Here is a 60948-nt window from a genome sequence, read left to right on the forward strand (position 1 = left end):
GTTCATGGGCGGATTCATGGACGATTTTATGACTCATTTTAGCAACCAGCCCCCGCCATCTTGTACCGCCATCTTGCTCCGCTTTCTTGCTCCCGCCTTCTTGCTTCCGGCCAAAGATTGGATCCGCAGCGAGGAGAAGGAGTGCGGGGCCCGGGGCAGCGAGGAGAAGGAGTGCGGGGCAGCCGGGGCAGCGAGGAGAGAGAGTGCGGGGCCCGGGGCAGTGGGGAGAAGGAGTGCGGGGCAGCGGGGAGAAGCAGTGTGGGGCCCGGGGCAGCGAGGAGAAGGAGGAGAGAGAGTGAGAGAGGGGCCGGGGGGAGCGGGGAGAAAGGAGCATAGGAGGAGAGAGAGAGTGGGGGGGGGGGGGGAAATTGTAGTAAGGGGGCAGGCAAGAGAGTGCCGGGGGGGGATAAGGCCTAGTGTGTGAAGTTGCAGGGAGGTTTACAATGTTTCTTATTTACAATGTTTCTTATTTAATGTCCCTTGTCTAGTCTGAAATAAAGTTCATTATTGGATTAGAAGAAATATAATTGTGTGTGTTATATACATTTATATAATTTTCATGTATGTGTGTTTATAAACATTTTATTCTTTAACAAGAATCAACAGAATTATGAACTAACAGAATTATGAATCTAACCCTATAATCACGCACAAAAAGTCCCCCCCCCCCCTGTCAATCACCCTGCGAGTCGGGTCGGTTCCGGTTACTACAAAATCAACTCAAACACTGCTTGTGAGCCATTTAAAAATAAATGATTTAAAAAACATTAAAAAAGACAATTACCAGAATCAAATTTTATTCTTGACAAGAAGTTTGAACTGACAGATTTATGAATCTAACCCACACAAACTGTTGCCCCGCAACATTGATTACAGTGCGAGTCGGGTCGGGTTAGGTAGGCTCAGGTTGCTAAAATGGGCGTGGAAAAATGCCCATGATCCCCTCCATAGCGTACTACACACGTCAGTCCATTGCATTTAGCAGGAGTAGCCTATCTTGCTCTGCTATAGGATCTTTGGTGACTAGTGGGGTACCGCAAGGCTCAGTGCTGGGACCCCAGCTATTTACAATATATATTAATGATCTGGATGAGGGAATTGAAGGCAATATCTCCAAGTTTGCGGATGACACTAAGCTGGGGGGCAGTGTTAGCTGTGAGGAGGATGCTAGGAGACTGCAAGGTGACTTGGATTGGATAGGCTGGGTGAGTGGGCAAATGTTTGGCAGATGCAGTATAATGTGGATAAATGTGAGGTTATCCATTTTGGTGGCAAAAACGGGAAAGCAGACTATTATCTAAATGGTGGCCGATTGGGAAAGGGGGAGATGCAGCGAGACCTGGGTGTCATGGTACAGCAGTCATTGAAGGTAGGCATGCAGGTGCAGCAGGCAGTGAAGAAAGCGAATGGTATGTTGGCTTTCATAGCAAAAGGATTTGAGTATAGGAGCAGGGAGGTTCTACTGCAGTTGTACAGGGTCTTGGTGAGACCACACCTGGAGTATTGCGTACAGTTTTGGTCTCCAAATCTGAGGAAGGACACTATTGCCATAGAGGGAGTGCAGAGAAGGTTCACCAGACTGATTCCTGGGATGTCAGGACTGTCTTATGAAGAAAGACTGGATAGACTTGGTTTATACTTGGAATTTAGGAGATTGAGAGGGGATCTTATAGAAATTTACAAAATTCTTAAGGGGTTGGACAGGCTAGAGGCAGGAAGATTGTTCCCGATGTTGGGGAAGTCCAGGACAAGGGGTCACAGATTAAGGATAGGGGGAAATCCTTTAAAACCGAGATGAGAAAAACTTTTTTCACACAGAGAGTGGTGAATCTCTGGAACTCTCTGCCACAGAGGGTAGTTGAGGCCAGTTCATTGGCTATATTTAAGAGGGAGTTAGATGTGGCCCTTGTGGCTAGGGGTATCAGGGGGTATGAAGAGAAGGCAGGTACGGGATACTGAGTTGGATGATCAGCCATGATCATATTGAATGGCGGTGCAGGCTCGAAGGGCCGAATGGCCTACTCCTGCACCTAATTTCTATGTTTCTATGTTTCTAGTATAAGAGCAGGGAGGTTCTACTGCAGTTGTACAGGGTCTTGGTGAGACCACACCTTGAGTATTGCGTACAGTTTTGGTCTCCTAATCTGAGGAAAGACATTCTTGCCATAGAGGGAGCACAGAGAAGGTTCACCAGACTGATTCCTGGGATGGCAGGACTTTCATATGAAGAAAGACTGGATAGACTCGTCTTGTACTCGCTAGAATTTAGGAGATTGAGGGGGGATCTTATAAAAACTTACAAAATTCTTAAGGGATTGGACAGGCTAGATGAAGGAAGATTGTTCCCGATGTTGGGGAAGTCCAGGACAAGGGGTCACAGCTTAAGGATAAGAGGGAAGTCTTTTAGGACCGAGGTGAGAAAATCATTTTTTTCACACAGAGTGGTGAATCTGTGGAATTCTCTGCCACAGAAGGTAGTTGAGGCCAGTTCATTGGCTATATTTAAGAGGGAGTTAGATGTGGCCCTTGTGGCTAAAGGGATCAGGGGGTATGGAGAGAAGGCAGGTACGGGATACTGAGTTGGATGATCAGCCATGATCATATTGAATGGCGGTGCAGGCTCGAAGGGCCGAATGGCTTACTCCTGCACCTATTTTCTATGTTTCTATGCTTCTAACCTACATTCTATATTTTGTCATAATGTGGCTGAAACAATGGCATATTTTGCGGTATTTATTGAGAGACAGTTACAACTGAGTTTGAGCAAGTTATTACCTTGCAACATTCTGTATGTCTGATAGATATTGTGAAATGGAACTCAGAAATTATGGGAGGATTACATAAAACTACAATTCAATGGTAATGAATATACTGAGTATTCTTATTTCCATCATGAACATACAATAGTGATATAGGACACCAGGTCCTACTACGGTAAACTCGCGAGCTACTACAGTATGACTATGTTAAAAAGTATCAAATTTTTGCATCCCGAGTATATTTTACTCGTGGACATTTCTCAACATGTAGAAAAATCTTCATGACTTACCACATTTCCCGAGTACCTGCCGTTAGCACTAAGAAACGTCCCGAGCTCCGACGTACCCACTACGTTCATTCTACGTGCTTACCACGAGATTTGATTTTTTTTAAATTCGGGAGAGGTCTTGGGTGAACTCGCACAGTGGGACAGGGCTTCACACCCGCTGAGATTCTCCAGCATTTTTGACTACCTTCGATTTTCCAGCATCTGCTGTTCCTTAGACGTTTTGCGGTGACGGCTGCATCTGCGGTTTCTCTCTATTCTGAAAGTCCTGGCCCGTGGTGATATTTTCCCTCCACGGGTGCTGCCTTGCCCACTGAGTTCCTCCAGCACTCTGGGTTTTTTGTTTGGCTCTGAAGTTGAAGGTGGACCCCCCTGTGTCTACCTTCAACTCCCTGTCTGTGGTGGCTCAGCGGGACGGGCAGGGGCTCTGGGAGGGTTGCGTTTCTGGTCGAGACCCTTCTTCAGACAATCACAAGTGCTCTCACCGACGAGAGTTCAGTTCAGTCTGAAGAAGGGTCTTCTCTCCAGAGTCGCTGCGCTGCCTGTCCTGCTGAGCTACTCCAGCTTTTGTCTATCTTCAATTTCAGTTAGATAACATTTCTCATGGCAGTCTATAGTGTTTACCCCCTCCCCCCTCCTCCCTCCCCTTCCTTCCCAACCTCAGCCTCACGGACCTTAGCATACCCCCAGTTCCTAAAACCCATTTCCATCACTGATCTGGCATATAAATTCATGACAGCGAGATTTAAGAATCATGTTATATTCTTTTGTGAATGGGATTAGTTTGTTATTTGGATACAGGCTATTTTTAAAAATTATCCTTTTCTTAACAAATTGAATCTACAGGACATTCTTAATGGGAAAGTAGTGGTCACAAAGGCATTTCATGCGTGGTTTGAAGGGAAAAAAACTTGTTGTTTACAATGCCAAAATTGAAAAGTTGAGGAAAAACAAGGTGTACAGAGTTGTTTATTGGTTACAATCTGAGGAGTATGATGATGCTACTGATTATGATATGCCAATGTACCAGCTAGCAACTGATCTTCTCCATAAAGACCTGGTCTATTGCTAGAAATTGTAATTTATTTACCTATCTGTTACGGACTTACAGCATATAATACAATAATATTAAAGTTCTGATCTTGAGAATATCACATTTTTGAATTTTCAAGGCAGTCTGGGTGTTTATTACTATTTCCATCACAACGGTCAATTTTGTAATTAGGTACAATTAGCTAATTAACTAATTATATGCTTTAATTTCAGGTCATCCAAGTAAGATGTTTTATATTTGTTGCAGAATGCTTCAATCTACAATACTGAACATTGCATTCAGTTCTCTTAATTTTTAAGAGAGTTATGGGATTTTCACTGTCCTCGATCACACCATTTTCATACTCGGAAATTAGCATCTTGGAGGACAATGAAGATATTTCAGTTGTCACGCTGGATGCAGAGAAGGCATTTGATCAAGTAGAATGGCAGTATTTATACAAGGTACTCCAAAAATTTAATACGGGAGAGAATTTTATTAGATGGATTAAACTACTTTACGATAGACCTACGGCAAGAATATTAACTAACAATATGCTATCTCCAAAATTTTACTTATCAAGGGGTAATAGGCAAGGGTGTGCCTTATCACCATTGCTATTTGTCCTTATGATAAAACCGCTGGCCGAAAAGATTAGAAATCACCCGAATATTCACGGAATTAACACGAAGGACTCAAAGAATAAAATTTCATTATATGCCGATGATATCCTTTTATATATTACTAATACACAAACGAGTATACCCACCTTATTAACACTAATTGAGGAATTTGGCTCTTTTTCAGGATATAGAATAAATTGGAATAAAAGCGAAATTATGTCTTTAAAACCACAGGATTCGAGACACTTACTAAAATTCCCCTTCAAAATTGCAACAGAAAAATTCAAGTATCTGGGTATTCAAATTACGAGAAGACACAAATCATTATTTAGTGCCAATTTTACACCACTATTAAATAAACTGAATGATACGATTAAATTTTGGAAAACGCTTCAGCTCTCATTGATAGGTAGAATTAACGCTATAAAAATGACTTTCTTACCACAATTAATATATTTGTTTCAAGCGATCCCAATATATATTCCAAAATATTTTTTCAAAAAACTAGATTCCACTATCACTAATTTTATATGGGACTACAGAACACATAGAATTCAACGGAAGCATTTGTGCAAATCTAAAGAAGTTGGGGGTTTATCATTACCTAACTTTATGTATTACTACTGGGCAGTGCATATTAAGAACATAATGTACTGGCTGGATAGTTCCACTCAGCAGTTGGAGTGGATAAGAATGGAGAAAGAGGTGTGCTATCCGCACTATATAGGAACGATCCTGCTCTCACCGATAAAATTGAATAGTATAATATATAAGAAGAACCCAATTATTCACAATATAATAAGAATTTGAAAACAAGTAAAAGTATCCTTGAAATTAAATAATTTATCAGTACTAACCCCACTATTGAACAACCCCGCATTCAAACCTTCTCTCATCGACAACACATATCAACAATGGGATAGACTGGGGATTAGGAAAGTAGGGGATATGTATGAAGTGGGCAAACTGTTATCATTTCAACAATTAAAATTAAAATTTAAATTGAAGGATAATCAATATTTTAAATATATACAGGTATGTGACTTTATGAAGAAATATACCCATAGATTTCAAACTATATTTTTAGATCCTTTAGAAGAAGCAATGAATATTAAGGCTGATTCACAAAAATTAATATCATACTTTTATAATAATATATTAAATAGAGAATCACCCTCAACAGAAGCACTAAGGGAAGATTGGGAACATGAGCTAATGATAAAGATCTCGAAGGATAGATGGGAAAAGTATTTGATGAATACACATAACTGTTCTATTAATGCAAGACATAATTTAATTCAATTCAAATTATTACATAGACTATATTATTCAAAAACGAGGTTGAATAAATTTTATCCAAACGTCTCTCCCAGATGCGATAAATGTTTGTTTCAAAATGCTAATATAACACATTCATTTGTAGGATGTACAAAGTTGAATAAATTTTGGAGTGATATTTGATATATTTACAAAGCTTTTCAAGTCAAGAATAGAACCCAAAACAGAATGGATTATATTTGGAATAATAGGAGAAGATACCAATTTAAATAAAGATCAAAATGTTTTTTTAAATTATGGGTTAATAATTGGAAAGAAATTGATACTTAAATTTTGGAAAAATACAACCATACCAACCGTTAATATGTGGATTAGGAATATGATGGACATAGCACGCCTTGAAGAAATGAGACTCCGACTAATAGATAAATATGACCAATTCTTAAGGAGTTGGTCTCCTTTCATCGACTTTTTGGAATCATGTGATGCAACGGTACCGTAAAGATTGCTGATTTCAGTTTCAGCGGATAGATCTACATCTCCGAATACAGATTTGAAAAATTTTCTTTTAAGGGGCCTTCTCTTCTATTTCTACTTTCCACTTTCTCTTTCTTTTTTATTTTTTATATACACACTTCACGTTTTTCTACTCTCTACCATCTATTTTTCTACTTTTTCCTCTTTCTATCATTTTCTTTTTCTTGTCTTGCTTACTTCCTTCTCATAACATAAAACTAGAGGTTGTACATAGAATGGATTACGGTATTAGTTGGCACCTAAAATTAGGTTCCACTGTACTGTTTTGTACTGTATTAACTTCTAATATAATAAACAAAAAAAAACAAAAACAAAAAAAAAGGAAATTAGCATCTTGCTAATCTTAGCTTTTCCAGCAATAGGGAACCAGATGTTAATTTCCGAGTATGAAAATAGGGAATTAGGTGTCAAATTAAACTTCTTTTTATGCTATATCTGATGGGATAAATTGCAGACTTAATTTTTATGATTTCAAAATATTGTAACATTGCTAGAAAATGTACCCGCATCTTGGAAGCCGAAGGTTAGGTTGTTAGCCAAGAAAGATAGACCATAGAAACATAGAAATTAGGTGCAGGAGTAGGCCATTCGGCGCTTCGAGCCTGCACCGCCATTCAATATGATCATGGCTGATCATCCACCTCGGTATCCTGTACCTGCCTTCTCTCCATACGCCCTGATTCCTTTAGCCACAAGGGCCACATCTAACTCCCTCATTAAATATACCCAATGAACTGGCCTCAACTACCTTCTGTGGCAGAGAATTCCACAGATTCACCACTCTCTGTGTGAAAAATATTTTTCTCATCTCGGTCCTAAAAGACTTCCCCCTTATCCTTAAACTGTGACCCCTTGTTCTGGACTTCCCCAACATCGGGAACAATCTTCCTGCATCTAGCCTGTCCTACCCCTTAAAAATGTTGTAAGTTTCTATAAGATCCCCCCTCAATCTTCTAAATTCTAGCGAGTACAAGCCGAGTCTTTCTTCATATGAAAGTCCTGCCATCCCAGGAATCAGTCTGATGAACCTTCTCTGTATTCCCTCTATGGCAAGAATATCTTTCCTCAGATTAGGAGACCAAAACTGTACGCAATTCTCCAGGTGTGGTCTCACCAAGACCCTGTACAACATCAAGAACGATGTTGCTGTATTGAGGGATAGCCAAGTTTATCCCTCATTGCTAGCAGCTGATGGGAAGCGGCTGTAAAGTGGGGAGCGGCTGAAAAAGAACAGGGCCGCTGGGGGCGGGGGGAAGAGTTCCTTTCACAGCGTGTAGTTGATCTCTCCAGGGGTAAAGTTGCGGGGAGGGCAGGAGCGTTGAGAAGGAGGCGGCCGGGGGTCATCCAGTTCAAGAGCGGGTCAGCGGACAATGGATAACAGGACAGTGTGCGGGGGAGCTTACTCCATATTGAGCTGGTCCCCTCACTGTTTAGACGGAGAGCACTGCCAGAGTTGAGCGGGCCGGCAGAAGGCGCTGAGATGGCAGTCGGTTCCGCTGTCCGGTGATGGCGGCCTCTCGTAGCCACGTGAGGTGCTTCCCTCCCCAGCCACAATGCGGTGGTTCCGCACCCGGAACACCGCGGCAGCGGTGAGTGAGTGGGTTACTAGCATGAACCCGACCCCCTCCTTCTCAATGCTCCTGCCCTCCCCGCAACATTATTTCTGGCTAGACTACTCACATGCTGTGAAAGGAACTCTCCCACCAATTGGTCCCTTGAACTAGTTTTGTCATTCAATAAGAGGACAACTGATTCATGTTGGCCCGGTGTGCTCCTGTTTTTTCCCACCATCTTTCCACCTGCCATCACCCTCCACCTCCCACCCATTCAGTAATTCAGAAAGAAGGAGATTTGGAAGCCTTGGGCAAATTGAATTGTTACTTTATTTATTTTTATTTTTATTTTTACGGAGAGAACAATCTGCGCATGCGCGGTATAAGATTTTTAAAAAGCCGACTGATTGTCATATTACTCACGCCACGCGACCCATTTGTAATTGTTTATTTATATTTCTATGAAAATTGTTCCCAATTGAGCCCCGCACCTCCTAAGGTCGGCTCTGTCTCCAGAGATGCTGCCTGACGCGCTGAGTTACTCCAGCATTTTGTGTCTATCTTCGGTGTAAATCAGCATTTGCAGCTCCTTTCTACACATCATTCTCGCAATCCTCCTCTGCACCCTTTCCAAAGCCACCACATCCACCCTGTAATGCAGCGACCAGCACTATCCCACCTGCTGTCTCCACGACACCAAACATGTTGCAAGAATTGTACAGAAAATAGACTGTACTTCAACCTGCAGTTATCTGTTTCTCAGCGAAGTCTCTGAAGCCAAAGCCTAAGTACTTCACACCCTCAACACTGTCCCTTCTCCCAACATGGCTGCTCCAAAAAGGTCCACTCTGTTATATCTTCCTTCCTTTTATTGGCTGCTATGTCACCTACTATCCCACCTTCGTTTGCAAAAAAAGCCTTGTTACAATCAGAAACAGTTTTCTCATCTCTATCAAAACCAACTCTTTCTCTCAACTTCTTGTGGTTAATGAACAAATATTTCTAATATTCTAGTCTTGAACATGTCCAGAAACTATATCTGATGTATGGTGGTGTACTTTACATGGATTAATGCTTATATGACAAATCTATACTTACATTTGAGGCCCGAGTCAAGAACAAATCCTTCAGGAGAGGAAGAGTAGTGTCAAAAAACATTGTAAAAATTTGTCTAAGTTTTGAAATTTCAAAGAACACCAAGTCAATAAGTAAAGGCATCTGTTGATAGTTTGGCCTCCAAGAGTTGTTTGAACCAAGTATTGCTATAATGTGCTCCTCCATGTTGTAACAGATGAAAGTATGTGAAATGCTGGGTATTTCATAACCGTTTATCCCACATACATTTAGAAAGGGTTCAGCACCTTTTATGGGCAATCAGAACTAGTACACTAGCTTATCCAATTCTTTGTCTCTATGCTGACAGACCAGTCTATCCAGCAGCTCAGTTGCATCACAGCCAAGCCAGTGATATTAATTACAAAATGGCGGCGGCGCGGGCACATTGCGACGCCCCGTGTCTCCCAAAAAATGGAGAAATAGCGACAATTCCCCTCTATGTCGCTCTTCCAGGGAGATGCTAAATGCATTTCGTTGTCTCTGTACTGTACACTGACAATGGCAATTAAAGTTGAATCTGAATCTGAATCTGATCTGATAGATGTAACTCAGTCACAAGGTGTGGCACAGTGGTAGAATTGCTGCTTACAGCACTAGGGACCCAGGTTCAATCCTGACCACTAATGCTGTCTGTATAGGGTTTATGCATTCTCCCTTTAACCACATGGGTTTTATCCGTATGCTCCGGTTTCCTCCCACACACCAAAGATGTCCAGGTTTGTAGTTTAATTGGCTTCGGCAAAATTACAAATTGTCATTAGTGGTCATTAGTAAGACAGTGCTAGTGTACGGGGTGATCGCTAGTCAGTGTGAACTCAGAGGGCCGAGGGGCTTGTTTCCATGTTGTAATTCTGAAGTCTACAGTCTAAGACAAGGGCTGCTTCAAGAAGTGGCTAAATCTAGTTGAATTTGAAAATAATGTTATCTACATTTTAAACATCAATAGAACATCTCCTTGTTCTCTGGAAATCTTTCGAAACCAAGTGCAACAAAAGCCATATTCTAAATCTGGTCACAATTATACTCTTCTTAAAACGTCAAACCCAATGACTTACACATAATACATTCCCTTTGCTAAATAGCCTGGAGGGTGAGATTGTGCAAAACATCCAGCTGCAAGAGTTGCATTTCTGGGCGTGTACAGAGTGTCCTATGATCAAACGTATAAAGCAGCAGACAGATGAAGTTCCTCAGTTAGAAGCTGCAGTTATCTGGAGAAGATTGAACGGACTGAAAACTTGAGTGTGTACTTCACTTGCATTAAGTGAAAAGACCATCTATTTGGACAAAACACTTAACCTGGTGAGAGGAGTTAATTTTCTAATGGAATAATTGCCTGAGACATTTTATTCAGTTGTCCAAAATGTTTTCCCGCTGGATTGTGTATACGTGCTCCAATGTTGTTTCAGTAACTTTAACAGGTTGAACATTTATTTGCATCGAAATTAATAACATTCTTCAAGCTAATTGACACTCACTTTCAGTTCTGAACTACCATCTACCTCATTGGTGACCATCGGACTATCTTTGATTGGACTTTACTGGCTTTACCTTGCACTATTACCCTTATCATGTATCTATACACTGTAAATGACTCGATTGTAACCATGTATTGACTTTCTGCTGACTGCTTAGCGCACTGGTCAGTCTCTCCCTGATATTTTATCGCCTTAATCTTTTCTACATTTTCAATTAGTTTCAGGTTTGCTGAGTTAGACATTTTTTTTATTTTATCCAGCTTTTGCAAACCATGGGAACAGTGAGGCAGAATGTTTTATTTTCAATTTTATGTGTCATGATTAAAAGTAATCTTATCTTTTCATTGACCTCTTCTGTTTAATGAAGGAACTTGACGGAAGTCTTCAAAATTAGTTCTGTTTTTTCGACAGAAAGCTATCATTACACAAGACCAACCTGGTCTCCCGGAAAAATGAACTAATTCCATGCCAAGCAGTATATTGCTGATCTAAACCCAATATGGTGTGGGTTTGAACTGTGGGGTGTCAAGTACAGATTACATGAGAGTGAGCCAGGTGCTGTAACAATGTGAGAGATGTAGGTTGTTGGCATTTGAGCACTTAATAGTCAAGTATAAAACATGAGGACATTTTGTGTTGAGGTTGAGTGGTAACTTTTTCACACAAAGGGTGGTAGGTGTATGGAACGAGCTACCGGAGGAGTTGAGACAGTCCATGCCCTCTCGACTCACTCACCGACTCAACCTTGGTTCACTGCAGAATCTCAGGAGACTTACATCAAAAGAGAAGCAAGCTGATTTCAACCCAGCCCCTCCAATAATTATGGAGAAACTATAGGGTTAAAACCACGCCTGAAAATCTCCTATGGATTCCTGCTCCAATTCCGTCTGCCGCCACTGTTTCCGAGACCCAGGCGCATGTAGTCAAGGTGCCCACTTGAGAGAGAACATCAATTTTAACAATTTTTGAGTAAAGAAATGGAACTAGATTCCTTCATTGTTCAAAATATCTGGAATTCTATACAGTAAAAATGTAATATGACAAAATCCTCAAACCATTAGTATACATTTGGGAATTCTATACAGCAGGGATGGAGTTCCTCGGTTGCATTAAGGACTATGGATATTATTTTTTGCACAAGCATTGTGGTCATCACTTTATTGAATATTTGTTTATTATATAATATGTTTGTGTGTAATACTGGTTATGCTGCAGCAAGTACGAATTTCATTGTTCCATTTTCAGTACATATGACAATTAAACATTCTTGTCTCTTGACTGTTAGAGATTAATTTCTTTAATTCCAGTTGAGATGCATAGCATCTACCAAATAAATATATGTGAATGTTAATTGTTTGCAAGAATCTCCAATGCAAAACATGCCTGAATTCTGTGGCCATTAGGACTGTAAACTCTTATCTCACCAGGGACTAACTTTACTGTACCATTTTACTGTTGTTTGGTGTCTTTTTAAAATTGCTGTTTTTTTCCTTTTTTTCCTCCCAAAAATATGTAATATGTGAATATGTGATTCTGTTCCATTCTGTTTGTAGTTTGGTTGCTTGTTTTTTTGCACAATCCGCGAGCATTGCCACATTTCATTTCACCGCACATCTCATATGTGTATGTGACGAATAAACTTGACTTGACTTGCAGTGTTATAAAACCTCTGCGTAATCATTAAATCAGCCCATTTGTCTTCAAGTTATTATAGTATTGGAGAACATTTTTAATTTAATAATCCGCCTTTCTTGCTTTATTCCAAGTAGGTCCCAAGAGATAATGTTGCTTCATTATTGAACCTGGTTAGTACCAAGGTTCAGAATGTAATGATTAGAACTTTGCATGCTTTGAAAAATTGTTAAAAATATATATATTTTATTGCACCAGAGCTGAAACTGGCAAGTGAGCGACATCAAACAAACACCCAACAATGCAGCAAGCTGTGCTCCCGTCTGGTGAGTAATGCTTAAAAAAGAAATAAATCAATTCTGTGGGTAAATTTCCCAGTCATGAGTTAATGGCGATGGAAAACATTCCAGGAAGGAGGAGCACAGAAACACAGAAACATAGAAAAATAGAAACATAGATGCAGGAGTAGGCCATTCGGCCCTTCGAGCCAGCACCATCATTCAATATGATCATGGCTGATCCTCTCAAATCAGTACCCCATTCCTGGTTTTTTCCCCATATCCCTTGATTCCTTTAGTCCCAAGAACTAAATCTAACTCTTTCTTGAAAACATCCAGCAAATTGGCCTCCACTGCATTCTGTGGCAGTGAATTCCACAGATTCACAACTCTCTGGGAGAAAAATGTTTTTCCTCATCTCAGTCTTAAATGGCGTACACCTTATTCTTAAACTGTGACCCCTGGTTCTGGACTCCGCCAACATCGGGAACATTTTTCCTGTATCAAGCCTGTCCAATCCTTTAAGAATTTTATATCTTTCTATAAGTTCCAAGTAATATCCAAGCATATCCAAGTTAAATTGTGCTGACTCACACTGAGAGCCACTGCAAGCCACGTGAAATAGGACAGCAGAAATACTTTGGGTCCAGTTTTTAATAAGATCATGCGTGGCCAGATCTTGGCTTTATTTCCATCTTCCTGTATGTTTCCTATCACTCGGTCCTCAAAGTATCTCTGTTGTCATTATACATAGTGTTGGTAAAGCGGGGTGGGAGATTGCAACCTTCACGTGGTCCACCATGTTTCAATAAATGCAATCAACCTGGCGTGCACAAACAGAAGATCAAACAGAACAAGTTGTCTTACAACTTTAGGCTGTGCACGCCATACGCAAGAAGAAGAAGAAGTGTTGGTAAAGTGAGACCTGGAGCACTTCAACCAGTTTTAGTTTTACTTAAGGAGGGATCTATTTGTATTGGGGCTTGCCCAGAAAGGATTCATTAGGCTAAATTCTGGGATGCGGTTGCCTTGTAAGGACGAAAGGTGTCAGAGGTTATGGGGAGAAGGCAGGAGAATGGGGTTAGGAGGGAGAGATGGATCAGCCATTATTGAATGGCGGAGTAGACTTGATGGGCCAAAGAGCTTAATTCTGCTCCTATCACTTAAGATCTTAAGTTTAGTTTAGTTTAGTTTAATTTAGAGATACAACATGGAAACAGGCCCCTGTGTCGACCAACAATCCCCACATACTAACATTATCCTACATACACTAGGGATCATTTACAATTATACCAAGCCAATTAACCGACAAAACTGTACGTCTTTGGAGTGTAGGAGGAAACGCACACAGGTCATGGGGAGAACATACAATCTCCATACAGACCAGCACCTGTAGTCAGGATCGAACCTGGGTCTCTGACGTTATAAGGCATTAACTCTACCGCTGCGCCACCTTACCGCCCTACAGGTTGAAGCCCAAGCTGGTGAAGGTTTCCTCAGAAGATAAACCTTTCATCCATTGGTTTGATCACAGTCATGTTGGATATTTCTCCATTGACTGGGGTTTCACTTTCCAATAATTTCCCCAGTAAAGATACGTCGATGCTAGTCTGAATAGGTGAATAACTAAACAAGGAGAGAGACACAAAACGCTGGTGTAATTCAGCGCAGGCAGGCAGCATCTCTAGAGAGAATTTCAGGTCGAGATTTGGTTGGTTAAGAAGGTTCAATGGTTGGGTATTAATGGTGGAGTAGCAAGATGGATTCAACAGTGGCTGAATGGGAGATGCCAGAGAGTAATGGTGGATGGTTGTTTGTCAGGTTGGAGGCCAGTGACGAGTGGGGTGCCACAGGGATCTGTGTTGGGTCCACTGTTGTTTGTCATGTACTTCAATGATCTGTACATCACATGTACATGTACATCATTGTCATGTACATAAATGATCTGGATGATGGTGTGGTAAATTGGATTAGTAAGTATGCAGATGATACTAAGATAGGTGGGGTTGCGGGTAATGAAGTAGAGTTTCAAAGTCTACAGAGAGATTTATGCCAGTTGGAAGAGTGGGCTGAAAGATGGCAGATGGAGTTTAATGCTGATAAGTGTGAGGTGCTACATCTTGGCAGGACAAATCAAAATAGGACGTACATGGTAAATGGTAGGGAATTGAAGAATGTAGGTGAACAGAGGGATCTGGGAATAACTGTGCACAGTTCCCTGAAAGTGGAATCTCATGTAGATAGGGTGGTAAAGAAAGCTTTTGGTGTGCTGGCCTTTATAAATCAGAGCATTGAGTATAGAAGTTGGGATGTAATGTTAAAATTGTACAAGGCATTGGTGAGGCCAATTCTGGAGTATGGTGTACAGTTTTGGTCTCCCAATTATAGGAAGGATGTCAACAAAATAGAGAGAGTACAGAGGAGATTTACTAGAATGTTGCCTGAGTTTCAGCAACTAAGTTACAGAGAAAGGTTGAACAAGTTAGGGCTTTATTCTTTGGAACGCAGAAGGTTAAGGGGGGACTTGATAGAGGTTTTTAAAATGATGAGAGGGATAGACAGAGTTGACGTGGAAAAGCTTTTCCCACTGAGAGTAGGGAAGATTCAAACAAGGGGACATGACATGAGAATTAAGGGACTGAAGTTTAGGGGTAACATGAGGGGGAACTTCTTTACTCAGAGAGTGGTAGCTGTGTGGAATGAGCTTCCAGTGAAGGTGGTGGAGGCAGGTTCGTTTTTATCATTTAAAAATAAATTGGATAGTTATATGGATGGGAAGGGAATGGAGGGTTATGGTCTGAGCGCAGGTATATGGGACTAGGGGAGAATATGTGTTCGGCACGGACTAGAAGGGTCGAGATGGCCTGTTTCCGTGCTGTAATTGTTATATGGTTATATGGTTATATGGTTATATGGAGACCCTTGTTTACTGATATCCTGGTGGAACCAATCTTCCCTCACCTTTGCCCACGGGATTCACATATTTTCTGCACAGAGAAAGGTACTAAAGATATGTTGCTCTGTGAGTCCACCACACATTATGTGGCGCCAGAAGTTGGTCATTCACCAGAGTTGGGGTATTGGGTACAGAAATGAATTTCAAAAGACAAAGGTCCACTGATGAGATGTAGTGAGGCAATTGTGAACACTCCCAGTCCCCTGCCTCACTGTCTGCCCTGCTAACCTATCGGGCATGTAACTGGATGGGTGTCCCAAGAAGAGTAGCCAGTGGGGCTTGTCTTAGATTAGCAGAGAAACAGATGATCGGTGGAGGTTACAGAGTGTGTGGGAGGAAGAAGTAGTAGGGAAACTGGAAAACCATGGTGTTACACAGCTGGCCACCATATGGCTCCAAATCCAAGGGACTTTCTGTCGGAAGCATTAAGCTTGCACCAATTTCCTTTCCCGTTTAGTATTGCTGGGATCTGAGATTTGGACCCTCGATGGAATGGGCAGAAAATAACATGGGTTTGGGGCAGATCAGAGGGAAGATCATTGAAACCAGCTATAATTTCCTAGTTGGAAATTCCTGTTGGGTATTCTGGTTGGGTTAAAATACGATCTGATCCAAGGGAACCCTGAAACAAGCAGTTATAGTTGAACATTGTGTTTAGTTTAGTTTAGAGATACAGCACAGAAACAGGCCCTTGGGTCCACCGGGTCTGTGCCGACCAGCGATCTCCACATGCCAACACTATCCAACGCACACTAGGGACAAATTAAAGGCCTGTCCCATGAGCATGCGACTCCATGCGGCAAGCGCGACCTAAGCGACTCCATGCGGCAAGCGCGACCTAACCAGAAGCGGGGGCCGTGCGGAGGTCGAGTGAATGACATGAAGTACGAGTGAAGTCCGCGGGAAGTTCGCGCGTGACGTACGGCGTCGAGGCGGCTGTGGGCCGGCAGGCCGTTGCCACGCGGAATCGTTGAACGCGGTCAGTTTTTCGGAGCCCCGCGCGATGTCGGGACCAGCTCCGCACAACTCCATACGGCTCCGGCGATCGAAGTGGGACCGGCCCCACGAGGTCGTACGGCTCAAGCGACCACGTTAGGTCGCGCTTGCCGCATGGAGTCGCATGCTCGTGGGACAGGCCCTTTAAAATTATACAAAGCCAATGAACCTATAAACATGTACGTCTTTGGAGTGTAGGCGTAAATAGGATATCCCGGATAAAGCACAAGCAGGTCACGGGGAGAACGTACAAACTCCGTACAGACAAGCACCCGTAGTCAGCATTGAACCCGGGTCCCTGGCGCTGTAAGACAGCAACTTTACCACTGCGCCACCATGCCGCGGTTAATAAAGTACTGGGGTAACTCAATGGGTCAGGCAGAATATCTGGACAGAACATGGATGGGTGTCCTCTCAGAGAGGTCTGAATAGGGCTCTTGACCTGCAATGTCACCTATCCATGTTCTACAAAGATGCTGCCCGATCTCCTGAGTTACTCCAGCACTTTGTGTGCTTTTGTGCATGATCCAGCATCTGCAGTTCTTTTGTTTCCACAACGTGTTGCTAAACATTGCCACATTTATTCCAAACTCGTCGTCTTTAGGTTGCCACCTGGGCAAGAAGATGCTGATCTTGGATGTGGATGTTGGCGTGGATGATGCCCAGGCGCTGATGATGGCTCTGGCAGCTCCCAACGTGCACATCCTGGCAATAACCTGCACTCACGGTAACACGGGCATCGACAACGTGTGCAAGAACGTGCTGCGTTTGCTGAAACTGTGTAACAGGATGGAGGTAGGTAGTCACGAGGAGCAGGCAGGTACTTGCCTCTCTGTTCAGCAACAACTCTGCCGATAGGAGAAAATAAAACACATGTAGATCCTCTTAAAATAATCAATATTTAGAGCGCCAACCAGTGGTAGAGTTGCTGCTTTACAGCGCCAGAGACTCGGGATCGATCCTGACCACGGGAGCTCTCTGTAACGAGTTTGTACGTTCTCCCTGTGATCGCGTGGGTTTCCTCCAGGTGCTCCACTTTCCTCCCACACTTCAAAGACGTGCAGGTTTGTAGGTTAATTGGCTTCTGTAAACCATCCCTAGTGTGTAAGATAGTACTAGTGTATGGGGTGATCGTTGGTCAGCATGGACTCAGTGGGCCGAAGTGCCTGTTTCAACACTGTATCTCTAAAGCACATGGAAGGACTGCTCAGAAGCTGTTCCTGAATCTTTCTTTGATAGAGAGAAGCAGTGACACCAATGGAGACAGTCTTATAAATCCTTACCCACGTGGTGGGGTGTTAAAGTCACGGTGTTAGCACGAGAAGGTGGTTTTCCCCCAACTAGAGGCTGAGTAGAGTGTGGTTAAATGGTAATCGGGAGACGGGAATCCAGCTAACGTCTCCCTCAGTACCCTGATAAATCAGATCATATTTTACCATCTTATAGATTAGCACATGGCAATAATACTGAATCAGGGAAGTGCTTCAGTTTTGTTGCCCACCTGTTCTCTGGGCTGCTCACTGGCAAAGTAGCCTCACGGGGATTCTAGATTAGCAAAGGCGTCAAGGGTTATAGGGAGAAGGCAGCGTAATGGGATAGAGAGGGCAAGGTAGATCAGCCATGATTGAAGGGCGAAGTAGACTTGATGGGGCGGATACCATACTTCTGCTCCTATAGCTCATGAACCTATATGTCTTCATGCCAAATGATATCATCTTTCTTAGCCTTTCATGATTGTTGGTGAGCAACGAACCCGAGGCACAAGTGATATTTCTGACCATTTGTCCATGTTCCAGATCCCTGTCTACCGTGGAGCAGGCACCTCTCTCCTGGGTGTAGTCCATCACGATGCCGCTTACCATGGGAAGGACGGCCTGGGCGATGTTCCTGATCCCGACGCTCCGGGTGTGGAACATATAAAGTCCGAACACGCAGTGAATGCCATGGCACGGATAGTGAATGAGCACCCCGGGCAGGTGAGATGTGCCGACATTTGGGAACGCTAGACTTGGCAGTTAGTTGTAACCCGTATAGAGTTTGAGCCCTTGTTTCAGACATGTATGGGTAACTTGCGATTTTAGCATTGAGGTGGAACGGTATTTGGGGCAGCATAGTGGCGCTGCTCATAGAGCTGATTTCTCATACATCTCCAGCAAGTCCGGTTATATCCAACCTCAGTGCTTTCTGCATGGAGTTTGCATTTTCTCCCTAGGATTACATGCATCTCCTCTGGGTACTCCGGCTTCCTCCCAAACCACAATGATGTACGGCCTGATTGATTAATTGGCCACGCGTAAAACCTTGGGCTATTGAGAACTTGATAAAATGAACTTCATGAAGACAAGAATATTTGAATGTCCCAATTTCAATTTAAACTACAGTCATTGATTTTCTTGAAAGGATTTGAGCTATCTCTAACATCTCTAACATCAGATGTTTGTATCAGTTGAAGTTGAACAGATTACATTGTGCCAAAGTATCAATGAAATTTGCAAATGTCTGCAATAAACTGGAATGTCTACAAATACGATTGCAGTTTTGAATTCCCAAAACTAAATGAAATCTTTATAATTGAAATAAACAAAGCAATTAATATTTCACCGTTACATTACTAAGTCCTTTCTCTTCCTCGTGTAGGTCACTCTTGTTGCTGTTGGACCCCTGACCAACGTAGCCTTGGCTGCCAAGTTACACCCCACCTTTCCTCCAAAGCTGAAGGGTCTGTACATCATGGGTGGAAACATGGAAGGTATGCTCAGATCCTGCTTTACCACACTGTCCGAAGAGACATTATTGATGAAACCAACTACTCACCTTCCCTATAGCACATTACTGCCTTACTACACACTCCACACAAGTTCAACAACTTCAGATAATGAGCGCTTCCTACATTCCCATTTCAGAGCCCTTCAACGTTCCTTGCAGTGTCTGGATAATTGCTTTGTAATTTCACCCGCTCTGGAACTTAGTGATCTCGCACGAACCAAACTTTTGTAATTTAACCTCTACTGTTTTCCAATTTATCCAATTTTTTTTGTCTAGTTCTCTCCTTCTCTGGTGCACAAATCTAAATTGATAGTTAAATTCTCCTTTCCAATGAAACATTAACTCTGTTTCTCTCCCCACAGATGCTGCCTGACCTACTGAGTATGCACGCATATTGTCGCCTGATTCAGATTCCAGTATCTGCTATATTTTGTTTTTGTCGGTACTCTGATACATGTACTGCATGGACAGCCCATAGTACTTGTCTGGCAGTAAGGCAGGAAGACAGGGCCAGAGTTTGCCTTGTTTAGTTGATTTGGAAAAATACATTGAATTATTATCCGTCCTTGTAATTATATTCCGTAACAGTGCAGGGAATCTTAGGAGTGAGTGTCTGTGGTGGGAAAGGACTGTACCCAGTTCAACTCCAACCCATAACCAAAAGTCCCTATTGGAACATAAGACCAGGTGAGGTACCAAGGAGTTAAATCCACATCTGGAGCAACGTGTTATCATAAGCTCAAAAATATCATGTGATAGGAGCAGAATTAGACCATACAGCCCATCAAGTTGTCATTAAGGTCATTAAGATCCATTCGGCCCATCAAGTTGTCATTAAGGTCTTGCCAAATGATTCACAGATAATGCAGCTATTAGGTTGTGCGTTATGTCAATATTTTACACTCAAGCATTAACTCCACTGTTTTATTTCCAGCCAGAGGGAATGTGAGAGTCTGCGGCGAGTTCAACTTTGTCACAGACCCAGAAGCGGCTTCCATTGTGCTGAGCCACTTCACTTGTCCCGTGTACATCGCCACCTTGGAGTACAGCCTCCGCCATCATCTGTCCTGGGTATGTTGTGTTGGAGCAGCTTCAGAACAGTCATGGGGAATGGTAGCCTAGTGCTTATGTTAATCAGATAAGCTCCAGAGGCAAGGTTACTGGTCCAGAGATGGGAGTTTGAATCCCACCGTGATAATTGACAAATTTGGATTCAGGTAAAAAAAAAAAAAACTGGAATTATTAGCTCGTATGGTGACCATGAATTGTTATCGATATCCAACTGGTCCAATTACTGTAGTTTGTCTATGAGGTTGGCAGTTTCCTATTTTCTCTCCCCCACTCCTTTCTTAAGAAGGGGGCTCAGAATTTGCTCCCCTTCAATGCACAAGAACAATTCCAGATCAGTACAATGTTGTAAGTTTATAAAATACTGTGTCCATTATCTCTTTAGCCATGTCTTTCAAAGCTCTGGAATGTGGACCATGGTTCTTTGGGATTTATCTTATTGTTTCACCAACTAGTAACTTTTCTTTAGTTTTAGTTTAGTTTATTTCATTGTGTACGAGGTACAGTGAAACGTTTGTTTTTGTTGTCTGCTGTGCAATCAGCGGACAAACTGTACATGATTATATCCAGCCGTTCACAGTGTACAGATACTGGATAAAGGGAATAATGTTTAGTGCAAGATTAAGTCCAGTAAAGTCCGATTAAAGACAGTCCGAGGGTCTCCAATGAGGTTGATGGAAACTAAATTCCTTCAGTTCCTCGCACTCACAAGATCCTTGGTTCATGGTTTTTTATTGCATCTTCTGTTGTTTCTTTTGTTTCTCCATTGCTATTTTCTTATTTCCATAACCATATAACAATTACAGATATCTCGGCCCTAAAGGGTCCCTTAATTCTGAAGTCATGTCCGCTTGTTTGAATCTTCCCTATTCTCAAAGGGAAAAGCTTGCCCACATCAACTCTGTCTATCCCTCTCAACATTTTAAAAGACCTCTATAAGGTCCCCCCTTAACCTTCTGCGCTCCAGAGAATAAAGACCTAACTTATTCAACCTATCTCTGTAACTTAGTTGTTGAAACCCAGGCAACATTCTAGTAAATCTCCTCTGTACTCTCTCTATTTTGTTGACATCCTTCCTATAATTTGGCGACAAGAAATTGTCCATACTCCAGATTTGGTCTCACCAATTTGTTTTTAACATACTTCCCAGCTTTTCTCCATGCTCTATAGCATACCAATAGCTTTCTTTACCACCCTATCTATATGAGATTCCTATTTTGATTTGTCCTGTCAAGGTGTAGCACCTCACATTTATCAGCATTAAACTCCATCTGCCATCTTTCAGCCCATTTTTCCAAATGGCCTAAATCACTCTGTAGACTTTGGAAATCCTCTTCATTTCCACAACACCCCCTATCTTCCTTTCATAAAACCTCCCCTCTCTGCAAGGGACCAAGATTTGCCCTGACCTTATCTTTTAATTTTTACACTACCATGGAACCTCTTACATTCCATTTTTTATTTTTCTTGACATCTTACTTTCAAAGTCAACGTTGTTTTTCTTGCTCCTGTGTTGCTGAATTCTAAAATACTACCTGCCCTCAGGCACATTGCTGTTCAAGACAACTTTATGCTGCATCTCTCCTGCATTGAACACTGCCTGCAATTTCTCTAGTCACTCAGTCGAACATGACTAGGTGTGGCACAGCCGACTATAATTAAACTAGACTAAGTGGGACCCGATGAGTCCCATGTTCACACGGGAGGGCTGGTCCCCCAACGCAATATTCCACCTCTCCACCAATTCCAATATTGGTGGCCAATGGGGGGGCTTTCTGGAGCGCTGGTATGGGTTCTTGGGGTGGCAGCTCAGTCCCTCAAGCCTGATCTGCTGGCAGCTCACTCACGGCTGGTGGGGTGGTAGTTGACTCCTGGCTATTCCTTGAAATTCCATTTCAAGCAGGGTGCAAGGCCACCAAATTCAAATCCATTTTCCTACCATTTCAAGCAGGGTGCAAGGCCACCGAATTCAAGTGCAGTTTCCAACCACTTCAAGCAGGGTGCAAGGCCACCAAATTCAAGTGCAGTTTCATTCCTTTCAACCAGGGTGCAAGGCCACCAAATTCAAATGCAGCTTCATACCATTTCATGCAGGGTGAAACCACCATAAAACTACACAAAACACCAAACTCACAGTTCAGTAGACATTCAGTGTGTTCAGTTGATTCACAGCTCAGACAGTCATGACCTCTCCCTCCCCCATCATGCAGAGACTGAGCCACACCCACACTTCCAGGTTTTATAACCCTTCCCCCTCCCACTGGAAAAGGTGTGGCCTTCATGGCGTGATTGACAGGAGAGAAATTCTCAACATTTTTTAAACACTAATGACACTTTTATTTTTCATTGATGGGAAGGATTCTCTGCACCTGCTGAGCAGAGGGGGACTGAGTAAGATGGCCAAATATCACAGCCGTAAGTGGTAGCGTTAGGTGATAGGGGATGATCAGCCATGATCACAATGAATGGCGGTGCAGGCTCGAAGGGCCGAATGGCTTCCTCCTGCACCTATTTTCTATATTTCTATGTTTCTATGATCATGGCTGATCATCCACAATCAGTACCCCGTTCCTGCCTCCTCCCCATACCCCTTGATTCCGCTAGCCCTATGAGCTCTATCTGACTCTCTTTTGAATGCATCCAATAAATGATCATAAAGTATCATTCATTCACCATTCATTCACAGGACTTTTACAAAAAGTGGGTGAATCAAGACACCCCAAAGGCTCGGTTCATGAAGAAGATATCTGCACATACTGCGAACTACACCCTGGAAGGCGGAGGTACCAACGAGTTGGTGGAGTTTGGAAGCGGCTTTGTGTCCTGTGATTCATACGCAATGTCTGCTGCCATCGATGACTCGGTGGTGACAAAGCGCGCCCAGTACGGGGTGAGTGTGGAGTTGCACGGTTCACTGACCAGGGCCATGATGATCGTGGACACCCTCGACATCCTGAAGCTCCCACAGAAAGCCACCGTCTTCCTGGAATGTGACATGGAGAAGTTCAAGCAGCTGATGATTAACGCCCTGAAATAAGATGCGGTATGTCCCACACGGAAGAACGTAAAGCCAGCAGTGCCTGAGTTACAATTATACACGATGCAAACTAACGCCAATAAAATTTATACTGCAATAACAGGCTATTGATACCTTAAAATTGGGGTATTCAATGCTAACAATAACTCATTATTTTCTTGTTTATAAAGACATTTAAGGTCAAACTAAACCAGTTAGGAGGTCAAACAAGAGGACATGACTTCAGAATTAAGGAACAGAAGTTTAGGGGTAATTTGAGGGGGAACTTCTTTACTCAGAGAGTGGTAGCGGTGTGGAATGAGCTTCCAGTGGAAGTGGTGGAGGCAGGTTCATTGGTATCATTTAAAAATAAATTGGATAGGCATATGGATGAGAAAGGAATGGAGGGTTATGGTATGGGTGCAGGCAGGTGGGACTAAGGGGGAAAAAAAATTTGTTCGGCACGGACTTGTAGGGCCGAGATGACCTGTTTCCGTGCTGTAATTGTTATATGGTTATATGGTTATATGGTTAACTATTAAATCCGTTGTGGAAATGTGATCATCTTTTTTAAGTATGAAATATTTACACTAACCTTTCCCAAGGAAATTAAATGGAAGGTATGGGAAAATTGAATGGTGTTTGCCATTGTTAACTCATAAGATCCCTCAACCCCACCTCTGAACCTCATTCGGAAGCCTTCCATATTTTGATATCTCGAGAGTTGACTATACAGGTGCTGTGGTATCTCAGCGGGACAAGGCAGCATCTCTGGAGAGAAGGAATGGGTGACATTTCGGGTCAAGTACAAGTTCTGTACCAGTTTCCGTCACCCCCTGACTCTCAGTGTGAAGAATGGTCTCGATCCGAAACGTCACCCATTGTTGCTGGAGCATTTTGTGCCTAACTTCAGTGTAAACCAGCATCTGCAGTTCATTGCAACACTATTGCGATGCCGCACTGGTTTCCATCCTCATTTCTTCCCACCGTAAATTTAACTAAATCCCTGCCAGTGAAGACTCTCCATCACTCTCTGCTCAATAATCCATGCCCAACATATCCTCCTCTCCGCCCACCCCCTCCAGGCTTCAAAGTTCTCTACCTCTGTTGCCTCCTCCAGCCCTGTGACCCGTGAAGACCTTGCGCTTTAGAAGTCTCTTCCTAAGCCTCTTAAACCCCACGCTCTCTTCCCCTGCAGAGAGATTAATGGCATCTCATATCCTGTGTGATTCAGCCTTTAATATGATTCATATGATAAATCCGGCCTATGAATACATATCATTGTTTATTAAGATGCCTAATTGGATTTGGATTCATTTTGTTGTGATCAGAGATGTCAATTTCAAAGACATGGTTTGCCTTGATATTTCAAGCTGTTAACACTCCACAGGAGAACTGATATGAGAAAATAATATGCACTTTATTTGATATGGTGACAATATAACGTCATAAAAATAGGCTTTGCTTTTGCTGAATCTGGTGGGAACCACTGAATTCATATTGTAATGGCTCATAAATACTGTGTGAATTAATAGAAAATAAAGGTTGAATGGAACTAAACTGCTTACAATGTTTTTATTTTCATCCAGCTGTGAATTGCGTTGATTGTAATGAGGCGGCTCGGTGGTGCAGTGGTAGAGCTGCTGTGTTACAGCACCAGAGTCATAGGTTCGATCCTGCTTATGGATGTTGCCTGTACGGGCTCTGTATGTTCTCCCCACGACCACACAGGTTTTCTCTGGGTGTTCCAGTTTCCTCCCACATTCATACAGTTTTGTAGATCAATTGGCTTCAGTAAAATTGTAAATTGTCTCTAGTGTGTAGGACGGTGCTAGTGTATGGGGTGATTGCTGGTCGGCGTGGAATCAGTGGACTTGCTTCCACACTGTATCTCTCGAGTCTTAAGTTCTAAATCCAGCAGTGAATTGTGTTTATTGTAATGTTGTCTACTCTATTGAATTAACTATATTTCAATAGGCTGGGGGATGGGTGCAAGAGCAGAGAGACAGAGGGGTGTAAAATGAGGGTAGAAGCAATAGGTAGCAAGGTGAAAAGTAAAAGTGGCAGGCAGACAAATCCAGGGCAAAAATCAAAATGGGCCACTTTTCAACATAATTGTATAAGGGGTAAGAGAGTTGTAAAAACAAGCCTGAAGGCTTTGTATCTTAATGCAAGGAGCATTCGTAATAAGCTGGATGAGTTGAATGTGCAGATAGCTATTAATGACTATGATATAGTTGGGATCACGGAGACATGGCTCCAGGGTGACCAAGGTTGGGAGCTGAACATCCAGGGATATTCAATATTCAGGAGGGATAGGCAGAAAGGAAAAGGAGGCGGGGTACCGTTGCTGGTTAGAGAGGAGATTAACGCAATAGAAAGGAAGGACATTAGCTTGGAGGATGTGGAATCGATATGGGTAGAGCTTCGAAACACTAAGGGGCAGAAAACGCTAGTAGGAGTTGTGTACAGGCCACCTAACATTAGTAGTGGAGTTGGGGATGGCATCAAACAGGAAATTAGAAATGCGTGCAACAAAGGTAAAACAGTTATAATGGGTGACTTCAATCTACATATAGATTAGGTGAATCAAATTGGCAAGGGTGCTGAGGAAGAGGATTTTATGAAATGTATGTGAGATAGTTTTCTAAACCAACATGTAGAGGAACCAACGAGAGAGCAGGCTATTCTAGACTGGGTATTGAGTAATGAGGAAGGGTTAGTTAGCAGTCTAATTGTGCGTGGCCCCTTGGGCAAGTGACCATAATATGGTTGAGTTCTTCATTAGGATGGGGAGTGGCATTGTTAATTCAGAAACAAGGGTCCTGAACTTAAAGAAAGGTGACTTTGAGGGTATGAGACGTGAATTGGCCAAGATAGACTGGCAATTGATTCTTAAAGGGTTGACGGTGGATATGCAATGGAAGTCATTTAAAAACTGCATGGATGAACTACAAAAATTGATGAAGCGTACAAATTAGTCAGAAAAAGCAGCCTACCAGAGGATTGGGAGAAATTCAGAGTCCAGCAGAAGAGGACAAAAGGCTTAATTAGGAAAGGGAAAATAGATTATGAAAGAAAACTGGCAGGGAACATAAAGACTGACTGCAAAAGTTTTTATAGATATTTGAAGAGGAAATGATTAGTTAAAACAAATGTAGGTCCCTTGCAGTCAGAAACAGGCAAATTGATCATGGGGAACAAGGATATGGCAGACCAATTGAATAACTACTTTGGTTCTGTCTTCACTAAGGAAGACATAAATAATCTGCCAGAAATAGCAAGGGACCGGGGGTTAAATGAGATGGAGGAACTGAGTGAAATCCAGGTTAGCCGGGGAGTGGTGTTAGGTAAATTGAATGGATTAAAGGCCGATAAATCCCCAGGGCCAGATAAGTTGCATCCCAGAGTACTTAAGGAAGTAGCCGCAGAAATAGTGGATGCATTAGTGATAATTTTTCAAAGCTCTTTAGATTCTGGAGTAGTTCCTGAGGATTGGCGGGTAGCTAATGTAACCCCACTTTTTAAAAAGGGAGGGAGAGAGAAAATGGGGAATTACAGACCAGTTAGTCTAACATCGGTGGTGGGGAAAATTCTGGAGTCAGTTATTAAAGATGGGATAGCAGCACATTTGGAAAGTGGTGAATTCATTGGACAAAGTCAGCATGGATTTATGAAAGGTAAATCATGTCTGATGAATCTTATAGAATTTTTCGAGGTTGTAACTAGTAGAGTGGATAAGGGAGAACCAGTGGATGTGTTATATCTGGACTTTCAGAAGGCTTTCAACAAGGTCCCACATAAGAGATTAGTATGCAAACTTAAAGCACATGGTATTGGGGGTTCAGTATTGATGTGGATAGAAAACTGGCTGGCAGGCAGGAAGTAAAGAGTAGGAGTAAACGGGTCCTTTTCAGAATGGCAGGCAGTGATTAGTGGGGTACCGCAAGGCTCAGTGCTGGGACTCCAGCTATTTACAATATATATTAATGATCTGGATGAGGGAATTGAATGCAACATCTCCAGGTTTGCGGATGACACTAAGCTGGGGGGCAGTGTTAGTTGTGAGGAGGATGCTAGGAGGCTGCAAGGTGACTTGGATAGGTTGGGTGAGTGGGCAAATGCATGGCAGATGCAGCATAATGTGAATAAATGTGAGGTTATCCACTTTGGTGGCAAACACAGGAAAGTAGACTATTATCTGAATGGTGGCCGATTAGGAAAAGGGGAGATACAACGAGACCTGGGTGTCATGGTACACCAGTCATTGAAAGTAGGCATGCAGGTGCAGCAGGCAGTGAAGAAAACAAATGGTATGTTAGCATTCATAGCAAAAGGATTTGAGTATAGGAGCAGGGAGGTTCTACTGCAGTTGTACAGGGTCTTGGTGAGACCACACCTGGAGTATTGCATACAGTTTTGGTCTCATAATCTGAGGAAAGATATTCTTGCCATAGAGGGAGTACAGTAAAGGATCACCAGACTGATTCCTGGGATGGCAGGACTTTCATATGAAGAAAGACTGGATAGACTTGGCTTTTACACGCTAGAATTTAGAAGATTGAGGGGGGATCTTATAGAAACTTACAAAATTCTTAAGGGGTTGGACAGGCTAGATGCAAGAAGATTATTCCCGATGTTGGGGAAGTCCAGAACTAGAGATCACAGTTTAAGGATAAGAGGGAAATCTTTTAGGACCGAGATGAGAAATTCATTTTTTCCACAGAGAGTGGTGAATCTGTGGAATTCTCTGCCACAGTAGGTAGTTGAGGCCAGTTCATTGGCTATATTTAAGAGGGAGTTAGATGTGGCCCCTGTGGCTAAAGGGATCAGGGGGTATGGAGAGAAGGCAAAGATGGGATACTGAGTTGGATGATCAGCCATGATCATATTGAATGGCGGTGCAGGCTCGAAGGGTCGAATGGCCTACTCCTGCACCTATTTTCTATGTTTCTATGTTTTTAAGAGGAGCACTGTTCACCAGTTAATGTAGGGGCAGAAGCTGAGAAAATGGAGTTATAGTTTTCATGTTTTACTACTCAAAATGTGGCCCAGCGCTTATTTTCTGCCCTATACTCTCTCCATTTATATTCTAATCAGATATTAGAGGGAAGTTGATTAAAGTTTTAATTTGCTTAAAAAACAGAAAGGTACGTTTACTTTTTCGTGATATTTGAATCTACCATTTTGTAGAATGTCCCTGATAATTACATGAGGCCGTGAGCAGAAGGGAAGGGTTTCCAAACCTGAGGGATACAGCACAGTGGCGCAGCTGGTAGCGTTGCTGCCTCACAGCGCAAGAGACCCAGGTTTGATCCTGACTTCGGGTGCTGGCTTGGTGGAGTCTTCACGTTCTCCCTGTGGACGCATGGGCGCTCTTGTTTCCTGCCATGTCCTTAAGACTTGGGGGTTTGTATGTTAATTGGTGTCTAAAAATTGCCCCTTAATGTGTTAGGGAGTGGATGCAAAGGTGGGATAACATAGAATGGGTGGTCTCAATGGGCTGAAGGGCCCGTTTCCATGCTGTATCTCTAAATTAAAAGAATAATTCAAATTAAGTTGGGGGATATTGCAAGTGTAGCATCTTGGCAGGAAGTAGGGAGGTTCTTGAAAGAGAATTAATGTTGCAGGATTATGAGAGGACAGGTGGGACAACTAGGATTTCTCCTGCAGAGAGCTATCGTACAATAAATGGGCTTAATTGCCCCTTCATGCTTTAACTTTAACTTTAACCATGGTTTCAAGGGAACTTTACAGTTTAGTGGGGAAAGGATTCGGTTGCACAATATTTTACACTTTGAATGATTGGTGGAACATGTGGCTTGTAAATGTTTAATATTTAAAATTGCTGCTGGCATTCCCACAAATACGATGTGCTGCAAGACCAACATAAATAACTGAGCTATTCCCTCCTGAACTTCAACCCACCCTTCAGCCATCCTCTCACTCCAACCCACTGGGCAGAATGAGCTTTAAGTTTTTAAGCAGATTAAAGATTGTGGGTGATTTTTATACCTTGGAACCTGCTATAGGAACAACGTTGTTAAGCTGGAAAGAATGCAGAGATTTACAAAAATGTTGTCAGGACTCGAGGGCCTGAGCTACAGAGAGAGGTTGAGCAGTCTAGGACATTATGCCTTGAAGTGCAGGAGGCTGAGGGATGATCTTACAGGGGTGTATAGGATCATGAGTGGAGTAGATTGGGTGAATGCAGTCTTTTACCCATCGAAGTTTACCCACTCTCTGTGTTTTTCACACAGGGAATGGTGAATCTCTGGAACTCTCTGCCACCGAGGGTAGTTGAGGCCGGTTCATTGGCTATATTTAAGAGGGAGTTAGATGTGGCCCTTGTGGCTAAGGGGATCAGGGGGTATGGAGAGAAGGCAGGTACGGGATACTGAGTTGGATGATCAGCCATGATCATATTGAATGGCGGTGCAGGCTCGAAGGGCCGAATGGCCTACTCCTGCACCTAATTTCTATGTTTCTATGTTTCTATGAAGGGAAATCAAGAACCAGAGGTCGTAGCTTTGAGGTGAGAGGGGAAAAATTTAATAGGAACCTGAGGGGCAATTTTATCACACAAAGGAGGGTGGGTGTATGGAACGAGTTGCCACAGGAGGTAGTTGAGGCAGGTATAATAACATTTAAAAGAAGACACAATTGGAAAGGTTTAGATGGGACGGGATGCTGGAAAGGTTTAGATGGACAGCATGGGGCCAAATGCTGATGATTCTGTGACTATGACTCACCTGACTAGACTTTGATAGCATGGGTCTTGGTCAGTCCATGGGTATAAGTAGGGTAATGTTAAAATTGTACAAAAGATCTGTTTCTGCCTAATTATAGGAAGGATTCTGAGAGTACAGAGGAGACTCTAGAACCTGAAACTCAACCATAGTTAGAGATTTAGTTAGGATTCTCTGGAGCGCAGATAGAGGCTTAAAACAGACAGAGTTGATGTGGACAAGCTTCATTTCGCTGACACATGACTTGCTAATCTCTAGGGGATCTTCTTTTCGCAGAGAGTGGTAGCGGTCTTGCTATTGTTTGAGATCTGGTCCATTAAACAGGCATGGTGTGAGTAAACTTACAAATGCAGGGGTGGACTAAGGGGAAAAAAAAAATTGTTCGGCATGGACTTTTGGCCGAGATGCACAGTTTCCGTGCAAGATATGGTTATATGGTTATTGGGAGTACAACAAGTAGGGGCAATTTACATTTTACCAAAGCTTTATAAACCAACGTCTGGAGTGTTGTGTTCCTGTGTCTGATCACACATTCTCGGGTCCCTGGCGTTGTGTACCGCACTGTACCACGTTGTCACAAATGGCTTCGATGTATTTCGGACATTTAGCAAGAATGGTCTCTGTTTGGATCTATGTCCATTTCACTGGTGTGAGACAAATGGGGTGCAGACTTTAACAGTTACAGAGTATTGGGAGTCAAAGAAACTGAGTGTTGTGTTCCTGACTGTTACATTTCTTCATTTGATGGCTTTGTAAAGATTAGCAAGAATGGTCTCTGGGATGAAGAATTGATTAACAGTTACAAGGATGGAGTCAAGAAACTGAGACTATTTCTTCAGAGGAAGTGGAGGGGAAATTTGATAGCATATAAAATATTGAGTCGTTTGGACAGAGTGGGTTGTGAGAGGTTATTCCCTTTGGTGGATGAGCCAAGGACAAGGGGTCACAGGTACAAAATAAGGAAGAAGGGAATTAGTAGTAGCATGAAGGTGATCTCTTCCTATGCAGCATGTGATTTGAATCTGGAGTGCACTGCCTCCAGATTTGGTGGAGGCAGGTTTCATTATAGCCCTTATTGTCCCTAGTGAGGGGCAGAGATTGGAACTAGTGAGTTGTTCTAGTTTAAAACTGGCAAGGACATGATGTATACGTGGCCTCCTTCTGCACTATGATTCTATGACTCCTCTCTCTGCCCCGAATAACCATTATGTCCACATGTGTAAAATCTGTATGTTCTTCCAACAGTGGGGAGTTTTACGCTCTGTCAGAATCAGTTTTACTGACAGTATGATAGACTCGAATAACAGACGCTTCATGCGCTGTAATAGTTAAATCGACAGGTGAAGCCTTTTAATCAGGAATACACTCATAGCGGATAAATGCAATGGAAGAGTATATGTAAACAAGTACACCCCACTCTTCCTTTCTCACTTTTTCATCGATTTCTGGACATCAGTGAGACGGGGTCACACAGTGGTGCAGCTAGCACAGCCACTGCCTCATCGCACCAGAGACCCAGGTTCAATCCTGATATCTTTGTGGAGTTTGCACGTTTTCCCTTTGAACACATGAGTTCCCGCTGGGTGCTCTGATCTTCCCCCACATCCCAAAGAATTGTGAGGTGTAAATTTTAAATTGCCCCCAGTCTGTCGGCATGGTGTAGTCTTGGGGGGGGGGGGGGGGTTATTAAACAATGGGATTAATGTGGGGGGGAAAATAGGAGGACCCGGCGGGGGGGGGGGGGCCTGAGGGGGGGGGGGGGGGACGACAAAGGAGGACCCGGCATGTGATACTTTGTAACTTTGTCAGTGCCCCTTATGTGGTGACTCTTTGCATACATTAGTTACACTAAAGAATTTCACTATGACTTGTCACAGGAAACAATAAAGTAAATGATTCATTCATTCATTCATTCATTTATCTCCGTGTAAATCAGTGATGTTGTGGGTGGAAGGGCTTGTTTCCTGCTGTACCACTCTATGATTCTATGCCTGGACTGTGACGGCTCAGTAGAGATGTGTTTGGGGTAGCATTGGGAACGTGATTTTTTGGAAGCAGTTGGAAACCCAGTGATAACACCAAAGGAGATGTATCATAGAAACATAGAAAATAGGTGCAGGAGTAGGCCATTCGGCCCTTCGAGCCTGCACCGCCATTCAATATGATCATGGCTGATCATCCAACTCAGCATCCTGTACCTGCCATTCAATACCCCCTGATCCCATTAGACACAAGGGCCACATCATCCCTCAACTCACTGGCCTCATACCCTGTGGTATTCCACTCACCACTCTCTGTCCATGTTCTTCTCCCCTGAAAAGATTTCCCCTTTAGCCTTAAACTGTGACCCCTTGGGACTTCCCCAACATCTAACTTCCTGCCCTCTGTCCAATATAGCCAATTTTGTAACTGGCCTATCATCCCCCCTACTTCTAAATTCTAGCGAGGAGAGAATTCTTTCTTCATATGAAGAGTCCTGACATCCCAGGAATCAGTCTGTGAACATTCTCTGTACTCCCTCTATGGCAAGAATGTCTTTCCTCAGATTAGGAGACCAAAACTGTATCATACTCCAGGTGTGGTCCTGTACAAAGGAACCTCTCTGCTCCCCTCAAATCCTTTTTGCTATGAATGCTAACATACCATTTGCTTTCTTCACTGCCTGGACTTGCCTACTTTCCCAACACCCAGGTCGCATTGATCTCCCCCCAAAGCATCAGATAATAGTCTACTATCATTCTATGTTGATACCCCCCCCTTTAGCCACAGGGCCACATCTACTTAAATTCATGAACTGGATACTGTGGGAAGAATTCCAGAGACCATGTCTGAAAAATGTTTTTTCTCAACCTAAAGGATCCACCATCCTGCTGCGACCCCTTGTTCTGGGAACATCGGAAGCATCCACTCATTCTAGTTGATCCTCCTCATTCAGAATCAAGAGAGAATGTTAACCTTCACCATCTCAATTCAACACAGGGTGGCACGATGGCGCAGCAGTAGAGTTGCTGCCTTTACAGCGCTTGCAGCACCAGAGACCCGGGATCTATACCGACTACAGGTGCTGTCTATACAGAATTTGTATGTTCTCCCCGTGACCTTGTGGGTTTTCTCTGAGAACTTGGGTTTCCTCCTACAGTCCAATGTCATACAGGGTTTGTAGGTTAATTGGCTGGGGTTTGTATACTTGGTATAAGTGTAAATTGTCCCTAGTGTGTGTAGGATAGAGTTAATCATCGAGGATCGCTGGTCAGCGCGGACTCGGTGTGCCGAAGGGCCTGGTTACTCGCTATATCTCTAAAAACAAAAGAGACTACTGCTCATAACTCTGCACTGGACTAAGTTGGGATCTTGAGTGAAGGCAAGATTACATTTGGGGATGATATGATCAATAACACAACCCATGGAAGAAGAGAGGCAACTTGATTAGGATACAAGTGTATTACTGTGGATGGAGACATTCCCTACCCTTAGAGGAGAAAATGAGAAGTGGAAGAGAAGACAAAGGAAATAAACAAAAAAAGGCACAAAGTATTGGAGTAACTCAGCAGATCAGTAGGAATCTCTGGATCTATGAACAGGTGATGTTTCAGGTTTGTACTCTTGTCGAGTGAGTGTGGGGGGGGGGGGGGGGGGGGGGGAAAGCTGGAAGAGAGAGAGGGGTAGGACAAAAACCGGGCAGGTAATAGGTTGATACAGTTATACAGGTGAGGGGAGGTGCTGAGGGACAGATGGTGGATAAAGGCCAGAGAGGAAAAGACAAAAGGTGTGAGACAAGAGGATTGAAGAGTTGTGAATTGTGAAGCTAGAGGAAGGAGTGTATGTGGAGGGAGGGAGAGAGAAGAAGTAGGTGCAAATATAAACACACTTTATTAATTCAGTTACAAGGCTGATGTTGCTATTGTTACTATTAACCTCTCTCACTATTTCAGAGCGGACATCATAAATTGACTAAACTTCTCCATATCACATTTTGTCGGGATAAAAGCTCGATGTTGTTTTTTCAGTAGGTTTGATTTATCCAGGACCATCATCCCTCTGGTTAGTGACCCCTGTAACTCCACGCTCACTCCCACCTGGATGTGATCAGTAACAACACTCTCGTCAATAGCCGTGGCCATTGCATAAGAATCGCAGGACACAAAACCCGGTTCAATATACAAATCTCTGCTGCCTTGCTTGCTCTTGGCAATTGTTTCGCTGTGTGCCGTTATCTTCTTCATGAAGGAAGCTTTCTTTGTGCCATGATGTACCCACTGCTCGAAGAACGCCTGGCAAATTACAGGAAAGAAATTTAAATCACTTCCATCCATAAACAGAAGGTAGACTCAAACAGCTGGAGCAACTCAGCGGGTCAGGCAACATCTCTGGAGAAAAGGAATAGGTGACGTTTTGGGTCTAGGCCCTTCTTCAGAATCAGTGGCACATAGGGTGCACAGATGGTTTCAGTGTAGGCACTACAGATAGTACAAAACAAGTTGAACAAATATAGCAGAATATTGCCTTATCTCATGTCAGTGAGTGCTAAATACTGAACAAATATTTTTCTGGCATTGCTGCTGTTTTTCTAACAAACCTCCAGATGTTTTCCATAAATCTAAAATCATTGCACATTAATAACATTCAATCCAGTTAAGATGCATTTAATGTTAACCTTGTAAAGTTCTTTAACTCTACAGCCCTTTCTTCTCAAATGAGGAACCATGGTAAACACAAAATGTTGGAGTAACTCAGCGGGTCAGGCAGCATCTCTGGGGAGAAGGGATGGGTGACGTGTCGGGTCAAGACCCTTCTTCAGACCTTGGTTGGAAGAAGGATCTCGACCCGAAACATCACCCATTCCTTCTCTCCAGAGATGCTGCCTGTCCAGCTGAGTTATTCAAGCATTTTGTGTCTACCTTCGATTTAACCCAGCTAAACTTGACACATCTCCAGATGGTGAGAGGAGGCCAAGCTGGCATAAACATGTATGCCTCCATTCCTACCGCTTTCCCCACCAGCTAAGATATGAACCGCATGCAGAAATTTTAATTATGTCCATTGGAGGTTGGCGTGTTAGGAGGCATGCATTAAGCCACCTGTTTTCTCATCGCAACACATGTGGCCCCAATTCTGTGAGTTGGCTCAGGAAATTGATAGTTGCCACTGTTGATCGGCCGTGAATAGCGTTCTGCCAATGCAGTTGTAGACGTGGAGGCAGTGGCAATAAAACATGTACATAAATACTGTAGTTAAATGGTGACATTCCAAACTGCATATGTCGTTGTAATCTTGGTAAGGAAGTGGGTGCAACTTTAATGCCTTTGCCAGAGGAAGCCATTTTATTTGACATTCCCTCTGATAATGGAGTAACATAATACAGGTGATTGATAGTCGGCATGGACTCAGTGAACCAAAGGGACTGTTTTCACACACTATCTCTCAACTATTGCAGAGAATTGTGGACGCAGCCCAGACCATCATACAAATCAATCTCCCTTCCATTGAAGGTACACAAAAAAGCTGGAGAAACTCAGCGGGTGCAGCAGCATCTATGGAGCGATGGAAATAGGCAGCGTTTCGGGCCGAAACCCTTCTTCAGACTGATCGGGAGCGGGGGTGGGCGGGGACAAGAAAGGAAAAAGGAGGAGGAGCCCGAAGGCTGGGGGATGGGAGGAGACAGCAGGGGGACTGAGGAAGGGGAGGAGACAGCAAGGACTAACAAAATTGGGAGAATTCGATGTTCATGCCCCCAGGATGCAGACTCCCCAAACGGAATATGAGGTGCTGTTCCTCCAATTTCCGGTGCTGCTCGCTGTGGCCATGGAGGAGACCCAGGACAGAGAGGTCGGAGACGGAGTGGGAGGGGGAGTTGAAGTGCTGAGCCACCGGGAGGTCAGCTTGGTTATTGCGGACCGAGCGGAGGTGTTCGGCGAAACGATCGCCCAACCTCCGCTTGGTCTCACCGATATAGATCTGCTGACATCTAGAGCAGCGGACGCAATAGATGAGGTTGGAAGAGATGCAGGTAAACCTCTGTCGCACCTGGAACGATTGCTTGGGTCCTTGAACGGAGTCGAGGGGGGAGGTAAAGGGACAAGTGTTGCATCTCTTGCAGTTGCAAGGGAAAGTGCCCGGGGAGGGGGTGGTACGAGAGGGAAGGGAAGAATTGACAAGGGAGTTATGGAGGGAGCGGTCTTTGCGGAAGGCAGATATGGGGGGAGATGGGAAGATGTGGCGAGTGGTGGGGTCATGTTGGAGGTGGCGAAACTGACGGAGGATTACTTTTTGTATGTGACGGCTGGTGGGGTGAAAGGTGAGGACTAGGGGGACTCGGCCCTTGTTGCGAGTGGGGGGATGGGGAGAGAGAGCAGTGTTGCGGGGTATGGAAGAGACCCTGGTGCGAGCCTCATTTATGGTGGAGGAGGGGAACCCCCGTTCCCTGAATAATGAGGACATTTCAGATGTCCTGGTGCCCTTCCATTGACTCCATTTGTACCTCACGCTGCCTCAGCAAGGCCAGCAGCATAATCAAGGATGAGTTGCATCCTGGCCACTCCCTCTTCTCCTCTCTTCCATCAGGCAAAAGGTATAAAAGTGTGAAAACACACACTTTCAGATTCAGTGACTGTTACTTCCACGCTGTTATCAGGCAACTGAATCATCCTACCACAACTAGAGAGCAGTCCTGGACTACTATCTACCTCCCTGGTGACCCTCGGACTATCTTTGATTAGACTTTACTGGCTTTACTTTGCACTAAATGTTATTCCCTTATCATGTATAGGAAAGGACTGCAGCTACTTGTTTAAATCAAAAGAGGACACAAAATGCTGGAGTAACTCAGCGGGACAGGCAGCATCTCTGGAGAGAAGGAATGGGTGACATTTCAGGTTGAGACCCTTCTTCAGACTGAGAATCAGGGGGTGACGGACACTGGAGGCATGAAACAGTACAGAACTTGTATTTGACCTGAAACGTCACCCATGCTGCCTGTCCCGCTGAGTTACTCCAGCATTTTGTATTCCCTTATCATGTATCTGTACACTGTAAATGGGTCGATTGTAATCAATAGACAATAGACAATAAACAATAGATGCAGGAGTAGGCCATTCGGCCCTTCGAGCCAGCACCGCCATTCAATGTGATCATGGCTGATCATCCCCTATCAGTACCCCGTTCCTGACTTCTCCCCATATCCCCTGACTCTGCTATTTTTAAGAGCCCTATCTAGTTCTCTCTTGAAAGCATCCAGAGAACCTGCCTCCACCGCCCTCTGAGGCAGAGAATTCCACAGACTCACCACTCTCATGGATTGTCTTTCCACTGACAGGATAGCACACAACAAAAGCTTTTCACTGCACCTCGGTACACATGACAATAAACTAACTGAACGGAACTAAGTTCTTCGAACCCATACCAGTACTTAAGAGCTATCCCATTCCCCCTCGTGTTTCCCAGCAGCCTATCTTCAGGTATGTAGGTTAATTGGCTTGGCGGATAGTGTAAATGTGTGGTGATCGCGGGTCGGCGTGGACTCGGTGGGTCGAAGGGCCTGTTTCCGTGCTGTATCTCTAAACTAAACTAAAATGTTATTATAGTACCTGCCTCAACTACCTCCTTTGGCAGCTCATTCCATGTTGTTAACAACCTCTGTGGAAAAAGTAGCCCTTCACTTATGTCCACTAGTTCCTCAACCCTGAGAAAAAGCCTGGGCAATCACCCTATTTATGCTCCTCATGACTTTATATACACCGTCAGTGTCCTGTCCTCCAATTCGAAGCTTCATTGATTTATTTATTGTCACGTGTACCAGATACAATGAACACATTTTTTGTATATAGATCAGACTGTCTCCATACATAAACACAATTGATGAGACAAATTTCCCAACACATTCTAAACTAGAACTCAGAATGGAATTGTTAACTCGGTTTCTTTCAACTGCCTTCTTTTTGATTTTTTTTGGAGACTTGAACAAAAAGGTTGATGAAGGCAGAGCTGTGGATGTTGTGTACATGGACTTTAGTAAGGCGTTCGACAAGGTGCCACATGGTAGGCTGGTCTGGAAGATTGGTCTGATCCAAGGAGGATAGCTAGGTTCTAATTGGATCCATGGAAGGAAGCAGAGGGTGATGCTGAATGTTGTTCTCAGAATGGGCCCTGTCACTAGTGAAGGCCAAGCAGAGGGTGGGCCTGTGGAATGTTGTCATCTCAAATTTGGATGAGAACATTTGGATGTCACTAATGGGTAAGTGTTCCACAGGAAGGTAGCCGGTGCAAATCCAGCTTGGAGTGCTTACTGTTTGTCATCTACCCCAATGCCTGTTGGATGATGTAACATAAGCACTTTGGGGGCAAGATTAGCATGTAAATGCTGATGATTATTATTATTATTATTATTTATTATTATACAGCGCAAGATTAGCAAGTTTGCTGATGATACAAAAGTTAGTGGTTTTGCAGATAGTGGAGATGATTGTGAATGATTGCAGCAGGATCTGGATCGATTGGCCAGGTGGGCAGAGGAGTGGTTGATGGAATTTTATACAGAAAAGTGTGAGGTGCTGCATTTTGGGACGTCAAACAAGGGCAGGACCTATACAGTAAATGGTAGGTCTCTGGGGAGTGTTGTAGACCAGAGGGATCTAGGAGTACAAGTGCATGGTTCCATGAAGGTCGAGTCGCAGGTAGATAAGATGGTCAAAAAGACTTCTGACTCTTTGGCCTTCATCAGTCACAATATTGAGTATAGATGTTGGCAGGTCATGTTGCAGTTGTAAAAGATGTCGGTGAGACCGCATTTAGAATATTGTGTTCAGTTCTGGGCACCATGTTATAGGAAAGATATTGTCAAGCTTGAAAGGGTTCAGAAAAGATTTACGAGGGTGTGAGCTATAGGGAGCGGTTGAGTAGGCTGGGTCTCTATTCCATGGAGCGTAGGAGGATTAGGGGAGATCTTATAGAGGTATACAAAATCATGAGAGGAATAGATCGGGTAGATGCCCAGAGACTTTTACCCAGAGTAGAGAAATCGATGACCAGAGGACACAGGCTCAAGGTGAAGGGGAAATGATTTAATAGGAATCCGAGTGGTAACGTTTTCACACAGAGGATGGTGGGTGTATGGAACAAGCTGCCAGAGGAGGTAGTTGAGGCTGGGACTACCCCATCGTTTACGAAACAGTTGGTCAAATACATTGATAGAACAGGTTTGGAGGGTTGATGGACCAAGCACAGGCAAGTGGGACTAAGGTAGCTGGGACATTGTTGGCCGATGTTGGTGAGTTGGGCCAAAGGGCCTGTTTCCACACTGTATTAATCTATGACTCTATGATGCGGCCTGACTTGCTGAATGTTTTCAGTCTCCTTTTACTTTGATTTCAGGTTAATTGGTTATTTGAAATCTGAGATTGATAGTTATTGTTAATTAAAGGTATCAAGAATCATGAGGAAAGGGTGGGTACAAGAAGGTCGAACAAAGGGAAGCTGTGATTACAATGAATAGTAGAACAGGCTTGATGTTGGAGGAACTGCATCTCATATTTCCCTTGGGCAGTTTACAGTCCAATGAATATTAATTTCTCTCACTTCAGGTAGCCCTGGCATTCCCTCTCTCTCTCTCTCTATACCTCCCCCACCCAAGTCGCACTAGCTCCTCGTTTTCACCCTACAAACAGTGAATAATAGCCCGTTTCTTTTATCATCATTACTTTTTTGTACATCTTTCACTCACTGTTCTTTATCTCTCTACATCATCGCCTATATCTCTCGTTTCCTTTATCCCTAACCAGTCTGAAGAAGGGTCTCGACCCGAAACGTCACCCATTCCTTCTCTCTAGAGATGCTGACTATCCCGCTGAGTTACTCCAGTTTTTTGTGTCTATCTTCGGTTTGAACCAGCATCTGCAGTCCCTTCCTACGCAGGCTTGAGGTTTAATTAGTCTACACTTGCTCCTATGTACGTGGAACATTACACTGTATAGCACAAGAAGATGTCCTATGGCCAATAATGTCTGTGCCAAGCATGATATCAAGATCAACTCTTATCTGCCTGCCCATAATCCATATTGCCCCATTCCCTTCATACCCATGTGCCAATCCAAAAGTATCTTAAATGCCACCATTGTATCTGCCTAAACCACCACCCCCAGCAGTACGTTCCAGGTACCTGCCATCGTCTATGTAAAAGAAGCTGCCCTGCGCATCTCCTCTAAACTCTGGCCCTCTCACTTTAAAGCTAAGTCCTCTAGTATTTTATTTTTCCATCCTGGGAAAAAGATTCTGACTGGCAACCCTATCTATGCATGTCATCATTTTATATTCTTCTATCAGGTCTTCCCGCAACCTCCGGCATTCCAAGCAAAGACAATCCAAGTCTGTCTGACCTCTCCCCGTAGCTAATACCCACTAATCCAGACAGCATTTTGATAAACCTCCTCTGCACCCTTTCCAAAGCCTCCACATGCTTCCTGTAATACAGAGACCAGAACTGCATGCAAGACTCCAAATGCAGTCAGACCAAAGTTCTATAGAGCAGCAAGACTCCAAATGCGGCCAAAGTTCTATAGAACTGCCGTGTTTAGTTGTCCTTATTTTGTCTTTGATAAGGACATAAGGTCATAAGGTCATCAGTGATAGGAGTAGAATTAGGCCATTTGGCTCATCAAGTCTACTACACTATGCAATCATGGATGATCTATTTCTTCTTCCTAACCTCATTCTCCTGCCTTCTCCCCATAACCTCTGACACCTGTACTAATCAGGAATCTATCTATGTCTGCCTCAAAAATATCCACTGACTTGGCCACCACAGCCTTCTGTGGCAAACAATTCCACAGATTCACCACCATCTAACCAATGACATTTCCCCTCAAAGAACGTCCTTTCATTCTGAGGCTATGACTAGTCCTAGACTCTCCCATTGGTGGAAACATCCTCTCCACATCCACTCTATCCAAGCCTTTCACTATGCTGTATGTTTCAATGAGGTCCCCCCTAATTCTTCTGAACTCCAGCGAGTACAGGCCCGGTGCTGACAAACGCTCATCATAGGTTTATTTACTCATTCCTGGGATCATTCTTGTAAACCTCCTCTGGGCCCTCTCCAGAGCCAGCACATCCTTCCTCAGATATATAACCATATAACCATATAACAATTACAGCACGGAAACAGGCCATCTCGGCCCTTCTAGTCCGTGCCGAACACTTATTCTCACCTAGTCCCATCTACCTGCACTCAGACCATAACCCTCCATTCCTTTCCCGTCCATATACCTATCCAATTTATTTTTAAATGATAAAATCGAACCTGCCTCCACCACTTCCACTGGAAGCTCATTCCACACAGCTATCACTCACTGAGTAAAGAAGTTCCCCCTCATGTTACCCCTAAACTTCTGTCCCTTAATTCTCAAATCGTGTCCTCTTGTTTGAATCTTCCCTACTCTCAATGGAAAAAGCTTATCCACGTCAACTCTGTTTATCCCTCACATCATTTTAAAGACCTCTATCAAGTCCCCCCTTAACCTTTTGCGCTCCAAAGAATAAAGACCTAACTTGTTCAACCTTTCTCTGTAACTTAGTTGCTGAAACCCAGGCAACATTCTAGTAAATCTCCTCTGTACTCTCTCTATTTTGTTGACATCTTTCCTATAATTTGGCGACCAAAATTGTACACCATACTCCAGAATTGGCCTCACCAATGCCTTGTACAATTTTAACATTACATCCCAACTTCTATAATATGGTGCCCAAAATTGCGCACAATATTCCAAATGCGGCCTTACCAACACCTTCTAGAGCCTCAACATTACATCCCCTGTTTTTGTCTCCAAGCTCTCTTGAAATAAATGCTAGCAGTTCCTTCTGCAGTTGTACAGAGCCCGAGTGAGACCACAACTGGAGTATTGTGTGCAGTTTTGGTTCCCTAATTTGAGGCAGGACATTCTTGCTATTGAGGGAGTGCAGTGTAGGTTTACAAGGTTAATTCCCAGGATGGCGGGACTGTCATATGCTGAGAAAATGGAGTGACTTGGCTTGTACACTCTGGAGTTTAGAAGGATGAGAGGCGATCTTATTCAAACATATAAGATTCTTAAGGGTTTGGACACGCTAGAGGCAGGAAACATGTCCCCGATGTTGGGGGAATCCAGAACCAGGGGCCACAGTTTAAGAATAAAGGTTAAGCCATTTAGAACGGAGACGAGGGAACACCTTTTCTCACAGAGAGTTGTGAGTCTGTGGAACTTTTTGCCTCAGAGGGCGGTGGAGGCGGGTTCTCTGGATGCTTTCAAGAGAGAGCTAGATAGGGCTCTTAAAGATAGCGGAGTCAGGGGATATGGGGAGAAGTCAGGAACGGGGTACTGATTGGGGATGATCAGCCATGATCACATTGAGTGGTGGTGCTGGCTCGAAGGGCCGAATGGCCTACTCCTGCACCTATTGTCTATTGTCTATTGAGTTTCCTTTCAACAACTTACCCAAGGCAGAGGATGGTGAAGACAATATTCCCAGGTTATGATGTGCATGGGACACGCAAAAGAATTCAGGACAATATGAGCTGCTTCTGGATCAGCTGCAAAGTTAAATTCAGCGCACACGGTGATGTTCCCCCTGCCTGAAAAATAAAACCCATGAATGAAGTTCATCCCACCTCAACTTTAAAGCTCCCTTTGCTCAAACACGTTTAGCAGTACGGTGAAAGTAATCCCTTATCACTTACTTGAAAATATTCAATGACAAATATCTCAGCAATTCAGGTGTGTCATATCATTACTTCAAGGCAAGGGTTCCCAACCTGCGGGTGAATTTCCCAGGGGGTGAATTTCACATAGAAACATAGAAAATTAGGTGCAGGAGTAGGCCATTCGGCCCTTCGAGCCTGCACCGCCATTCAATATGATCATGGCTGATCATCCAACTCAGTATCCCGTACCTGCCTTCTCTCCATAACCCCCTGATCCCCTTAGCCGCAAGGGCCACATCTAACTCCCTCTTAAATATAGCCAATGAACTGGCCTCAACTATCCTCTGTGGCAGAGAGTTCCAGAGATTCACCACTCTCTGTGTGAAAAAAGTTCTTCTCATCTCGGTTTTAAAGGATTTTCCCCTTATCCTTAAGCTGGTGAAAATTGCCCCTTGTCACTGGACGCTCCCCAACATCGAGGAACAATCTTCCTGCGGAGGGTCATATCAATTACTGCTCAAGCCAAGGGTTTACCCTCCAACCTGGGAGGCGCTACAGGAATTTCCCAGGGGGTGAACAGCTTCTTTCCACCTACCCAGGGGGTAAAAATATGTTGATTCTGGACTTTGTACATTTTTTTTTCTAAATTCAACTGTTTGCTATGTTTGGTTCTGAGTTTGTAAATCATTTAGTTGTCTCATAAATAAGTGAAATAACATTGAATTATGTGAATCTTTTAAAGTTGCCAGGGGTAAACGGGACGAAAAAGGTTGAGAATCCCTGCTTTTAAGGAATTTAAGTAAAGAATGTCCCACAGTCGCATATCAAGATTCCTCGATGGGGTAGGCCCATGTAAATATTTACTATTATAGAGCTCAGTTTAGTTTTCATTGCAGATTGGCAAACCCAAGCAAAGCATTCGCACCAACAATAATGGTCACTCTGCCGCTCACTCATTGAAACTTACCGAATAGTGAAAGGCCTGGATAGAGTGGATGTGGAGAGGATGATTCCACTAGTGGGAGAGTCTAGGACCAGAGGTCATAGCCTCAGAATTAAAGGACAATAGACAATAGGTGCAGGAGTAGGCCATTCGGCCCTTCGAGCCCAGCACAGCCAATCACTGTGATCGTGGCTGATCATCCACAATCAGTACCCCGTTCCTGCCTTCTCCCCATATTCTAATGGATGTTCCTTTAGAAAAATAAGGAGGAATTTCTTTAGTGAGAGGATGGTGAATCTGTGGAATTCATTGCCACAGAAGGCTGTGGAGGTCAAGTCAATGGATATTTTTAAGGCAGAGATAGATAGATTCTTGATTAGTACGGGTGTCAGGGGCTTATGAGGGGAAGGCAGGAGAATGGGGTTAGGAGGGAGAGATAGATCAGCCATGATTGAATAATTGATTCCCCTACTCTGGGTAAAAGAATGTGCATTCACTCTATCCAATCCCCTTTTGTAGTAAGGGGAATTCCTCGACAGTATATGAATATCAGATAAAGTCTGGTCGAATTCAGCTGTCAGTTGAATAGCACAAAATATAGGGTCTACCTTCCATATTTCCTCCCATGATGTACAAATGTTTTAACTTCAATGGGAAAGTTGGATCCATTTTAGAAGCCAACGCAACATTTGTCAGGGGTCCAGTGGCCACAAGAGTAACCTGTGGGGTAATAAATAGTTGGTCAGTACAGAGAATGAGAGACGTATGGAAAGATTGTACAGTGGTAAAATATAACCGGTATTTTCACTCTCTTGTTTCGGTACTCATTTAGAATTCATTTTATACTCAGATATTTAATCAGAAGCACCTACAGCAGTTTGAGGTTCAAACAGTCTTGTTCTCATTAAATCATGGTGGCGCAGCGGTAGAGTTGCTGCCTTACAGCGTCAGAGACCGGGTTTGAAATTATTTCCTTCGCTCCATAGATGCTGCTGCACCCGCTGAGTTTCGCCAGCTTTTTTGTGTACCTTAAGTTTGTGGGCTAATTGGTTTGGTAAAATTGTAAATTGTCCCAGGTGTGTGCAGGATAGTATTAGTGTGTGGGGATCGCTGGTTGGCGCTGATTCGGTGGGCCTGTTTCCACCCTGTATCTCTAAACTAAACTAAACTAAACTAAACTAAACTAAACTAAACTATTTGCTGTCCACCCCCTATTGCTTATCCCCCCCCCCCCACTTTGTTGTTCCCATCTGACACCAACCTGACACTTCACCTTCCTGTAAAGGGCGTGTCCCACTAGCGTTATTTGCGCATAATTTACTCGACATCGTTTACGAGTCACGACGCATGACACGCGCGTCATGCTGCGCACGTGATGCGTGCATGGTGCACATTACGCGCACAAGCTGCGTGGTGACATAAGCAGTGATGCACGGTCGCTCGCGATGCCTCAGGATTTTGGGATATACAAAATCTTCACGCGCCTTCTGCGTGACGTGCAAATGACGCCCCAGTGGGACAGGCCCTTAAGAGTTTAGAATCTGAAGCCTTTTGTTCTCCACTTCTCACCTCCCAGCTTCTGTCATTATCACCACCTTATCCTCCCCCACCTGCTAATCAACCTCTCCTCACCTGGATCAACATCCCCTCCTCACCTGGATCCACATCCCCTGGTAGTTCTTGCCCCACCACGCTTTATTCTGCCTACTTCCCCTCCACTCTTTCAGTCCAGATGAAGGGTCTTGATCTAAAGTGTTGACTATCCTTTCCCCTCCACAGATGCTGTCTGACCTGCTGAGTTCCTCTAGCAACTCTGCTCCTTTGAAGCATATGTTACAATGGCAGACATCCCAGGTCAGGTAACCCTGAAAGCAAAGGTATTGCTGCAACTTCGGTATACCACACCTGTATAAGCACAGTACACAACATGTTCACCTTACCTAAAAAGGGAGTTCAGAGTTTAGTTTAGTTTAGAGATCCAGCATGGAGACAGTCCCATCGACCCATTGATTCCACACCGACTTCTGCTCACCCGTTCACACTAGTTGTGTGTATCCCAATTTACAGAGGCCAATTAAAGGGCCTATCCCACGTGGGAGTCATTTGCGCGTCATTTTGTGAATCCCAAAATCCTGGGGCGCGCGCGCGACCACACATCACTGCCTACATCACCACGCACCATGCACGCGTAATGCACGCCATGCGCACGTCGTGCGTCGTGACGCGTAAATGAAGCCGTGTAAATGACGCACAAATGACGCACAAATGACGCCCAAGTGGGATAAGCCCTTAACCTACAAATCCACATGTCATTGGGGTATGGCGTGGGGTCAAGGAAAGAGTGTTCACGTCGCGGCCTGTTTTCACCAATCTTTCCGCCACCACGCACATGAAGCACAAGAAGTGCAAGACAGGCACCATGGTACGCAGATGCCGAGAAGTGTGTTCAGCTCTGGCGGAATAATTTCTAACCTTGTGTGTGGACTCGATAAGAAGTAGCAATGTTACAAAATTTTGACATTTTAAAAATCAAGTCTGTAATTTACCCCCATCAGATAAAGCATAAAAAGAAGTATAATTTGACACCTAATTCACTTTCATATCTTCAGTATTAAAAAAGTTATGGCCATTTTAATACTTGGAAATTAGCATCTTGTTCTCTATTGCTTTTCCATTGAATTAACACAAAAACTGTGATCGAGGACAGTCAAATGGCCATAACTTTCTTAAAAATTAAGAGAACTAAAATTCATTTTCAGTTATTATAGATTGAAGCATTCTGAAACAAATGTGAAACAATCTTACTTAGATGACTTGAAATTAAAGCATATAATTAGTTAGTTACCTAATTGTAGCTAATTACAAAATTCAATTACTAGATCTAAACATCTATCAATTTCTTAAGAATAGATTAACATTTTTAAATAGCCTAAGTGTCCAAATAACATTCACACAAGAATTCACAACATAACATAATTTTTAAATCTCATTGTCATGGATTTATAGGCCAAATGGAAGGAATTTAATGTTTAAAACCTGTAAATTAATGGCCATTTAAATCAATTTACGAGTGGGTTTTTCTGGACGCGATCATTTGGAACGCTGCGGTTTGCAGTGACTTAGACCCCCATATCGGCATGAAAAACACTGCCGGTTGGTATGGGGACTAAATCACTGTTTCGCAACTTAAAATGTTAAGTAAAGGTATCTTAAGGACCACTTTTATACATAAAAATAAACCGCTTTCTTTTACTTGTCACCTACATGAAATCCGTCCCCGTTGTCAGCGTTGTCAGCTTTAGAAGCTGATTTTAAAATGACTCCATCGCTGAACGAGTCGGGTGATTTAAAAAAAAAAATACACAGAACGCCCGTCGGAACGATTCTTCAACAAAAGCTTGCACTCCAACCAAATATAATCCAGGACAAGGTAGGGAAAAAATGTGTTTTAAAGCCGCCCCCCTCCCTCAAAGGCGCCAAAACCGCCCACACGGCCAGTGGCAGAATTGCAGCGTCGCTGAAGGTAAGTATTGTAACATACCTATAAGAAGAAGATTGGGATATGGGAGGAAACTGGAGCACCCGGAGGAAACCCGCGCAGTCACAGGGAGAACATGCAAACTCCACGCAAACAACGCCCAAGGTCAGGATCAAACCCATGTTTCGGGTGCTGTGAGGCAGCAGTTCTACCAGTGCCACTGTGTCAGTAGCAAAGACTCATCAAATTGGTTGCTGGAATTGAATAATTGGAATGATGGTTGGTTGGGCATCTACTCATCAGAGTTGAGCAGAATGAGAGGTGACGTTATTGAAACATATAAATTACTCTCTAGGCATAACAGGGTAGAGGTGGGGAGGATGTTTCACCAGGCTGTGGGAACTAGCTCTATGGCTCATGGTTGCAAAGGAATGGTTGTACGTTTAAAAGCTGAGGTAAAGATTGAGTCGTGGGTCAGTACAAAGGCACGCAAAGCGAACACTAATAGGAATCTACAAAGGCTTAATGGACTTGTGGACGGCAACAAGACCACTAAATATTCCCAGACTTTTCTGTTTTTATTCCAGCAACCACATCAACATTTGTTATGCAAAATCAAAGCAATGCAAATGGAGGTGGTGAAATGGGATGGAGAAACTGGACAGAATGTGGCAAAGGGGCTGAATGGCCTGTTCTTCTCACCTGGCCAGCGTGCGCCGTGGCAATCCGTATCATGGCATTTACTGCATGTTCAGTTTGTATGTGCTCCAGCCCTGGAGCTTTGGAGTCTGGAACATCGCCCAGACCATCCTTCCCATGGTATAAGTGCGCATTTAACTCTTTTCCAAGGAGAGAGACATCCGCACCTCGGTACACGGGAATCTGCATGTACGAGGAAAAGAAACATTGACGATGAACTAGAACATGGAACATAAAACATAGAACCATACAACACAGGGGGACAGGCTCTTTAGCCCACAATGCCTGTGCCGAACATGATGTCAATATCAACTGATCATATCTGACTGCACATGATCCATATCCCTCCATTCCATGCATATCCAAAGAATAGTTTAGTTTAGTTTAGTTTAGTTTAGTTTAGAGATACAGCATGGAAGCAGGCCCTTTGGCACACCGAGTCCGCGCAGAAGTCCAGCGATGCCCGGACATTAACACTATCCTACACACACAAGGGCCAATTTACATTTATACCAAGCCAATTAACCTCCGAACCTGTATGTCTTTGGAGCATGGGAGGAAACCAAAGATCTCGGAGAATACCCAGGCAGGTCACGGGGAGGACGTACAAACTCCGTGCAGACAGCACCTGTAGTCGGGGTCTACGCATCTCCACCAATTTAGGTGTCGTCTGCAAACTCAGTAACCAGCCCATCGACCTTTACGTCCAAGTCATTTTTATATTTAGAGTATATCACAAATAACAGTGGTTCCATCATGGAACCCTATGGAACACCACTGGTGACAGACCTCCAGCTAGAATAACACCACAAACCTGTGTCTTCTATGATTAAAGAAACATCAAGCTGGATGGAAATATCATCAACCAATTCCTGCCACTTCCCTTTTCTCTCTTCACCTACTGGGAGCAGATTCAAGAGCTCAAAACCTGATGTTCAGACTTGTTAAGAACAGTTTCCCCACTGCTATCAGACTGAACCAACCCTAGTTCCAGTAGTGTTGCCACTAACTCTCAACTCTGCACTTACTCTCAAAAACTACTTCATTTGGTTATTCCATTCATGCACTTTAATATGCTTTTACACTAATCAGATTTTTCACTACAAACTTGCACCATTCTATTGTTGCATTTATCATTACTGTATGTATAATTTAATTAGTAACTTCATGTGAGCAAGCAATTTCATTGAATCCTTCTCCCCTCTCCCATCAGGCAAAAACTATAGTGACAGGGTCCCCTCAGTCATGGGTGACCACGGGTGAATTAGTCCAGACAATCCAAGTTCCCAGTTTTAGAGCTGGTCTCTTATGATGTGTTGTTTTGTTGGCAGGTGTGAAGGTTGCGATCTGCTGTCCAGATGGTTCCTATTCCCCGTGCGTCCAGTGAGGATAACGGTACAGAACCTTATTGGCTGGGGGCTGCCCAGCTTGAGGCGGGCGGTAGCTGTCCAGTCAGATCAGAAAATCCCTCCCACCATCGGGAGAAACCCCTGGCGCTTCGCTTTACGCCAATCTAGCGATGACGTATAACCGGTAACGGCTGCTCGCCATGTTGTGTCGGCGCCACAGGTGACGCTGGATTGTCCTCTCCAGGTTTAGGTGTAGGTTTGCAGGTGTGTGATATGTAGTCGGATGCAGGGGCGGAAAACCCGGGACACGTCCCCTCCATGTTTTGAGAGGAGAGGGACATCCCCCCAAAAGTTTTTGTAATCCGGATTTTAAAATCCGGTGATCGAGGGCGCAGATTGGAGGAGAGAGAGACGTCGGTCGGCAGGCAATGGGGGAGGGACATGATTTAGCGCGATGATTGGAGGAGGGGGAGGGGGTGGGGGGGGGGGGGGGGGGGGGGGTGGGACTGAGGATAGAGTGCGATGATTGGAGGAGGGAGACGTGGCATAGACCTGCGCTTCATCCACAGCCAGGATCAATCCCGGCCGGGTCTCTGGCACTGTCCCGTCCCCACCCGAGTACTCCCCCTCCGCAGATGGCCCGAGCGGTCGGCAGCAAAGATCCTCCGCTATAGGATCTTTGGTCGGCAGTCAGACGGGCCAGTGCAGAGAAACAGCGCTAAACCCAGCTAACACTGCCTGTCCCGCCAGGTGAGCTTACAACCCTTCCCGAACTTGCGGGAAATATGGCCAGCGCGGAGAAGCAGCACTGGTGTCCCGTCAAGGGCTGTAGTTAACCCGGTGAGACAGGCAGAGTTGAGCTGCATTTAGCGCTGGATTGAGCCTCCTACTCCTCGCGCGCTTGTGTGTGAGTGTGCGCATGTGCGCGCGGCCGCCAAAAAATTGTGTCCCCCGTCCCCTCCATGTTTTGATAGCGAGATCCGCTCTTGGTTGGATTCAAGCCTGGGCGAAGTCATATGGAGGACAGGCTGTTGCCCATGCAGCACGTCCCCCCCCCTCTCCACATCGCTGATCGATCCAAAGGAACAGCAGGGCCGTTACAGTTTGGCACCAGCGCCATCGCAGGAGCTGCCAGAGTGAGGTTGTAGACAACGACAAACTGTTAGACAAACTCCTAAACAATCAGTGGTAGGGACTCGGAATCCAGATTTTCTTGAGGTTTACTCCTGGAGCCTTTTCCATGACTGGATATGGCCACAAGGCAGTGGAGGTTTTAAATCAGAGTTTCCCCTCTCCTGAAGAGCCCTATTTGCTCAAGACTCGTAGGGGCGGGAGCGTCTACCTTCCCGTGCAGGTCTATAGCACCTGCCCACTGCGCATGGCCGGGTGAAACGTATACAAGTGTGAAAACACACTCCTCCAGATTCAGGGACAGATTATTTTCAGCATTCTATGAGGCAAATGAATCATCCTACCACAACCAGACAGCAGTGCTGAACTATTATCTACCACTTTGGTGACCCTCCGACTATCTTTGATTGGACCTTGCTGGCTTTACATTCCACTAGACGTTATCCCCTTATCATGTATCTGTACACTGTAAATGACTCGATTGCAATCACGTATTGTCTTTCTACTGACTGGTTAGCGCGCAACAAAAGCTTTTCACTGTATCTCGGTACACGTGACAATAAACTAAACTGAACTAATGTACATGACAATAAACTAACGTAATCCAATCTATATCACAGCAAAATGGCAGTTTTCAAAATAATTGTCATTGTTAGATACAGTTTATCATAGCTTACTTACAGCTTACTTATAATAGCTTAATTTGATCATAGGTTGCAGTGCCCATTGATTTTTGAAATGGGCACATAGGCTTGCCTGTGCTAAGAATCTGTCCCTTTACCGGTAGTTGGCATCACCCACCTCTGACTTGTGGCAAACTTTAAGCACTCGTCTCCAATTGGCAGGCAGAAAAATAATTGTCCCCTTAAATTGATACTATTGCATTGCTGAAGGGTGGAATATGTTGGAGGGTTGGGGTTGGGAGAATAGGGTATACTGTAGGGGAAATTAATGGGGAATGAGTAGGAAGGAACTGCAGATGCTGGTTCAAACCAACGATAGACACAAATACAGCCGGCGGCACTCATCACGGCAGCTTGGAGCGAAGATGGTGGTTTCGGTACCTTCGGCCCTTTCTTAAGATTTTTTTTGACGTCCAGTGCGCCATGGCAATGAGTCGCTATGTTGACGATGCATATCGACAGCCGATCAAGATTCGACACATAGCTAGCATAGGTGCCGGTAGGGCCATTCGGCCCTTGCGCCTGCCCCGCCATTCCTCTGATCATGGATGGCTCATCAACTCCACTCACACTTCTCGCTATTTTCTCCGTTACATTTGCCTTTCTCCGATACTCTTATATTAGCTTTCGTATTCGCCCCTTACTGCCCTTACCCACGCCCAGGCGAACACTCTAACACGTCATCAGAGGGCCTAGTCCCTCTAGAATGATATTTCTTTGGTCCCCAACCTCTGTGGCAGAGAGTTCCCGAGATAGCCACCACGATCGTCTCCCTCGTGCAAATATTGTGTGGTGCCTATCTAGATACCAAGGCCATGAAAAGATATGCCAAACAGCAAAGTGTCTCCATCGATAGTATACAAGTGAAGTGCAAGCTATGCAAAAATCATGCAAAAAATAACCCTGATGTATCGTCTCATTTGGGAACACAAACTCATTGTTGCTGGGGTCGAGCTGTGTTTGGAGAACTATCCGCAACCACACATTGGACCTCACGTGGGCCGTGTTACATGGCTTTTCTTGTGGTTATTTTTTCTCTTCTAGTTGTTCTTTTTTGCCTTATGTTGAAACACCTTTTCCGCTAATGTTCCCGTTGCCTGTCGGGCAATTCACCCCTTGTCCATACCCCAGAAGGCCGGCTTGGGTTTTAGGTTTTGGAGTCTATTGTATTGGTGACCCTCTCCCCGTGCAAACCTGGCTGGCTGCCTCGCTCCTCCCGTCTGTATCAGCTCTCGCTCAAACGCTAGCATTCCCATCGAATAGCCCCACCACCAGTTTCGTAGTAGAGCAACCCAGCGGGAAGGTCGTGATGGCGAATATCTTTCTGGTCTTGCAGTGCGCAACCGTTCCATAGCCATATTTCCGTCCACCCCTGTGCCTGTCGCGACATTGGGATAGAGGCGCCCACTCTTGGACGTCTGCTGCTTAAGGAAGGGCCCATGTCTCCAAGCCAGAATCCGCAAGCAGAGTTACTATCGCCTGAGTGCCTCGGTGGGCCGCGTAACGGGGCCCTTTTCCCCCAATGCCCGCGGCCGGAGCGTGGGGTCCCACAGCCTCAGTATGGGACCCAAGCTATTACTCATATTATGCCACTGGATCTGGATGTGGGAATCGGACGCAATTACTCCAAGTCCGTTGCGGAGGACACTAAGCGGGGGGCAGGGTTACCTCCGTGCGAGACTGCTAGGAGGAATTGCGTAAGGTGACCGTGCCGACGCGGCTGGCGCCGGACTTCTTGTGGGCAAAATGTTTGGAGATTGCCCACCCACCCGGATAATGTGGATAAAGGTTGAGGTTACCGGTTATCCCTTTTGGTGGCAAACGGGAAAGCAGCACCGATTACTCACCTACAATGGTGGCCTACGATGCGGAAAGGGGGCGATCATGCCGCACAGGACCTGGGGTCTATGGTACACCACAGTATTGAAGCGAGACATGAAGGTGCGCCAGCTCAGGCAGTACAAGAAAGCGAAATGGCCGAGGTCTAGCTTCATTCGCAAAACCCCCGATTGGCAGCCTCCGCATAGGAGAGCGGACGGTTTCCACTGCACAGTTGCCCCCTACCAGGGTCTTGGTGAGCCCACACCTGGAGTATTGCGTACAGTTTTGGTCTTCCAACCTCGCTGAGGCAGGACCCTTATTGCCATAGAGGGATTTCGGAGAGACGTTGAGAGTTCAGACTGCTTCCTGGGATGGCAGGACTTGTCTTAGCGAACGGACTGGATAGGACTGGTTTATACTTCTACGACATTTAGAACCATGCGAGGGGATCTTATGACTCGGAAAAATCCCGTACCCAATGCGCTCGAAGGGGTGGACAGGTAGAGACCCAGGAAGAGCGCGTCACCGACTTTGGGGCCGTCCAGGCAAAGGCGGTCACACTAAGATACGGGGGAACCCTTTTTAACCGAGGATGAAGCAGAACTGGTTTCCCACCAGTCTCGTGTGTGCGTCTCTGGCCTCTCTGCCACAGACTTTTGGTAGTGGCGGCCAGTTCTATTGGCTCTCTTTAAGAGGACGTCGATGTGACCCTTGTGGCTACGGGGTCTCAGGGGGCTCCTTATGGAGCGACGGACGAGGTCGGGATACTGTAGGTGATGATTCAGCCCTGATCAATTGTAAGGTGCGGTGATCCGGCTCGACGGGCCGAAGGCGCCCCTACCTCCCTCTGCACTAATTTCTACCTGTTTTGTTTTACTCCCCCGCGCCCCCCTTGTCGCACTGTTTTTGATGGTTCCACTCGTATTGGGTTCCCCCACTAGTCGGGATTTCTTCTTTTGTCCGGTCTTACAGACCGGGACACGTGCGGCCAAACTTTATGCCTGGACGCAGATCCCAACACATCCTTTCAGCGCCTCTCACAGGCCCCCCTTGCCGAGTCAGCAATCCACGGTCGGGCCCCCAGCTCGCCCAAAAGCTGGCAGGCCTCCGCGGGTCCGGCCGCAATCTGCCGGAAGGAAGAGGGCCTTCCCCCACAGGACTCCGCGATGTGTGGGCCAGTCTAACTAGGCTGACCTCCCCTTGGACTGTGCGCATGGAGGAGCCGCAGGGGTGGGCGCGTGCCCCACACCCGACGCCCGTCTCTTGCGAGGGCTCTCTACATATCTTATTCATGGGAACTGCCATCGATTCACCTAGGCTTGCTATGGTTCTTTATGCGGCTTTATGTGTATTCTTATAGTGACCAAAGGCTGGCTTGACCTACGTGGCCCACTGTGGCACTAACGCGGACGATTTGCCGATGTATTCTATTTTGACCCGAGCGATTGCCTACCTCTTGCGATTTGGTGACCACTCACATCTTTCACTCATGTACACAACACACCACTAACGGCCCGAGCTAATGGGCAAATCCACCCCCCCGGTCCCAATGGTTCCCTAGCCGGCTTTTTGTCCTTTTTTTTTTGTTACCCGTGTTTTCTGTTTTGGTCATTGTTTGTTGTGCGGTGCTCCTCGCAAGCGGGGGTGTTTATACGCTACTATATTCCAGTATGACTAAGCGCTGTGTCTGGATTTTCATGTCCCCCCCTTTGACATTGCAACGTCCTTCCTTGCATCGCCGCGCCAACCAACTCACGGGATCAAGACGTAGCGCGTATACTACAGAGGGTATCAACTAAATATCAAACCATCGCGAAAACCGTACTAGTCCATCCTACATATCTATCCACACCCAACTATTAGATCCTCTCTTTTCTTTTTTTTCCTTCTCTCTTCTCTTCCTTCTCTCTTTTTTTTTTTTTTCTCTCCCCACCCCGATCCCCAACTTCCTCCCCCTTACCTTCCTCCTTTCCTCCTTTTTTCCCCCTCTTTTTTTTTTTGTTTTTTCTCTCTCTTCTCTCTCTTCTTTCTTTTCTTTTCCTCTCTTATTTCCTATTTTTCCTCTTTTCTTTTTTCTTTTTTTTTTCTTTCTTTTTTTTTTTCCCCCTCCCCCCCCCCCCCTCCCCCCCCAACCCCTCCGCTTTTTCTCTCTTCATATCTGCTTTCTTCTTCTTCTTTTCTTTTCTTGTTTTTTTTTTTTTTTTTTTCTCTTCTTGTCTTTTTTCTTTTCTTCGGTCCTCCTCTTGTTTTTTTTCCTCTCCGCTCTTTTTCGCTCTTTCTCTTTTTCTCTTCTTTCTTCTCTCTTCCCCTCTCTCATCCTCTTATCCAACCAAACCCCCACCAAATCCCCAAACATCCTCCTTCACTCTCATCCTCGCCCAGGGCCCGCACGTGGGGCTATGGTCTCCCACGCCCCGCGCGTCCGCCAGCGGGTGGGTGTGTTTCGGACCGCTCACTTGCCGCTTCCCTACACACACCCATCTCACCCCCCCCGAACGACCTTCTTCATTACGTCTTCTGCGGTACCGTCTTCCTCCACACACCTCACCGCAGACACACACCACAGCACTCCCCGCCACCCCATCCCCTTGTCTTTCGCCATCTCTCCAGACGGTCTCCGTCCCTCGCGGGTATGAACTCTTTATTTTTTTTTTTTCCCGGGTTGTCGGGGATCGCAGTCCGCGTAGCGCCTGGCCTAGACGTAGCATTGCATTATATGCACACCATCCTTCTTCTCCCGAGCGCCGGCACTACCGGGGCCAGGAGCGATCTATCCCCCCGCTTTGTGTTTCTTCGTTTTCCTTTCATAAACCCTTCGATCTGTCGCTTTATCATCTACCAACCTCTTGTTTCTCCGCTCTCCCTTCCCCCACTCCATCGCCTCCTCTGAAGCGTGAACCCCCCCGCGAACACTGTCACCTTCATTCCCCCCAGATGTCTGCCTGACCCAGAGTGAATTCTCTCCGCCCATCATCTGCAGTCTTGTCGTGTCTCAGTATCTTGGCCGTCCCTTCCTCTTTACTGCTGGTTCTTGTGTTTACACCGAGCCCCTGAGACTTTGTGTCATGATTACTACTGCCTCACTATCACATTAGCTATGCTGTCTCATCATGTGCCGCCGTGTCCTCTGCTCTCGGAGCACAGTTTCCCCCAACACCTAGTACTGCTGTCTCCTCCCCCTTCTTATCAGTGCCCCTGCTGTCGTCCTCCCATCCCCCAGCTTGGCACTCACCTCCCTCTTTCCGTCTTGTCCCTACCCACCCGAACTATCGATCCGTGATGACTGGGTTTCACAGGCCCCGAACACGTTGCCTCTTTCTCTTCCCTCCTTCTTCGATGCTTCATGCATCAGACTCGTTTCTCCTCTTTTTGCGGTACCCTCACTAGATCTCTCCAGCATCTGCCTTCCCTCCTTCCTGTGTATTACTTACATTCGTTACCCTTCTCAAGACCTCCTTCTCCCTTGCCAGAGTTTCCTTTCCTCCCGAGATCGTTCACCCCCTCGTCCCTTTCCCGTCTTCCTCCCTTCTCCCTGCCTGGGATGTTTTTATATTATCCCACCCCTTCTGGTTACTTGCCTCCTCTTCCCCTTTTTTTCCCCCCCCCCCCCTCGATCTGTTAGAGACTCTAGGTTCGCTCGTCCGATCCCGTTGTCTTTCCTCTCCGCCGCCTTCCCTCTAGAGACACATGACATCTTCCACTTATTCTTCCCCTCTCTTTTTTCCGCCCTACCCATCAGTAGAGTTTTAACCTGCCTTTCGCTCCTATAAGTTCTTTCGTACCAACATATCACTGATGCTGCCGTTTGAGTTGTGGTGTTGTTTCACCCCATGGGGCTTGGGGCTCTCATTACTACCGCTTTTCTTGCCAGTATATCTTCCCCACCGACTACCCTCGGAAACCGGCCCACCCGTGCCCCGTTGCTTTTCGACAACTCGTACGACCTCCCTGTCCTGCCCACTCCTGGTCGTCTCCCTCGAGGTCCATTCCTGACGACAGCCCCGCCATCCCTACGCGTATCTTTCGTACAACCCACAACGCTCTAACTGTCCAATCCTGCCTTTTCCGCACGAGTGTCCCCCTACCATATCTTACGATTCCTCATTTACAACTCTCTCTTACTGGTCCAGATTTCACCTGGCCTCACGCCTTTTCGGGTAATCGCGCATCCCATTTCACCCTCCAACTTATCACTGTCATAGCTCACATGTTTCCTTCCTCCGTTTCTCACTACTTAACTTATTCTAAATCCTGTGGCCCTGGGCGACGAGTTCTTGTCAGCCCCAAATCCATCGGGGCCCCTAGTTTCCTCCTGGCATCGTGCTTTGTCCCCATTACTGAGACACCCGCTCTATTGCGTGTTCCCGTACGCCCCCTTCTTTAAACTTCCCCGAGATTCGAGACGAGTGCTCCCCTCCCACGCAGCTAGACTGAATTAGTCTATGCCCGCCCGCAGCCCCCGGAACTCTAACGCTTTTTCTTACTAGCCTCCTACGTAATGTCTTATCACTAATTGGAGCCCAACTGTAGTCACTATTACAGGTGTGGTTTCCTATCGTCTGGCCATCTTCCACATCGGATATTTGGCCCCTTGACTTCTTATCTCCAGTCCTCCTTTCTTTTGGTGAAGGCCCCATGCCATTTCGCGTTCTCTACTGCCTGTGGGTTTAGTCCGGCCTGCTTGCACTTTCAGCTGCCTTATGATTATCATCCAGACCCTCCGACTATTTCGTTGTTATTCTTTGTCATTTTCCACGTGTATCATTGCTAGCTACTCCTCGCTCTCTTTTTTTCTAAACCAAGGCTGCAATCACTCAATCTCTCCATTGTTCATTTTGCTATCTGCATGCACTATCATCAGCAATCTGCCCCCTCACCCCCCCTGTCTAGTTGCACCCTGCATCTCGAATTAGCCGATATCTCCTCACGTTATGTGATGTACACCCAGTTGGTTCATGGCTAAATTTGCTCCTGTCCTTTGTACCGTCCCCTTCTATCTAGTAGCTGTTATACTGAGTATAATCGAGCTGTTGCATTGTCCCGACACTCTCTCGCGCTTGTTTGCCGTATTTTCTTTTGTTCTATTCTACTTAGTCACTGCCGGATTCTGCAACAGCTTGGTACATCCGACCTTGTTTGAGTATGTTCTCGACCCCCCATTTTTTTTTGTCTCCCTGTCAGCCCCCTATATGATTTCCTTAATGTTCTCTGGCTCCATTGTTGTTGCCCTTATTTGTTCTTTGGATTGTGTGTCCTGCCATATGACATAATGCTTTCGTCATATCCAGGTTAAAATCCCTCAACGGAGTTTCTACTTCTAGTGCGCCCTTATGGAGGTCCCATTATCATTCAAGACCAAATCTGGAGTATGGTGTACAATTTTGGTCGCCCAATTATAGGAAGGATGTCAACAAAATAGAGAGAGTACAGAGGAGATTTACTAGAATGTTGCCTGGGTTTCAACAACTAAGTTACAGAGAAAGGTTGAATAAGTTAGGTCTTTATTCTCTGGAGCGCAGAAGGTTAAGGGGGGACTTGATAGAGGTCTTTAAAATGATGAGAGGGATAGACAGAGTTGATGTGGACAAGCTCCCTTTGAGAATAGGGAAGATTCAAAAAAGAGGACATGACTTCAGAATTAAGGGACAGAAGTTTAGGGGTAATATGAGGGGGAACTTCTTTACTCAGAGAGTGGTAGCGGTGTAGAATGAGCTTCCAGTGGAAGTGGTGGAGGCAGGTTCATTGGTATAATTTAAAAATAAATTGGATAGGCATATGGATGAGAAGGGAATGGAGGGTTATGGTATGAGTGCAGGCAGGTGGGACTAAGGGAAAAAAAAGTTGTTCGGCACGAACTTGTAGGGCCGAGATGGCCTGTTTCCGTGCTGTAATTGTTATATGTTATATGGTTATAAGCGGATTGTCTATCAACCGGCCACTGTCTAACTGGATACAGCACATGGGATCATTTGAATTGTGAGCTTCATCACCCTTGGGGGAACATTATACAGACATCCTAATCACTGGGGAGATGGAAGGGACATGGTCCTTCTGGAGCCTCTTGCACAAAGCTCTGATCCTGTGTTACTTGATAATCTGGGTGGCGCAGTGGCACAGCTAGACGACCCACTGCCTCACTGCTTCAGGGCCCAGAGCTAACCTCCGATCTCCAGCCCTGTTGCCAGAACTACAGGGTCTGAGCTATAGGAGGAGGTTGAGTAGGCATGGACTCTGTTCTCTGGAGTGCAGGAGGATGAGAGGTGGTCTTATAGAAGTGTATAAAATCATGAGAGGAATAGATCTGCTAGATGCACAGAGTCTCTTGCCCAGAGCAGGTGAAAAGAGGACCAGAGGACATAGGTTTAAGGTGAAGGAGAAAAGATTTAATAGGAATCTGAGGGGGAACTTTTTCACACAAAGGGTGGTGGGGTATGGAACAAGCTGCCAGAGGAGGTAGTTGAGACTGGGACTATCCCAATGTTTAAGAAACAGTTAGACAGGCACATGGATAGAAACATAAAACATAGACATAGAAATTAGGTGCAGGAGTAGGCCATTCGGCCCTTCGAGCCTGCACCGCCATTCAATATGATCATGGCTGATCATCCAACTCAGTATCCCGTACCTGCCTTCTCTCCATATCCTCTGATCCCCTTAGCCACAAGGGCCACATCTAACTCCCTCTTAAATATAGCCAATGAACTGGCCTCAACTACCCTCTGTGGCAGAGAGTTCCAGAGATTCACCACTCTCTGTATGAAAAAAGTTGTTCTCATCTCTGTTTTAAAGGATTTCCCCCTTATCCTTAAGCTGTGACCCCTTGTCCTGGACTTCCCCAACATCGGGAACAATCTTCCTGCATCTAGCCTGTCCAACCCCTTAAGAATTTTGTAAGTTTCTATAAGATCCCCCCTCAATCTTCTAAATTCTAGAGAGTATAAACCAAGTCTATCCAGTCTTTCTTCATTAGACAGTCCTGACATCCCAGGAATCAGTCTGGTGAACCTTCTCTGCACTCCCTCTATGGCAATAATGTCCTTCCTCAGATTTGGAGACCAAAACTGTACGCAATACTCCAGGTGTGGTCTCACCAAGATCCTGTACAACTGCAGTAGAACCTCCCTGTTCCTATACTCAAATCCTTTTGCTATGAAAGCTAACATACCATTCGCTTTCTCCACTGCCTGCTGCACCTGCATGCCTACTTTCAATGATTGGTGTACCATGACACCCAGGTCTCGCTGCATCTCCCCTTTTCCTAATCGGCCACCATTTAGATAATAGTTTGCTTTCCTGTTTTTGCAACCAAAATGGATAACCTCACATTTATCCACATTATATTGCATCTGCCAAACATTTGCCCACTCGCCCAGCCTATCCAAGTCACCTTGCAGTCTCCTAGCATCCTCCTCACAGCTAACACTGCCCCCCAGCTTAGTGTCATCCGCAAACTTGGAGATGTTGCCTTCAATTCCCTCATCCAGGTCATTAATTATAGGACAGGTTTGGAGGGATATGGACCAAATACAGGCAGGTGGGTCTGGTGTAGGGCCTAGGTTCACTCACCTTGACGTAACCGTGGCAACTGATTCGGGAGTGTGACATATGGCCTGCTGTGACATGGCTGGTGGGTAATTGGCTGGTGGGTAATGTATATTTTATTGTGTAGGAAGGAACTGCAGATTAAATGTGTAAGAAGGAACTGCAGATGCTGGTTTGAACCAAAGGTAGATACAAAAAGCTGGAGTATTTTGCGGGCCAGGCAGCATCTCTGGAGAGAAGGAATCGGTGGAGTTTCAGGTCGAGACCTTTCTTCAGATTCATGATCTGATATAAAATATATTTTATTATCTTCGGAGTTAAATAAGTTACAGTTACGAGTGAGAAACCTTAGCAAACTTAGTAACAAGATTACTGCTTTGGTTAAAACCTTTCTAAATAGGCAATTAAATATTATCATTTAAAAAACTGGGGAATAGAAGGGGTAAAAAAAGACAAATTTGCAGGAGTAACCTGACAGTTTGGCAGCATCTCGGGATAACGTGGATAAGG

General features: G+C 44.8%; 2 protein-coding genes across 3 annotated transcripts; one reads left to right on the top strand and one right to left on the bottom strand.

Moving 5' to 3' along the window:
- The first annotated feature begins 10329 nt into the window (after nucleotides 1–10329).
- On the top strand, nucleotides 10330–24936 carry LOC129697857 (nucleoside hydrolase-like). Of its 2 annotated transcripts, XM_055636527.1 has the most exons (7): nucleotides 10330–10488; nucleotides 12555–12622; nucleotides 17131–17321; nucleotides 18323–18502; nucleotides 19164–19275; nucleotides 20227–20363; nucleotides 23047–24936. In XM_055636527.1, exons 2-7 carry the CDS (start codon nucleotides 12598–12600, stop codon nucleotides 23395–23397), a joined length of 996 nt encoding a protein of 331 aa, XP_055492502.1. In that variant the 5' UTR covers nucleotides 10330–10488; nucleotides 12555–12597; the 3' UTR covers nucleotides 23398–24936. The 2 variants fall into 2 exon arrangements, with proteins under 2 accessions (XP_055492502.1, XP_055492503.1); XM_055636528.1 differs by lacking the exons at nucleotides 10330–10488; nucleotides 12555–12622 and adding an exon at nucleotides 16282–16414.
- Nucleotides 24937–33974: 9038 nt separating this feature from the next.
- LOC129697808 (inosine-uridine preferring nucleoside hydrolase-like) lies at nucleotides 33975–52433 on the bottom strand. Its single transcript, XM_055636435.1, has 6 exons — nucleotides 52270–52433; nucleotides 51194–51224; nucleotides 47916–48095; nucleotides 44344–44455; nucleotides 42587–42723; nucleotides 33975–34396 (listed from the first exon to the last, which is right to left on the bottom strand). Exons 1-6 carry the CDS (start codon nucleotides 52431–52433, stop codon nucleotides 34049–34051), a joined length of 972 nt encoding a protein of 323 aa, XP_055492410.1. The 3' UTR covers nucleotides 33975–34048.
- Between the last annotated feature and the right edge of the window lie 8515 nt (nucleotides 52434–60948).

Source organism: Leucoraja erinacea, chromosome 6 (assembly GCF_028641065.1).
Source record: "Leucoraja erinacea ecotype New England chromosome 6, Leri_hhj_1, whole genome shotgun sequence".
NCBI lineage: Eukaryota > Metazoa > Chordata > Chondrichthyes > Rajiformes > Rajidae > Leucoraja > Leucoraja erinaceus.

Coding starts and splice junctions, on each gene's coding strand:
- LOC129697857 (XM_055636527.1), top strand. CDS start 12,598: ATGCAGCAAGCTGTGCTCCCGTCTG. Junction 12,623..17,130: donor GCAAGCTGTGCTCCCGTCTG/GTGAGTAATGCT, acceptor CGTCGTCTTTAG/GTTGCCACCTGGGCAAGAAG. Junction 18,503..19,163: donor TGAATGAGCACCCCGGGCAG/GTGAGATGTGCC, acceptor TTCCTCGTGTAG/GTCACTCTTGTTGCTGTTGG.
- LOC129697808 (XM_055636435.1), bottom strand. CDS start 52,433: ATGGCTATGGAACGGTTGCGCACTGCAAGACCAGAAAGATATTCGCCA. Junction 51,225..52,269: donor GGAGCGAGGCAGCCAGCCAG/GTTTGCACGGGG, acceptor TGCCAATTGGAG/ACGAGTGCTTAAAGTTTGCC. Junction 44,456..47,915: donor CCACGGCGCACGCTGGCCAG/GTGAGAAGAACA, acceptor ATTACCCCACAG/GTTACTCTTGTGGCCACTGG.